General features: G+C 36.0%; 2 protein-coding genes across 6 annotated transcripts; one reads left to right on the top strand and one right to left on the bottom strand.

Annotated features, from left to right (window-relative positions):
• Positions 1-41456: 41456 nt before the first annotated feature.
• LOC113315594 (uncharacterized mitochondrial protein AtMg00810-like) lies at positions 41457-54399 on the top strand. The gene is made up of 2 exons (XM_026563853.1): positions 41457-42468; positions 54359-54399. Exons 1-2 carry the CDS (start codon positions 41457-41459, stop codon positions 54397-54399), a joined length of 1053 nt encoding a protein of 350 aa, XP_026419638.1.
• A 12519-nt stretch (positions 54400-66918) lies between these two features.
• On the bottom strand, positions 66919-69643 carry LOC113318424. Of its 5 annotated transcripts, none has more exons than XR_003344531.1 (6): positions 69471-69643; positions 69313-69360; positions 68650-68707; positions 68433-68563; positions 68116-68145; positions 66919-67657 (listed from the first exon to the last, which is right to left on the bottom strand). XR_003344531.1 is itself a non-coding variant. In XM_026566593.1 (6 exons), the coding sequence occupies exons 3-6, from the start codon at positions 68660-68662 to the stop codon at positions 67323-67325; spliced, it is 504 nt and encodes a 167-aa protein (XP_026422378.1). In that variant the 5' UTR covers positions 68663-68707; positions 69313-69360; positions 69471-69632; the 3' UTR covers positions 66919-67322. The 5 variants fall into 5 exon arrangements, 3 of the variants coding, with proteins under 3 accessions (XP_026422378.1, XP_026422379.1, XP_026422381.1); XM_026566593.1 differs by having other exon boundaries at positions 66919-67652; positions 69471-69632; XR_003344530.1 differs by lacking the exon at positions 68116-68145 and having other exon boundaries at positions 69471-69640.
• Positions 69644-72089: the final 2446 nt, after the last annotated feature.

The following is a 72089-nucleotide window of genomic DNA, read 5'->3' on the forward strand; positions in this document are numbered from 1 at the left end:
TTGTAGTTAAAGGTTGTGAGAAGAAGGTTTGTAAACTGAAGAAATCTTTGTATGGATTGAAACAAGCACCTAAACAGTGGCATGAGAAATTTGATCATGTGATGATTTCTAGTGGTTTTAGAATTAATGAATCTGATAAGTGTGTTTATACTAAACTTGTCGAGGATGTTGTGTGATTGTATGCTTGTATGTTGGTGATATGCTTATACTAGGTACAAACATGGATGTTATTAATACCACTAAGAAAATGTTGAATGAGAACTTTGACATGAAAGACTTAGGCCCCGCTGATGTCATATTAGGGATGAAGATTAGAAAAACTTCTAATGGCTATAGTCTGAGTCAGTCTCATTATGTTGAATCCATACTTAAGAAATATAATCAGTTGGACTTTAAACCTGTTTGCACTCCATATGATTCTTCTTGCAAACTCATGAAGAATAAGGGTGTAGGTGTTAACCAACTTGAATACTCGAGAGTCATAGGAAGTATGATGTATTTGATGAATTGTACGAGACCAGACATTGCTTATGCTGTGAGTAGGTTAAGCATGTATACTTGTAATCCAGGGCAGAAACATTGGGATTCACTTAATAGAGTGCTAAAGTACTTGAAGTACACAATGACCTTTTGTTTGAATTACGAAGGGTATCCGGCCGTCCTTGAGGGATTTTGCGATGCGAACTGGATAGCAGACTCAGAAGAGTCTAAGTCTACAAGTAGATATGTATTCACTCTAGCAGCTGCGTCTGTATCTTGGAAGAGTTCCAAACAGACATGTATAGCTCGCTCAACTATGGAGTCGGAGTTTATTGCGTTAGATAAAGCAGGAGAGGAGGCCGAATGGCTAAGAAACCTTTTAGAAGATATTCCTCTCTGGCATAGGCCTGTGCCAGCTATATCTATACATTGTGACAGCAAATCTGCAATAGGTAGAGCTAAGAATAGCTTCTACAATGGAAAGTCTATACATATGCGTAGAAGACATGATTCATTGAAATTACTAATCTCCACAGGCGTTATTTCCATAGATTGGACAAGGTCCAAGGAGAATATCGCGGATCCTTTGACGAAAGGTTTGCCCAAGGAGATAGTTAGTAAAGCATCGAAGGGGATGGGGCTTAGGCTCAAATAATTAAACTTGCCATGAAGGATACTCAACCTTGCTGACTGGAGATTCCACTAACAAGGTTTCGAATGAGACAACTAATTTATGGTGGGTAAAGGTAAACACTATCAGATAATTTCATTCTCTATCCCTTCCCTATGGTGTTGATGTGATAGTGTGACTGCATGTGGAGGATGACTTTTAATTACGTCTTAATGAGTTCTATAGTTTCAATTTAAGATTGAAGTGGGGTGTAGCAGTAAACACTCTTGATAGAACTCACCTATCTGAATGAGGAAGTGGGTCGCTTCCAATGAGAATGAAGCCGATTCTCTAAAGCATTTTGAGAAACAGGATATGTCCATGGCCAAAATGGACAAAACGGCACGAACTTAGCAACTCACCTATCTGAATGAGGAAGTACTCTGATTTTTCATTTTTTACCGAGATTTCATTCATGTGGGGGATTGTTGGAGAAAATGAGTTATTTAATAAATGATGTTTTGGTGTTGGTGTGGTTTGATCTCATGACCTAAGGGTCTAAGGATACTCACTCATTTTTGAGTGAATGAAATGGAACCTTTAGTCCCACATTGTGGAAAACTAAAGAGGTGCTCCACTATATTACCATGTTCTCATGGATATGTTGTAAAAAAATGTGGGTGGAGCGGGTGGGGCGAAAAATACATGTTTCGAACCATGCCCATGCGCGTGTACCAAGCACCAAGTCCGTGTCTACTTGAAATTATTTTTTGCAAGTTTTTAACTTGATAAATAATTTATTTAAGAGTTTTATTTATGGAAAAAATTCTTTTTTTTGTGTTTAATTGTTTTACAAGAAACAAAACTCGTTTTATAAGAAAAAACCTAAACCTAACTTGATTTGCAAGTTAATTTTCCTTTAAATACAACTCGAAAATCTCTTTTCAAAACACATAAGCAGCGACCATCTCTAGGTCTACTTTTCTTCATCTTCTTGCTTTTATTTTCGTGCGGTGTTTTACTTCCATCCCCGTTGCTGAGTTTAAGAGTGGGTAACTTGTATTGTGCTAATACAAGTTATATCGGGCAGTCTTATCCTGGACACATCTTCGCACGTTGAGGTTTAGCATTACTTTAGAGTATACCCGCGAACTAATGTGTTAAGGACAGCTTGTTGAACCTGTGATTCTGCCCTCATCAATTTGTTCGCGATAGAGTTGTTTGATACGGTTCTTTATATTTATTGTTTGATACATCTGTCGTTTCTTCTATTGTTGCAAGACTCCAACAGTTTTCAAAGGGAAACTGGAAATGGATTTGTTGAGAAAAGGAAAGGCTGAATTTATTTTTGTTGGCAAGGCATGTGTGGGAAACCGTAAGAGTTGTTTTCAATGCGAAGGAAAGCTCATGGAGATTAAGGTTTCTGTTAGAGTGAATTTCTAGAGCTTTTGGTAGAGAGTTGTCTGATAATTCCATTTTGGGAATTTCATTTTGGTTGCAACTTGCAACGGATTTTAGTTTTGGCCTTGGTAATTAATCTTTTCACTGGCTTCCAAATTAAAAACGATTATTGATTTAAATGTAGTTGAAGACATTTTATTAATAATCAGTCTGTATCAAAAGAAAGCAAATGAAGGTGGGCACGAGAAAAAAACGTGACGAGAAACTTCGAGCAAAGGAACGCAAATGGTCACAACACAAATCCTCTATTAATGAACTAGCACGTGCATTTGCATGGGCCTGAAAAGACCTTTTATATATATATATATATATAAGAAAACGTTGCCTCTATATAGGGATAGATCATCCGTCCAAAAGGGATTGGATAAATCTGAACGTCCATATATTTGGGTTATTTTCCAAAGCGGGGTTTTCTCTGTTTAGCAAAATTCTAGGGTTTTAATTAAATCCGATAAATCGGGGTAAAAAGCGAATATGAAACAAAGTTAGTGAAGCAGTTAACAAAACGGATAGATAAAGAACCGTGAATAATATCCAACTCCAAGTCTCTCATGTCGTGATTGGTGACTACAAAAATCAGAAAAGGGTTTCATGATCTATCTTGATAGACTTTTCACTTTAGATTGAAGGTATTATGGCCTTCAAAATCTCTTCGAAGGTAATGAAGCTGTCGACACTTATAACTGGTGAAATATATAACTCAGTTTCTTATATACAAATATGCAAGTAAATGTTAATTAAGTATTGTATGGATATGGTGGCTTTTGCTTGAGGCTTTAATTATACATGACTGAGATAAACTGATTCCGAGATACACTTATTGACGTCCATTCTTTATATATGTGGATGAGGTTTTATTATTTTGAACGGAAAAATAATGTGGCGGACTGAAAGCAAACCCTAATGAGAACGTCGGACTACTCCATATAAATACATGATCGTATTCTTATGTCGTTCAAATTAAGCCTTTTCACTTTACAGTTGCATCAAATCACTTTCCAGCTGCATTAAACTATTGTATAGAGACCAAAAAGAAGAAAATTGGGCACAAATATAACAACATCAGCGTCAGCGTGAATACTCGGTGATGAATAGAAACTCATCTTTCACAGAAGCAGCGGACCTTTAAATGCTCTGGATTACAATCCCCAGAAGTGTTGTGTGTGCATTCCCCAATGGGTATGGAAAGCATTGTAGGTGCATGCCAAGTATAAGTTAACAAGACAAATCGGTAGCGGCCAATTTTTTTTTTTTTTTTGGAATATGATTGATTATCGATTGTGGGGCTTATTTGATTTGTAATTTTTAGGCGAGGAGACGGGCATGATCCATCAATTGCTTTATGTTCACAAGAACCGTGGTGAACTGGTAGGATTAGAGGCATATGTGAATAGGGGGAATATGTACACATGACAACTTTACCTGTGTCCAACTCTAATAGGAGTTTCTGATGGTGTATTGATAGTATGGGAGCCCGCAATTGCATCAAAAAATTTGGAGGTAAATCAAGCTACAATCTGAATTTTATATACAATTAATATATAAAAGAGGAAATGATTATCAGTGTCCATAAGTATTGTTCGACGGATTCTAGAATGGCCTTAGCTCCAAATACAATAAGATTCTATACATATTCTGGAAAATGTTTCAAAGTAATTTGCTAAAACTAATTAAGATTCAGTGTTCCATTATTCTCTAAAAATTCTCAACTCATCAAGTATGTAGCTTCACTAAGTAGTCTGTTTTTTCATTGAGTGTATTGGCCATGAAATGTAGGAGTTTGTTCCTGAACAAACCCTTGCATATGACAGTCAATATGATGTTTATATTGACAAGGGGCTGGCGAGATGTCAAGTAAACTATCACCGGTTATGGTAATCTGAAAGTAGTAAATAGCAACTTTGTGAATATAAAGTAGTTCTCACCTAATCTAACTGAAATGTAACAACTAATTAAAAAAATTTGGACTGAAATCTTCTGGTCCCTCCCCTTTCAAACTTGCATCTTGCTGCTTTATGTGTTCTTGTTGGAAAACGATTAATAAAAAAATAATTTTTTAAAGTTTTAATAAAAAAAATTATAATTTATTATTTTATTTTGTGAATGAAACTTTTTAGTCCCACATCGTGGAGTTTCCAAATTTTTAATAGTTTTAAGAAACTATATAAACCTTTTAGTCCCACATCGGGGAGTTTTTCTTCTTAAGTTGTATTTGTCAATTATATAAAGAAATTCACTACTTTTGTAAAATCTATGAGAAAGGGGTTGCTCTATATTTTAGAGGGACCCCTAAGGGAAAATATTTTGTAGCGGTTTTTAAGCATTCGCGATTTTCCTTAACGGTTTTTTCGGAGTTGCCAAGCTCAAGTTGAGCATCTACTACATATGCTAGTAGTAGGTGTATTAGGGTGTTTTATCCTGGAGATATCCGTCCTGTGAGGGCTATAGCATCACTCTTGAGTGTAGCCGGGCGCTAATGTCTTAAGGACAGCGTGTTGAACACGTGACTCACTCTATTTTCCAAAGTTTTGCCTTGTTGCTGTTGCGGAGATACGGGGAGCTTGTTCGTTTCGTCAAAGCAATCACTTCCATTATAAAGGAGCTAAGTATCAATAACTTTTGCTTATTTGATTTTTCTTTGTTTTTGATTATTGCACCCAACAATCTTAAGACATTATCATTTGTAATAATCGAAAACGATTGATTGGTTTGTGAATCATGGATGTTAATTGTGGAGTGAAAAACAAAAACGAATTTCTGGTCAGCTGTAGAGTTTCAATTTTATCTTTTAATCTAGAAGGAATTTCGATGAACCCTTTTGACACAACGTAGTAGACATCCTGATAGTTACCCGCGTAAAATTTCAGAATTTTTGGAGTTGTAAAAGTTTTTTTGATATTTTACAAAACAGAAAAACGTTTCTGAAAAATTCTGACGAGCAGAAAATTGTTGTTAACTAAATTAATTTTTGTGGGGTAACCATGAGTTTTTTGAAACGCTGATTCAAACGAAGTTTGTATATATAGATGTTATCTTCAAAACTCATATTTTACTTTCTGATTTGGAATTGTGATTTGTGAATAAAGGTGTCATCTCCGAGGGACATGGCTAATAGCCGCATGTGGTTGGAAACAAATCTTCCAAAGATGGCAAAGGTGAGAACATCGAACGCAACTCTAAGCATGGTCTTCATGATAAAGGTATATTTCGTAAACCTGAATCCGGAATTACTTTAGTTAAGGGTGAGTGTTATGTTTGTAAAATTCTGGCCACGCGGCAGTAAATTGTAGACAACATAAAAACCTTAATAAGTAGAAAGTTAATGCTAATTTAGTTGAAACAAACTAGAACGAGTTTGGTGGCATGATGTCGGAAGTTATTTTAATAACCAATGTGAGAGACCAGTAGGTGGACTCTGGAGCCACCAAGAATGTTTGTTGAAACAGAGACCTGTTCACCTCCTATCATAGGATAGGGGATGTCGAGAAACTCTTATTGAGTAACTCATATGCAATAGAGGTTGCATAAAAGGAAAAGGTCGAGCAGAAGCTCATATCTGTAATATTCTCACATTGAATGAAGTTTTCATGTTCCGAGCATATGCGAAAATCTTGTATCTTGTTCTGTTGTAGATGGAAAAATATTTAAGATCTTAATTGAATCTGGAAAACTTGTTGTAACTAGGCAGTGATTTTTTAAGCAAGAGTTATAGGACTTTGGGTCTATATAAGCTTAACGGAAAAACTGATGATGTGAACGTAGTTGATTCTTGTGATATCTTTGTGTGATTGATTGTTTTACGTGGTAGACTTGGAACCGTAAACTTATAAGTCAATGCTTAACTGGCTAGCATAGGCTTCGTACCCAAATTTAGTTTGGATTTTGAACACAAAAGTGAAATCTGTGAAGAATCAAAATATGCTATAAAATCTTTTAGCACAAATGTTCAGAGTAATTCTAAGCCTTTAGAATTAATTCAGTTAGGCCTAGTTGACATGAGTTCAACCCAAAACCACTGTGGTAAAAGATGGTTATAACTTCCGTAGATGATTGTACGAGGTACTATCTTGTATACTTGCTTAGGATAAGGATGACGCCTTAGAAGCCTTAAGATGTATAAACTTGAAGTTGGAAACCAATTAGAAGCCTTGAACATAACAACCGTATCCTTAAGGAGATGATAATTTCCATGTTGATTAGTTCAGGATTACCTGCGGCCTTGTGGGGGGAGGCAGTCCTCTTAACTAGTATATCCTGAATAAAGTACCCTTTTAAGAATCAGATGAAACTCCATATGGTTTATGGAACGGTAGATGACCTTCTTATGAATGTGTCAAAGTGTGGGGGCGTTTGACTAAGATTGTAATTCCTCTTCCTAAAAGAACTAGATTGAAACCAAAAATGTTGATTGTGTTTTCGTATAGGGTATATTGAGTATACTTCTACAAATAGATTTTTGGTTGTGTGTTCTGATTTTTTCTGACATTGGTGTGAATATTATTACGGAATCTAGGGATGCTGAGTTCTTTGAACATGTTTATTCTAAACCTGTACCTCATTAGAGATGTGTTGTTGATCCCCTAGATTTATTTCAAATAGTCAGAACTTATTTTAAAGGAAGATGAAGTTGATGTTGAGCCTAAGAGAAGTAAAATAATTAGACTTGAGACTTCTTATGAAACCGACTTCATAACATGCCTAGCTTAGTCTGAGCCACAGACTTGTAAAGAAGCCTTAATATCTACTGAAACCCCATTCTGGTAAGAAGCTTCATTTAGTGAAATGGACTCAGTCCGTTGGAACCAGACTTGGGAGCTTGCTAGTTTACCTCCAGGTTGTAAGACCATGGGATGTAAATGAGTCTTTAAGAGGAAACGATAGGTAGATGAAACTGTGGAAAAATATTAAGCTAAGTTGGTAGCTAAAGGCTATAAACTAAAAGAAGGTGTAGATTTCCTTGATTCTAATTCAATTGTGACGGAAATTACTTCCGTTGAGATACTAATTGTTATTGCTGCCATAAAGAACGTAGAGATACATCAGATGGATGTTAAGACAGCTTTTTCTAAAACCGTGAATTAGGTAAAGAAATTTACATAGATCAACCTGAAGACTTTGTAGTGAAAGGTTGTGAATACAAAGTTTGTAATTTGAAAAATCTTTGTATGGTTTTCAAATAAGCACGTAAACAGTGACATGGAAAATTTAATCATGTGATAATGGATAGTGGATTTAAATTAATGAATCTGACAAGTATGTTACAAGTAACTTGTTAAGGATGTCTGTGTAATTGTATGCTTGTATGTTGATGATATGCTTGATACAAACATAGATGTGATCAATTCCACTAAAAACATGCACTGAATGAGAACATTGACTTGAAAGACTTGGGCCCTTTTGATGTAATCTTAGGGATGAGGATTAGAAGATAATCAAACATTTATAAGTCTTAGTCGTTCTCATTATGTTGAGTTGTGATTGTAAACCTGCTTGTACTTCGTACGATTATTCTTGTAGTCTCAAGAAAAATAAGGGTAGTGGAGTATCTTAACTTGAATACTCAAAAGTTATAGGATGTCTGATGAATTTAATGAACTGTAAGAGTCCAGACATTGCCTATATTGTGAGTAAGTTAAGTGGATATAATTGTAGTCCAGAGCAAGAGAATTCAGATGCACTGAGTAGAGTATTATGGTACCTAAAATACTCTTTTGATTTATGAAAGGTATCTTGTTGTCCTTGGGACTTTATGATGCAAACTGGATAGTTGACTCAGAGGAGTCTAAGTCTACGAGTGGATATGGTTTCACTCTAACATGTGGGTTTGTTGTTGGAAGATTTCCAAACAAACATATCGCTCAATTCATTATGGAATCTGAGAGTATTGCGTTAGATAAAGCATGAGAGGGGCCGAGTGCCTAAGATGTTTTTAGAAGACATTCCTCTTTGGCATAGGCCTGTGCCAGCTATATCTATATACTGTGTTAGCCAAGCTATAATAGTTAAAGCTAAGAAATAACTAATCTCAATCGGCGTTATTTCCATTGATTGGATAAAGTCCAAGGAGAATATCGCGCAATCTTTGACGAAAGGTTTGTACAAAGAGATAGTTAAAAATGCATCGAGGGGGTTGGGGCTTAAGCTCATATATTAAACTTGCCATGAAGGATACTCAACCTTGCTGACTGGAGATCCCATGATCAAGGTTTCGAATGAGACAACTAATTTGTGGTGGGTAAAGGTAAACACTATCAGAGATTTTCATTCTCTGTCCCTTCCCTATGGTGTAGACGTGATAGTGTGACTGCATGTGGAGGATGACTTTTTAATAAGTCTTAATGAGTTCTATAGTTTCAATTTAAGATTGAAGTGGGGTGTAGCAGTAACACTCTTTATGGAAACTCACCTATCTGAATGAGGAAGTGGGTCGCTTCCTGTGAGAATATGAGCTGATTCTCTAGAGCATTCTGAGAAACAGGATACGTCCAGGGCCAAAACGGACAAAACGGCACGAGCTTGGCAGCAATCTTGGAGATATCACCCGTGGTTGTTATCACGAATTACATCAAATGCTAGCAGTTCAAGACATAGTTCACTGTCTCTAGCAAGTAATTCTGGTAATATCTCACTAAGCAAAGATTCAAGACCTCATGGACACCTCTGCCTAAAATGGTATTTCCTGCGTTTTTTATGTGATTTTCATTTTGATGGTTTTGGTATTACTGGAACTTAGGACCTAAAGGTCACTAAGGGTTCACTAGTTCATGCTTTTTCACTTTGGTGAAAGATACCTATAGTCTCACCTTGTGAGAACTAAAGATGAAAGCTCTCAATACTATTATGATTTATGCAATCCATAGTATGACCCTGGGGTCAACACACTTTTGTGTGAGGGAGAGGACGTAGAAATGACTAGTATGATTTCAACACTTGCACGATCAGTCTGTTTGGATCGTGAGGTTGGGATGTTTATTTACCAAGATCTATCTGTGTTTTCATGTTTTATTGAGTTTTCATTCATGTGGGGGATTGTTGGAAAACGATTAATAAAAAAATAATTTTTTAAAGTTTTAATAAAAAAATTATAATTTATTGTTTTATTTTGTGAATGAAACTTTTTAGTCCCACATCGTGGAGTTTCCAAATTTTTAATAGTTTTAAGAAACTATATAAACCTTTTAGTCCCACATCGGGGAGTTTTTCTTCTTAAGTTGTATTTGTCAATTATATAAAGAAATTCACTACTTTTGTAAAATCTATGGGAAAGGGGTTGCTCTATATTTTAGAGGGACCCCTAAGAGAAAATATTTTGTAGCGGTTTTTAAGCATTCGCGATTTTCCTCAACGGTTTTTTCGGAGTTGCCAAGCTCAAGTTGAGCATCTACTACATATGCTAGTAGTAGGTGTATTAGGGTGTTTTATCCTGGAGATATCCGTCCTGTGAGGGCTATAGCATCACTCTTGAGTGTAACCGGACGCTAATGTCTTAAGGACAGCGTGTTGAACACGTGACTCACTCTATTTTCCAAAGTTTTGCCTTGTTGTTGTTGCGAAGATACGGGGAGCTTGTTCGTTTCGCTAAAGCAATCACTTCCATTATAAAGGAGCTAAGTATTAATAACTTTTGCTTATTTGATTTTTCTTTGTTTTTGATTATTGCACCCAACAGTTCTATGGCATGGTTTGCAGTATGTGTGGTAGTGACTGGAATCTCTGGCCCCTCCCCATTTCAAACTTTTGACATGGGTTTATTTATCTTCTGCAAGTATTAATTGTAAAAAATTGTTTGTGTTTATTTTTGAGGTTTAACTTTTGTAGGAAATTAACTGAAGTAAATGATTTCGTCCATTTGTTCTTGATAGAATCTCCCTAGCTACCAAGCGATTCACGTCACTTAAGCAAAGGATTGATGAACTCAAAAAAATTAAAAGAAAAAATTAAAAGAAAAAAAAAACACAGAAGAAAAAGAAAGAAAGAAAGATTTTTATCAAGGATAGTTTCCTCGCAACTAATTATTTTCTTACTGAACTCCGAGATCAACTCCATGTTGATTATCTAATAAAATGATTTAAATACAGCATACATTGTTAACGATTAACACCTCGGCCAAAAGCTCAATGGCCTCATGTAAAGGTGCTATCCAGAACTTTTGCATCACACGATCAAAATTTAATTTGGCAAGATGGACAAATTATGTTACTCCATAAGGGTTCTCCCTTGCTCCTATGATAGGCATCTTCTTCAAAGGCGTGTGTATTCTAACATACGGACGTGTTTGAAACCTGAATCGATGCTACCATTGGTCTAAAACGGCTTTTTTGTGGGCATCGTTTACCAAGTTTAGGTATGTGATGATAAGTACTTGCCTAAGGAATAGTTGGGTCATTGGGTGGTGATATCACTGACCTGAGTTCGAAACTTGCTGGAAAAAATTATTTACTGATCATAAAAAAAAATAGTTAGCAGTGGAGTTGGCAAACTCCATGAAAATTTATAATCCATGGTAGTACGTTGATATGACTAAAATTCTAGCAAAATTATATCTTACAGTGCAAAAATGGTTGAGTCCCGGCCGTAGGCCAGGGTGATACCTATAATATATATATATATATATGTCTTCTGATACCCAGCTTGTTAGGATTGTTAAAAGAATTGATTCCAATAATTTCTCCATCCCCGAAAAACTGAACTCGGAGATTACGGATGGAGCACAATTACCTTACATGTCGTTTCAGAAGAACAAAGAGAGGATTGTTGCAGAAGGGCATATGAGTGAACCATGAATATATGGCCAGGACATTTCTAAATTCATTGAATTCTCTAAATCTAATTTATCACGGTTTAACAGAATATTAAATATGCACCTGAAGTCACGAACAAATAAACCCCAATAAAGATATAAAATCAAAGTAATTTCGTAACAAATAATTATATGCAAACTAATAGAACATCTACTCATGCTAGATAGACGTTCTTCCGAGAACTTGGTCACATCATAAAGCTATTTTGATTAGTAAAAAGTAGTCACATTAATATTAGGGTTTGAAATCCTAATCCAATAATTAAAAGGGTAGCTACCGCATTGATGTGTTGTAAGCCACCAATCAAAGTTGGATGAATTCTGAGTGACTTCTGATAAAGAAAAATCTTTTGAGATCTTTCATTGTTGTTCAGAAAATTAGCTACAGAAGAAAAGGTTTAGAATAAGAAATCACAAAAATAAAGGCTTCTCTTAGATATAACCCACACATTTTTTAAACATAGCCCAAAAAGTTGAAGTCTCAATGAAAAGCCAAACAAGTCTTAATTTTTATGAACAATCCAACTTAAAATTTCCTTATAATCAAAATCAAAATAAACCCTAATTTTTTTTAAATAATACTTCAAACTAATTGTAATTGTTCTTTTTAGTATACTAAAAAATTGACTAATTATGAACCCTAAGTGTTTTTCCTAAAAACAAGATAAACCCTAATTTTCATTTTCTCTAAAGTGATTTTTTTTTCTTAATCATGATTATATTAAAATTGATTGGTGTATATATTCTAATTGTTCCCTAACATTTTTCTCACAACAACCGAGAACCAAGAACCGAAGCTCGTTTTCCAGTAACAAGTACCGGATCGAGCGAAGATAAACCGCATAACGATCTTATCTCCAGAGATGCGGCTAAAGTTTTTACACCGGCTGCCTGCAGGCCTAGGCGCAACCCACCCATTGGTAGGAGTATTTTTCTCACAACAACATCAATCAAAAAGTAAATAACTAAGATTTGATTCTTTTCCTGGGACATACATAAACATAATCCATTTAGAAAAATCCTTAAGATGATGTTTTTCTTCCACTCAATCATGAATCCATGATTATAATAAAATTAGTTGAGAGTATTGATTCATCGTCAAAATCAGTAATTATGTTTTATGTCAAACAAAAATATGTTTAATTATAAAATTTAGAACTTCTTTTTGTGGTTGATTTAGGGATTTGATGATTACCATATTGGGGGCTATACTTAATAATTATGTATGATTTTGTGGGCTATCTGGAATGAATATAAAGGTATGTTTGGTTAGTTTAAGCATTTATTTTAAATGGGTTATGATTAATAAATCCATGGGCTATATTTAAGAGAAGTCAAAAATAAAATTGGGTTAGGTAGTAGAGTAGGGATGGCATGAGAAACTTTAAGTATGCAACAACAGCCAAAGAGTTTCATCCAAACTAACTAGATAGTAACCCGTGCTACGCACCGGGAGTATAGTCTTTTGGTTTGGGTGAACATTAGTCCATTGTCCGAGCTGTGAGCCAATGCTAAGTTGCCTGTTAAGTTTGCTTGATCATATAAGGTGCGCAAATTGCTGTTGTAAGTCTGGAGATATGTGAATTTATCAACTCAAGTCATGTTAATTGAGTTGCACCCTGTTTCATAGGCTGTGAATTTCATCGCTGTTGCACCCTGTTTCACCTGTAGTGCAGACCGCGTCATCAACAGAAGTATTACCAAAGCTTGATCTCTTGCTCATGTTTGTTTTGGCTCCAATAGCATTTCTAGCATTTTCAGTTTCTCCCTGCATTGTTTAAAAGTAATATTTTAATTAGAGGTTCTCACCAAAAGAAAAAAAAAACATTAACCGTTTGACTGAATGTTTTCTTTACCTGTGTGCATCACTTGAGCTTTTGTTCTTTTACCCTATTCATGAAGTTTGAACTCTAAAACTGGGCATTATCTTTCATGAAAATCCTTTGTAAGGAGGGAAATTAAAGATTTCCAAGAACATTCCCAGAGTAATTCCTACAATGACAACCAACAAATTTCCTAGTGATGGATTATGCGACTGAGACCACCCCAACAGTTCAGTTGATGTGCCACACCCAACGAAAACTTTGATATTCACCCTGCAACATCATAGAGTAGAAATCATACCACCATATCATTTGAAAAGAAAATTTAAAACGAAAATATACATTTAGAGTAACGAAGGGAACCAAAACGACAGAAACATATTGTGCTTTCATTCGGTACAGCTCTGGTTCTCAAATAGGTGGCAGTACTTGATCTGTGAAACTGACCTATTTTTCATAAGGTCACGACTAAGATACTCCACTTTATATGCAAGACGTACTTATGAGACAAAGCTAGTTTACGACATGTTAAATTTAACGTATACATAAGAAAATAGACATTTGTGTAAAATATATGGGTAGTCACATTTGAGATAAGAGAAGAAGCCATCGTGACTCTAGATGCTTCATCCCCATTATGGTAGGTCAAACAGGCTACGTCCGACGTTATGGTCACTGTCATTAGTCTTTTAGATAAAGTGTGCCTGTAATTAATAATCAAAAATTAAGTTAGGTGGTCTACGACCTATTGCTAAAACATGCTATTTTTTCTAAGATACCTATCTAAGGAAACCCAACAAAGATGTATACCAGTAATTCAAGTGATCATATCATGTAGATACTTCAGCTTGCTCTGTCAGTATCTATATATGCTAACAGCTGCCTTGAAAACTCAAGTTCAGACTAAATGCTTTACTGATAGGAAGAGATTTCTGCACCATACATGGAACTTATAAACGTATGGAGGAAAAGGGAAAAAGAACTCAAAGAAATTGTGCATTGGGGAACTTACCAACACCCAAAAGCTGAAAAGGGACACCTGAATGGGAAACAGTACCAGGTGAGGTTGCAAGAATAAACCCTCATCCTCTTCCATGAAACATAACAGATTGTAGTCTTCTACCCTCACTCTCTTCCATAAGAGTAGAGATTCATTTAAAAGATAGTAATTACAAATTTTAAAAATGGACCTGTAGTTGATAACCTCCATGCTGCTTTGCAATTTCCATCACCGGTTTATCTCCGAAGGTGGGTACATCCAATTCGTCACTGGTTGAAAGTCGAAACATCCATAACTTCGTCCACCTTGCAAAGCAATACAAAAATAAGGAAAAACACATATGTATGCATAATTGGCTAGTTAAACAACTAACTTTTCTTTTGATTTCTTGAATACGAATTCGAGAATCTTTAGAATCAGGTATGAAATGAGAATCAACACCACCTGCAGTTATAAAAAATAAGGCACCACATTAAATTACCTTTATTTGGTCATTGATAATAACAGAAGAGAAAACACCCCTGTGGCAGTGAACTACAACTCTTTATACACATTTGACTCATTTTTGCTGGCATTTCCACAAACAGTGAGACTGCATCAAGAAATAATCCAAAAATCTCAATTGAGAATCAAATTTATAAACCCAAAAACAGTGAAACGGAAAATGTGTACATTCAAAGAGTTTCATTCAATCAATTGGTACGAATAATTGAAAATAAAAATTGAGGAAAAAATCCAAAACCATGTAATGTAAGATTTTAATTGATCAAAACTTACGTTAAAATTGTGATTCCTTCTCTGCATAATTGGTTTTGATTGAAGATTTCTTGTCAAGAAGTGCTTACTAAATACATGAAGCTATATTAAAGCGGAGAAAACGAACAGACTAGGAATTAGTTTGTAAGTTCAGTTGTTTTTTTCTTTTTTTCTTTTTTGGGATTGTTGTCAATTGATGTTAAGTGGTGGAGGAAGTGGGGTACTGGGGTTAAGCCGTTAAAGGCTTAAAGTGGATTATAGGGGTAAATTGAGTATCATAAAACCATTTAGTGCTAATCTTGTAGGGTCAGAATCACTGAGGGAATTCCATTTCCTAATACTCTCATCTAAGTTATCCACGTCAGCTTTTTGTGGGGCCAGAGTGAATGAAGTTATATTTCCAAAAATTAATATAACTTGTGAACCAAGTTTTGGATCTTGATATAGGCCATTGCCAAAAATTATTCACATTGTCTATTTTTTGATAGTTTAAAGTTATGTTTCGAAGTAATTTACTTATGAAAATTACTTAACCATAAATTTTTCTAATACCTCAAACTATGGAAATAACTCCAATACAAGTCAAGTTCTAACTAAAGAACCAGTTTCTTTCTGTCGAAGGAAATAACCTAGACTAACAGTTTGAGAATTACTTAGGTTGTAAGAAATTATTGCTTACACCTAAAGCAACCTTTCCTTGATCCAATTTGAAAAATTGGGGGTCTAACAACCACACCCAATATTTCGTTCAACAATCTGAATAGACAAACTCCGATATGCTTTCAAGAGAATCACTAGACAGTCAGACTCAATCTATAAAAAAGTATATCAAAGAGTTTATATCACTATTTCTCAATCTGCAATCAAACAAATAGGAATTTGCGAGCCCTATTGAATAAGAGAAATAACTTGGACGGTATCACAAACCAATATCCAAGTGTCAATCAATTCAATCAACAAACCAAAGGTCGAATTCAAGAACTGATTGATCTTAACGCACAACTGTAGATGGTGGATTTTCGACAAGGGCTAAAATCGTAAACTCATAATTATACGAAGCTCTGATCCAGCAATCAGACGTGAGTATTGAGACACAGGTCTCTCATCGAATTCTCAATGGAGAGTACTTTCTCTCAGAGTACATGTAGATATGTAGTCTCATGACTGGACAATGACATATCTCATGAATACTGAACACTTTCAGTGATTATTTCTATATAGTATCACGAGATGGACGGCTCCTAGACAGCTTGCTCTGCTAGTATAGAGCGATAACGTCTTCAGGAACAAACAACGAGTTTACCCTGACTATATAAAGGATATGACTTACCGACAAGCTATATCAGTATTAGGGAATTCCATTTCCTAATACTGCTTCATGAACAATAGCCCAATTGAGATAATACTAAGGGGAAAATACAACAAATAGGAGTCTGAGGATTAGAGAACACTTTAGAGCAAGAGAGGTGTTTGTATTGTAGATTAGGAAAGGCTTGATAAGCATAAGAATTAATGCGAACTTTTACCAAAAAAAAAAAAAGTTATCTTTATAAACTCGCAGGGGAAATATAAAAATAAACCCTTTTCTGTTTGTTTCAAGATACAACGATGGTTCTCTTTCATTCGAAAGTATAGGAATACATTATACATGTATGCCAGAATTCATAGAAAGTCTTTAAATCCCGATAGAAATTAATTAAAGTAATTTCCTATAATCTTAATCCAATAGGGTGGTTACGGTGGTATCAATTTGACCAATTCTTTTCACTCAAAAGATAAAATCAAACTACTAACTATAAAGCAGTGTTTATCAATTACCTTTATTTTCATCTGCTTTGTGTTTCCCTCTTAAGACTAAGAAAGTTTAATTCACTTCTCTCTCAGCAATAATGAATCAATGATCATTGCACGTAATACCTAACAAGAAAGTTTAAACTGCATAAGACTAACAATTATCCATAAATTTTAACTTAAGAATATCAACATAAATGATTGAAGTGCTTACCAGGGATTAATATCCCTCCGGGTGGCTACTAGTGCTTCAATATACCCTTAAGTGTTGCACAATCACATATAGCAGAACCAATACGATCATATGCCATGTGCTTTATCTTCAAGCTTTGCTTTTCTGCCTTGGGAAGCAGCAGGTTCCGTCTGCACAAGAGTAAGGTCAAAAGAAAGAATCTATGTAAATATTCCATCTTCTCTGAAGAAAAGAGTACACAACAGAACAGGAAGTAACAATTCTTCAAAGAAATGAAAGGAACCAAAGTGATAAATGGAAATACTGGTCAAATGTTCTCTTTAGAACATGTCAATGCAAAGTCATCAAGAACTTCAGTCCTTATGGCCACATCTCTGAATAAGAAACAAACTATGAAAGAGTAAAGAACTTAACGTGCTATTTGAATTTACAGACCTGATTTATTTCCCATGTAGAGGAACATTCAACCAAACTCTGGGAGCAGCAATTTGTAAAGCAACAACCCGTACAACCGCATGTCAATAACTTCTTGATACAAAATCCTTTAAACATTACAAAAATGCCAATTAGTCATAAATAATAACTTGAAGGAGAAAAGAGGGTTGTACTCTTACGTAGCACAATATTCAGACATACCCATCCAGTCTCTTGTAAGACCCCCAAGAGTTTCACTTGGATACAAATATTCAGCCATTAGCTTTCAAATTCATGAAGAAAAAAAAAACCAAAATTCTTACATATAACATATGACCATTCTTAAAACAAAAGGAAATGTAAGAAAGAGAAAATGGCATAACAAAGTCTTAAAACATAAGATGTTTCGCATTAGAATAAGCTTAGGGAATAATCTAGAGAAACTTGATTATCATGATTTTTCATCCAAAGGAAGCTAAATGATAATAATCTAGCGTTATATTGAACCGAATAGCACTTCATGTTGGTAGAGGACTGTAGTAGGAGGAGCCTCCGGTGATAAGTCTGCTGGTAGAGGACTGAGTCAATTTAGCATCAAGGTGTGCGAAAAAGTGGAACAAAGGTAAAACTACTTACAATGAGGTCATCGATGAGCTTGTAGCTGAATTTTCAACCGACCAGCAGCAAAAATATAATGAGAATCAACAGATACCCTTCAAGCACAACCGGAGCAACATCAAAATCAACAGCAACAAGCACCAAGTTGAGTTCCCTCTCTTCTAAATCATACCCAAGTCACCATTGCAACTCTGTAATACTCAGCAATCTCTAACAGCAGCAACATTGCCTGTGCCTTTTCATCATCCAGTACCTACCAATGACAATCACCATGGCAACAACATCTCCAGAGTGACTTCTCACTAGCAGCTAACTCAATCCAATGCCCCATAATCTTCACAGCTTCTCAATCGAGTCCCAACTTCCCCAAATACGATTCTGCAGATCACAGCAGCAGTAGACACTTTAGCCTGCCATCGAACCATGGAAATAACACCAGCCAAAGCACGACGAAAACCTCATGGACTCGAACCACGCTGCTGTGAATACGCATCCATTTCAAACCCCTGTAAAACAATCCACCAACTTCCTCCATTCTCACCAGCTCCATCTTCTTCTTCTTGCCCTCTAATACAGACCCATACTTTCCCTGGACTCAACCAAATCACTGCAATCTAGCATACTCCTGCTGTCCATACGAACCTCGTTCAGGCCTTTACACAAGCACTTGGTGTGCGTTTCGCTGATAACAGAGAATTAACCCATTCTGCCATCGTATGAGCAGCTCTCTAATCCCTGCAAACACGAATTCATACACAAACCCACCATTCTGAACTCTCAATCATTCATTATCTTCGATTCGAACTTCAACATACTACAAAACACGGCAGCATCATTAGTTTCTTCTTCTCTGGTTCGTCTGTTCTTGAAACTCCACCAGATTCTCTCCCCCGCTATCGCCGTCGTCGGTGGTCAGGTACTGTTAGATCATGTGACATGTCCGTACACTGTATGGATTCAATCTATGCAACTTATCCTGACCACAGGATTCAGTTAGTTGATGACAGTTGTTTATCCCCTGTCATAACTACTCTACAGTGATGGTTCGACTTATGTTTTGTAACTTTCTCTGTTATGTCACGAGTCTATATAAGTCCTTGGTCAGTGTCTTGTCCTGTAACTTTAACTTTCAATGAATCACATTTCTTACATGGTATCAGATATCAAAAGGGAATTTTGACTGCTCTCTCTGATCCTTACCTGCAACAACCTTCAACACCACCATTAAACCTGCAACTAACCCTAACAATGGTGAGAACCACTCAAAAACATATCGCATCTTCTTCCGTTGTCAGTAACAACACTCTCAACATTAACAATTCACAATTGTTTCCACCATTATCATCACCACAACGTCAACAACAAACTTCTTTACCTTCTTCTTCTTCTCAACCGCCATTACCACCACCACCTGTAACTCAACAATCATCACCACAACCGTCTTCTGCTACTCCACAACAACAACATCTTCATCACACACCAATACAGGTTGTTAGAGCATTGCTCGGTCGAACTCGCATGCGTTGCTATCTCAAGCATGTTTTTCAATGTTAGTGATCAAAACTATAAGTCTTGATTTCTAGTCTACTATAGCTAAGTCTCGGACTAGGATATAAAGTGTAGTTGAGTTCAAGGACTTCATGGCGATTCATCATACAAGAAGAAGAACTACTCAAGGAACCGGTGGAACTTCTCGACAAAAAGGTATGTGAAGACTTGAACTTATCTATCACTCAAAAGTCTATCTATTCTATCTCCTACTTCTTGAGACAAAAAGTCGTATGCTATATATAGACTTTGATTATACACAGTTGGTATTCCGAGCCGAGTATACCTCGCCTATCTATATCTCGAAATATGTGTTGGTAATCTTTTCGCTTCGACCAAGTTTATCTTTACCTAGTGACGAAAGTCATGATATGTTTCAATCACTTTGAAAATTGCTTTGATGAAGAATGTTTCAATGATTGGAATGAGAGTTTAGATTACATAACCAATGGTGGACATAAGCATTGTTGTGGAAACACATTTATGTATAAGTCATATTCCTTGAACCAAAGTTTGCGAACTTTGTTGATCAAGAGAACGGGAAGAATGGCGTGAGCCAAGTCCGCGAACTCAGTCCGCGAACTGCTGAAGTTCTCAAACCCGAGAATTTCTGCTGGAGTTGACAAACTAGTGCGTGAAGCTAAGTCCGCGAACCCAGTCCGCGAACCGGCGAAGTTCTCATCCCGAGAATTTCTGCTGGAGTTTGTAAACTCTGCCCGGTAACTTAAGTCCGCGAACCAAGTCTGCGAACTTAAGAAGGATCACTCCCTCCGCCCCACTATTAAGTGACCTAGTTCAAGTTTGCACAATTTTTAAGGCAAACAAGGGGAAAAGTATTTTTAAGCACTTTTTATAATTATACCCTTATGGATAATAAATAGTGAAATTTTGAAATGATTTATCTCTCAAACTACACCACGGATGTTCACAAACTTCGTACCGTTGAAAAGCATTTTAAAACACCTACGTAAAGAATATAAACATGACTATCAAATTATGCATATTTCTTATATTTCTTATAATCAATTAAAAGGATAATTTTAGAAATATCTCCTTGTTTAGTGATATAGGTAACTTAATGGTGGGACAAAATCTAAAAATAACTAGGTCACTTATTAGTGGGACGGAGGTATATGAAGATGATTTCTGAACTTAAACTTAAAAAGACTAAGGAATGCAGTTTGCAAACCGTGGCTATAAAAGTTCATGAACCGATTCGAGTGAATCAAATCATCTTTGCTTCAATTGTGTCTTGTGTAGTTACATAAGAATTCTTTACAATTGAACAACTCTCTAACTAGTTCATTTGAGTCATGTGAACTAGTTATGGTGAAGAAGAACATGGTTGATGTGAAATGCTCATATGGCTAACCTTTTTGAAAAAACGGGGGTCTAACAACACCACCCAATATTTCGCTTAGCAATCTGTATGGACTAACTCCGAAATACTTTCTAGAGAATCAACTAGACAGTCAGACTCAATATAGGTAAAAGTATCTCAAGGAGTTAATATCTCTCTCTTGTTTTGATTTACTCAAGCTAATAGAAATCAACGAGTTCTAATCAAACACAAGGAATAACTTGGACGGTACCAAAGACCAATGTCCAAGGATCAATCAATGACAATCAAACAAAAAAAGGTTGGATTATACCAATTGATGATCTACACGCACAACCTGTATTATTTCAATTATAAAGATAAACAGTATAATGCGGAAACTGAAATAACACAGACACCAGAAATTTTGTTAACGAGGAAACCGCAAATGCAGAAAAACCTCGGGATCTAGTCCAGATTGAATACACATTGTATTAAGCCGCTACAGACACTAGCCTACCCCAATTTAACTTCGGACTGCACTATAGTTGAACCCCAATCAGTCTCCCACTGATCCAAGGTACAGTTGTACTCCCTACGCCTCTGATCCCAGTAGGATACTGCGCACTTGATTCGCTTAGCTGATCTCACCCACAACTAAGAGTTGCTACGACCCAAAATCGCAGGCTTTAACAATAAACAAATCTGTCTCACACAGACAAGTCTATCAAAGGATCAATCTGTCTCCCACAGAAAACCCTAAAGTTATTTTTTCCGTCTTTTGATAGTAATCAAGGTGAACATGAACCAATTGATAATCCGGTCTTATATCCCAGAAGAACAGCCTAGATTAATCAATCACCTCACAACAATCTTAATCATATGGTAGCGAAACAAGATGTCGTGGAATCATAAACAATGAAACGGAGATGTTTGTGATTACTTTTTATATCTTGCCTATCGCAGAAATCAAACAATCTCTAGCCAATCAATATGATTGTACTATTACGATAGAAGATGCAAGATCAGATCACACAACTACGATAAAAGTAGTATCGGTCTGGCTTCACAATCCCAATGAAGTCTTCAAGTCGTTAACCTGTTTTTAGAAGAAGAAGAAACCCAAAGGTTAAAGGAGAACCTACTCTAGCACGCAAACTAGTAGCACATGTAAGGTGTGGGGATTAGTTTTGCAGAGTTGCTAGATGTCCCCTTATATAGTCTTTCAAATCAGGGTTTTGCCTTAGTTACAAAGCAATCAATATCCACCGTCGGATGAAAACCTGATTTAGATTCAAGCTAATATTTCTCAACCGTTAGATCGAAAACTTAGCTTGTCATACACAAATGACTGTACGCTTCTAGGTTTGTTAACCGCACCTAAATGTGTACATTGTTGGTTCAACTAAAAAGGTTAACCATATGAGCATTTCATACCAACCATGTTCTTCTTCACCATAACTAATTCAAATGACTCAAATGAACTAGTTAAGAGAGTTGTTCAATTGCAAGGAAATCTTATGTAACTACACAAGACACAATTGAAGCAAAGATGATTTGATTCACAAGAATCGGTTCATGAACTTTAATAGCCACGGTTTGCGAAAGAATTCCTTAGTCTTTTAAGATTAAGTTCAGAGATCATCTTTAGATATATAACCTTCTCAAGTTCAAAGACTAGGTTCGCGGACTTAAGACACCGGACAGAGTTTACAAACTCCAGTAGAAATTTTCGGGTTTGAGAACTTCGCCGGTTCGTGGACTGGGTTCGCGGACTTGGCTCACGCAAGTAGTTTGTCAACTCCAGCATAAATTCTCGGGTTTGAGAACTTCGTCAGTTCGCGGACTTGGCACTTTCCATACTTCCGGTTCTCTTGATCAACAAAGTTCGAGAACTTCGGTTCAAGGAATACATTGGTTATGTAATCTAAACTCTCATTCCAATCATTGAAACATTCTTAGAGGACGTTATATAGTTGTTACACCATTTCTCATCAAAGCAATTTTCAAAGTGATTGAAACATTCATGACTTTCGTCACTAGGTAAAGATAAACTTGGTCGAAGCGAAAAGCTTACCAACACATATTTCGAGATATAGATAGGCGAGGTATATGATGTGGTTTTTTTTTATGATGTTGTAGTAAGATGATTCGTTCACTCAGATTTGTTGAGAATTTGTTTTAAGATTTTATAAAGAAAATAAGGAAAATATATATACAAAATTTGTCACAGGATGAAGAGAGACCGGGACTCGGGATTCCACTGGTTTTCATGTTCATGGGGTTCATAAATTAATCCTATACATTTATAGCTCAAAGCAAAAGAAACAATAACTCTATTCTTTGCCAAAGTAGATTTCGTAAAACATCAATTGTAAATTACAAGCATAGTGTATCTAAAACATCTAAGACTAAGCATACACTATCTAACAAGATAACAAATGATGAATAGAAATCATAAATCATTTAAAATTTATGCAAAAAGTAAATAAGGAATTTATTAAATTACCCCAAGGATGAAATACAGCTTCCTCCGTCGTCCCAGTGAAGGGTTCTAGCTCCACATGGTGAAAACACACTCAAAAAGATAACTCATAGCTCAAATGGTGTTTTTATTGGAGAAATAAGATAAAACAGAGATTTGCAATGGTCTAAGGTTGTTACAAATGTTGCAAAGAATCTGTTACAAAATTATAGCACAAAACAGTCGCAGAAGCAACAGTCTTTTTCTGGAAGAAAACGAAACGGTTTTAAGACACTAGAAAACGACTGCTACTTGCAGTCTATTGTTCTTCGTGTTCTTCTCTAATGGCAGCAGCAGCAACTCTCTGCAACTCTAATTTCTATACTCTGTTCTCACCCCTAACTCTCCATCCCCCTTGTATGACTCCCGAGAATCCTTTTTATACCCAACAGCCTCATAAAATCTTGCTCAATCACTCCAAATATTCTCCCATTACTCGGCAGTAAACGATATATTTTTCTTTCCTTTTATTATCTCGATCACGTATCTGTAGTTGTTAATTACGTGAAAACTATCCCTGTTTATCTTTGTCACGCTCCAACAAGTCGTTCAAGTCATTACACATCATCAGAACACGTACAAATTCTTCCAGAACCCGTGGATATCTTCTCCCTGTACGTGTTTTCCCTGTTTGCAACTCGTGGATTGCCTAGCCGATTCGAGCTAATTCTGATCGAACCAAAAGCCCACAACGTGTTTGCTAGGCCATATCACAACTTCCTACCAAAAATCATCCATTGAATCTCCCTAGAACACGTTCAAAACTTCGATCAAAAATCTGCCAGTGAAGAAGGAAATTTTCCCGCCAAAAATGAAATTTGAATTTTAGAAGAAGGACACCCCTTATCCAGTGGTCGCCCCTTATCCGTTGCTGGAGTGTGAATAGCAGATGCCTTTTGGGGTGACCTGGGGTGCCCCTTAGTAATTGAGGTACCCCTTATCCAATAGTGAGAGTCCGAATAACACGTGTCCTCTAGGGCTTTTACCAACTTTTCGAGCCGAATTTTCCAAAAAATGTTTATTTTCCAAAGGTGCCTACAAACACATAAAATACCAAAATTAGTACAAACTCGAGTGCCAACAATATATAGTATTGAGATCAAAGTAAACACAAAAATGTGTCTATCAGTATACTCGGCTCGAAATACCAAATGTGTATAATCTAGTCTATATATATAGCATACAACTTTTGTCTCTAAGAGTATGAGATAGAATAGATATACTTTTGAGTGACAGATAAGTTCAAGTCTCCACATACCTTTTTGTCGAGAAGTTCCACCGGTTCCTTGAGTAGTCCTTCTACTTGTATGATGAATCGCCATGAAGTCCTTGAGCTCAACTACACATACTATCCTAGTCCGAGACTTATAGTTTTGATCACTAACATTGAAAAACATGCTTGAGATAGCAACACATGCGAGTTTGACCGAATAATGCTCTAACAATCTCCCCCTTTGTCAATTTTAGTGACAAAACTATCAATACATATGGAATACAAAAAAGATAATGAAACTTTAGTATCTCCTATTCCACATGTCTAATCTTCAACATTCCTCGAAATCTTCGTCACTTCCAAGTACTCCAATGATCCCAAAGGTTGTAAGTTTAGCATCACTGTTGTTGAAGATCCGTAGATATAACAATGAGAAAGCATCGGTATCGATCATTGTTATACAATGTCATAGTATTATTACACGGTGTCAAAGTTCAATTGTATCACAACTTCAACAATAATACTATGGTGATATGTATCACTCCCCCTTAGTCAATACTCCATCTCACATGAAAACCACTCCCCCTTACACAATGATCCGAAAACCATATGTATTTGTAGTGTGAACTACATATTAATTCTCCCCCTTTTTGTCAATAAAATTGGCAAAGGTAGAAGAACGGGTTCATAATGAAATTTCCGTAAGAGACATTTCATGACTGAGAGAAAGAAACACACATCATCTTATTTAGATGCAATCATATATCCGAAGCTAACAACATTTATCAAGGAGTTTAAAGATACAAGATAACCCCTCTAAAATTCCAAAGCCGCACACCCCTCAAGATATGACCATTAAGCACAAGTTCAAAAGAACTCTCCCCCATTTGATGTTATTCCCGAAAGAACAACAACGAGCGACCTTAATTTCAAGAGAAAGGAAGGATTTTTATTGGACACCAAAATCATGAGAATGATTTTTATATCCAAAACTCAATCAAATTAATCATAAGTAAACCCATGATTAACTTAATTGGAATACATAATCAAATTAAACACAAAAGTGATCAATTTAATTCATTGTGATCAACATAATTAAACTTACGGAGCAACGACTAACTTAACCATACAAGAGAGTGATTGGATTAATCGTTCATATACTCAACACAAGAGAAACTTGTGGAGTAATAACTAAATAACCAACAAGATGATTAATTTAGTTCTAATATGCTCAACATAAAGTATCTTACGGAACAACCAACAAGGCTAATCAAAAATAATCAACTTTGTCGTATCGTGCTCAACATAAGACACATTACGGAGCCTCACGGTAATACAAAAAGGATGGATCAATGAAGATCAATACCGTGGAATACAGAAGGATTCATTCTTTTGCACACGCATATACAATAGCAATAATCCTTGGATACAAAATATTTTAACCTATCTTCCGTCAAAGATTGACAATATAGGCTTAACTTTTGTATATGTTAAAAGTCTATTCATTCTTAAACCAGTAAACGAATACCGATCATGAACGACTTTACTTTTGACACATTATATCTGTACTTCTCATGGATTCTACATAAATAGCACTTTTAATTGAAAAACATAATTATCTAGGACTATTGTGCCATAATAAGTTATTACATCACAAAGACATAAACTTTTAAATCCAACAACAGAAGTTTAAACAGATAACATAAACCACGCTTTAGATTGTTCGACATACAAAAACAAAGACTAGTTAATCATCTCATATAAATCTCTAGTAATTTCATAAAAAATTTCACCCAGTTCAGGATAAGCAATCTTTGCATAATCCACCTGCTCCTTCAAACAATCAACTTGTTGTTGAAGACGAATGACCTCAGCGTTGGATGTGGTAGAAGATCTTGACATCTTCTCAATGCTTTGCATGGTTAAGACTTTGGGTCCTCCAAGATTAGTTCCAACAGAGACAATGTCAAAATGACTACAGATTCTTGATATTAGACATGGAAAGCCAGGGGTCTTCTTCGAAACCTGTTTTATACTGATCATTTGACGAATAATGAGACCACAAAAATCGATATCTCTCCCTTCGACAACATAATAAACCAGTTCATCAAGAGGCTTAGTCCAAACTGGTCTATCAATTGTACTAGGCATTAAGTTTTCCAACATGAGTTTTCCAGCAACCTTGAGAAATAACGCAGCCTCATGAACATCGATCTTGCCATCAATCCAGGTAACATCCTTTGCAAGAAGAAAATTTGACAGTGCATTCGATGAGAGTCTCTGATGCTCTGGTGGTGGTAAGAGAAAATTACCTGGTCGAGATATATCCAAAAGTTCACTAATAACTTGTCTGGTTACCAAGAAAGTTTTTCCTTGGACCAAAGTTTTGAACATACAGTTTTCAAAATCTGGATCATGCAGTTTTGCATAGAACTGGGCTGTCATTTCTAAATGGGTTGTTCCCATAGGACGATGGATAATTCCCCATTCATGGTTTTCAAAAAACTTGGACAGGCCATTTACCTTAAGTTCAGATGTATCATAAATCCTTTCCATAATAGGGTTCCTCTTGCTATATTCTACATAATAGTCACGAGCCTTATGAACGACAAAACTAACTCTCAAAATTGGATCATAAAAGGATTCATCATGCTTTTGGGTACCCGAACTCTCTCCACGATTAACTCTTTTCCTAGAAAACATTCTTGTTAAAGTATGTGAACGAAAAGTTTGAGAGACTTACTTGGTTCATGAACTGTTACTAATGGCAGAACCTCAATTAGTCGAAACCCACGAAAACCGTTCTCTACCCAAGGTATGCGAGCTTCTCCTGAGTTCAAGGACACAAACCAAAATCAATTTGGTTAAGAATTGAAAAATCGATGAAGCCAGAGGTGTGTGAATTTTTCGGTTTCTTTAGTGTTTGCAAACTCGAAGAAGAAGGTAAAGGAACCAAAGTGATTCTTTTTCCTTTTTATGTGTCGAGTGAACCGTTTTGACACGTTCAAAAACGAGATTCGTTCGTGAGACGGTTCTGGTTCAAGGTATGTGAACTGCTCGTGTGTAAACCAAGGGTTCGTTTGGTACGAACAAGAAGGAAAAACACGACTTTATTTGAGTTAATTTTTGTAGAAACAAAAACTAATTTTTATAGCATGACACCAAGACAGGGCTTCTTTCCAGCAATTTTAACAACTCAAAAAATTGTGATCCTTCCAGATCAAAGACCTTACAAGACTATCAAGGAACATAATCATAAACAAATTTTTCTGATTTCTCTTCTTCCATCTTTTATGTCGATAGTTTTTTAAACTACACAGGGAAACTCTTTTGGCAAAAAAAGACATCATAATTCCTTCATAAGGATGGACAATAATTTTATCTTGGTGAGATGTATCAGGAACCGACAAATAAATTGATTCATGCTTAGAGGTGGTAAAGTCATAAGACTTAGATTTAAACTCTTCATGTGAATCACTTAGTTTGTTACAACTCATTGGATTACACAGAGGAGGAAAATTGCTCTCACTGATTAATAAATCGATGTCAACCTCAACCATGAATATTATTTATCATAACTTGATTTAGTCTATCAAGAGATTCTTGTTCCTTCTGAAGGAATAAATCAACATCAGAAGTTAGGATTTCAAGTCTCTTTTCAATTTTTGAAAACACTTCAAGGGATTTTAAACCTGGAGAAGGTTTAGACAAGAATTCTTCTACAGAGATGATAAAATCAAACATGGAAGAAAATTCTCCAATCCCTGGATCTGGTGGCTTATTTATTGAGATAGCATCTCTGTACATATAGTCAGATCGCTACAAACACGGACTTTTGAGGTCTTAAGCGTGTTTGCCTGCTCTGATACCAATTGAAAAGGCGGGGGTAACAACACCACCAAATATTTCGCTTAGCAATCTATATGGACTAACTCCTAAATACTTTATAGAGATTCAACTAGACGGTCAGACTCAATCTAGGTAAAAGTATCTCAAGGAGTTAATATCTCTCTCTTGTTTTGATTTACTCAAGCTAATAGAAATCAGCGAGTCCTAATCAAACACAAGGAATAACTTGGACGGTACCAAAGACCAATGTCCAAGGATCAATCAATGACAATCAAACAACCAAAGGTTGGATTATACCAATTGATGATCTACACGCACAACCGGTATTATTTCAATTATAAAGATAAACAATATAATGCGGAAACTTAAATAACACAGACACCAGAAATTTTGTTAACGAGGACACCGCAAATGCAGAAAAACCCCGGGATGTAGTCCAGATTGAATACACACTGTATTAAGCCGTTACAGACACTAGCCTACTCCAAGCTAACTTCAGACTGGACTATAGTTGAACCCCAATCAGTCTCCTACTGATCCAAGGTACAGTTGTACTCCCTACGCCTCTGATCCCATCAGGATACTGCGCACTTGATTCCCTTAGCTGATCTCACCCACAACTAAGAGTTTCTACGACCCAAAATCGCAGGCTTTAACAATAAACAAATCTGTCTCACACAGACAAGTCTATCAAAGGATCAATCTGTCTCCCACAGAAAAACCCTAAAGTTTTTGTTCCGTCTTTTGATAATAATCAAGGTGAACAGGAACCAATTGATAATCCGGTCTTATATTCCCGAAGAACATCCTAGATTAATCAATCACCTCACAACAATCTTAATCGTATGGTAGCGAAACAAGATGTCGTGGAATCACAAACAATGAGACGAAGATGTTTGTGACTACTTTTTATATCTTGCCTATCGGAAAAATCAAACAATCTTTAGCCAATCAATATGATTCTACTATTACGATAGAAGATGCAAGATCAGATCACACAACTACGATAAAAGTAGTATCGGTCTGGTTTCACAATCCCAATGAAGTCTTCAAGTCGTTAACATGGTTTTAGAAGCAGAAGAAAACCAAAAGTTAAAGGAGAACCGACTCTAGCACGCAAACTAGTAGCACACGTAAGGTATGGGGATTAGTTTTGCAGAGTTGCTAGATGTCCCCTTATATAGTCTTTCAAATCAGGGTTTCTCCTTAGTTACAACCACCGTTAGATGAAAACCTGATTTAGATTCAAGCTAATATTTCTCAACCGTTAGATTGAAAACTTAGCTTGACATACACAAATGACTGTATGATTGTAGGTTTTGTTAACCGCGCCCAAACGTGTACATTGTTGGTTCAGCAATAGTCTAACCAAAAAGGTTAACCATATGAGCATTTCATACCAACCATGTTCTTCTTCACCATAACTAGTTCAAATGACTCAAATGAACTAGTTAAGAGAGTTGTTCAATTGCAAGGAAATCTTATGTAACTGCACAAGACACAATTGAAGCAAAGATGATTTGATTCATAAGAATCAGTTCATGAACTTTAATAGCCACGGTTTGCAAAAGCATTCCTTAGTCTTTTAAGATTAAGTTCAGAGATCATCTTTAGATATATAACCTTCTCAAGTTCGCAGACTAGGTTCGCGAACTTAAGACACCGGACAGAGTTCACAAACTCCAGAAGAAATTCTCGGGTTTGAGAACTTCGCCGGTTCGCGGACTGGGTTCGCGGACTTGGATCACGCTAGTAGTTTGTCAACTCCAGCAGAAATTCTCGGGTTTGAGAACTTCGGCAGTTCGCGGACTGAGTTCGCGGACTTGGCACTTGCCATAATTCTGGTTCTCTTGATCAACAAAGTTCGAGAAATTCGGTTCAAGGAATACATTGATTATGTAATCTAAACTCTCATTCCAATCATTGAAACATTCTTAGAGGACGTTATATAGTTGTTACACCATTTCTCGTCAAAATAATTTTCAAAGTGATTGAAACATTCATGACTTTCGTCACTAGGTAAAGATAAACTTGGTCGAAGCGAAAAGATTACCAACACATATTTCGAGATATGGATAGGCGAGGTATACCCGGATCGAAATACCAAATGTGTATAATCTAGTCTATATATATAGCATACGACTTTTGTCTCAAAGAGTAGGAGATAGAATAGATAGACTTTTGAGTGACAGATAAGTTCAAGTCTCCACATACCTTTTTGTCGAGAAGTTCCACCGGTTCCTTGAGTAGTCCTTCTACTTGTATGATGAATCGCCATGAAGTCCTTGAGCTCAACTACACTTACTATCCTAGTCCGAGACTTAGCTATAAGAGACTAGAAATCAATACTTATAGTTTTGATCACTAACATTGACAAACATGCTTGAGATAGAAACGCATGCGAGTTTGACCGAGCAGTGCTCTAACACTTTTGGTTAACTATTATTGAACCAACAAGTGAATACGTTTGGGTACGGTTAACAAACCTAGAAGCGTGCATTTCAATTGTGTGTAACAAGCTAAGTTTTTGATCTAACGGTTGAGAAATATTAGCTTGAATCTAAATCAGGTTTTCATCTAACGGTGGATATTGATTGCTTTGTTACCAAGGTAACTTAATGGAAAACCCTGATTTGAAAGACTATATAAGGGGACATCTAGCATCAATGCAAAACTAATCCCCACACCTTATGTGTGATACTAGTTTGCGTGCTAGAGTCGGTTCTCCTTTAACCTTTGGTTTTCTTCTTCTGAAACCAGGTTAACGACTTAAAGACTTCATTGGGATTATGAAGCCAGATCGATACTACTTTATCGTAGTTGTGTGATATGATCTTGCATCTTCTACCGTACGAGTACAATCATATTGATTGGCTTGAGATTGATATTTCTGATAGGCAAGATATAAAATGTAATCACAAACATCTTTGTCTCATCGTTTGTGATTCCGCAACATCTTGTTTCGCTACCATACGATTAAGATTGTTGTGAGGTGATTGATAACACTAGGCTGTTCTTCGGGAATATAAGATTGGATTATCAATTGGTTCATGTTCACCTTGATTACTATCAAAAGACTGAACAAAACCTTTTAGGATTTATCTGTGGGAGACAGATATCCTTCGATAGACTTGTCTGTGTGAGACAGATTTGTTTGTCATCAAGTCTTAGACTTTGGGTCGTAGCAACTCTTAGTTGTGGGTAAGATCAGCTAAGGGAACCAAGTGTGCAGTATCCTGCTGGGATCAAAGGCGTAGGTAGTACAACTGTACCTTGGATCAGTGGGAGACTGATTGGGGTTCAACTACAGTCCAGTCCGAAGTTAGCTTGGAGTAGTCTAGTGTCTTTCGCAGCTTAATACAGTGTGTGTTCAATCTGGACTAGGTCCCGGGGTTTTTCTGCATTTGTGGTTTCCTCGTTAACAAAATTTCTGGTGTCTGTGTTATTTCAGTTTCCGCATTATATTGTTTTATCTTTATAATTGAAATAATACAGGTTGTGCGTTAGATCATCAATTAAAGTAATCTAACCTTTGGTTTTTGATTGTCATTGATTGATCCTCGGATATTGGTCTTTGGTACCATACAAGTTATTCCTTGTATTTGATTAGAACTCGCAGTTTCTGCTTGAGTAAATCAAATCAAGAGAGAGAAATAAACTCATTGATATACTTTTAATTGATTGAGTCTTGTTGATTATCTTAAAAGTATATTCAAGTTTGTCCATACAGATTGCTAAGTGAAATATTGGGTGGTGTTGTTAGACCCTCGCTTTTTCAATTGGTATCAGAGCAGGCAAACACTTTGAACCTAACAAGTTTGTGTTTGTTCGTTCCTTAAAAATTGTCCCATGGAAAATTTCTTTGGAAAACTTTCTCTTGGCATCTGTAACGCACGCCAGAAATCCTTAAAGATTGCCTCAAGATTATTATGGTCAAAACCTCTGGGTTCTCATGATAGTCTCTTTTCATCTAAAAGGGAAGCTTTGGATGATAAGTATCAATCTAAAGGAAAAAATAAAAAGAAGGAAAGAGTGAGTAAGCGTTCTTCACGCTCAAGGATATGAACCCTCACTAAATTAACTCTAGATCTCTTTGAGGAATACTATCATAATGGATCAATTGACAAACATCTATTCAGAGCATTCAAAGGCGTTTTTAATCTCTTAGAAAACCTTAATTCCGCTAAGTCTAAGAATCATTCCGAAAAAGGTTCGGTACATGTACAACCTAGGAATCGGAAGAATCCCCCTTCTAACCAGATTAAACAAGGGAGAGAAATCTATGACTTCCCTGATTATTATCATTATTTTGATTATACAACGGGGACTGTTCGCATATATCAACCAGAAATGTTGCATGAGGATTCCTCTGCGCATTATGCCTCTTGGTAACAAGCTTGGCACTACCCCATTTGTATATATCTTGTAATGGGGCAAGAAACGGTTGAAATTGTATATAGTTTTGTTATTCTCTGTTTGATCACCCAATAAAGCTTTCTACTGCATCCATCGTGTCTCACAAAGTGTGTTGTTATGGGATGCATAACCTTTGTTGTGCAAAAGAAAACCCCACTTTCGTGTGTGTGGGTCGCGGTTCACAAACGAGTTCAAGCCCATTATTGGTCTTATAAAGGCCCATTATTGGTCTTATAAAGGAAAAGTTCGCGCACCCTCTTCTTCTTCTTCACCCGTCCGCGTACGTGAACCTCTAGGGTTTTGTCTGTTTTCTCCATTAAAAGATCTTTGGAGAAATTAATAGAAAGGGTGTTCAAGATTAACTCCAAGTAAGTAAATTCCTCTTGTTCCTTTCACTTTTTTATTGCTCATGATAAATTCTAAGGGCTCAAAAACCCCTAGCATGAATTCTCCTTGTGACCAAAATTCTCTTAGGATTAGGCTTTTGAATGATTCTTGTGCTAGAATCTTTGAAAAGCTTTCATCTAAAGGTTTTATCCTAGAAAAGAAATTGGATTTATCTAGTGGACATGAAGAGGATTTAGCTTGCTTCAAAAAATTCAATCTTGGAAACATCTTTAATGGTTATGGTCATGGTTTTGATTCTCTCACAAGAATTTTCTATGCAAACATTCATGATATTGATCTTGATAAGATGGAATTCAAATCCATGGTAAATAGAGAAAGATTTCTTGTTAATAGAGAATTAATTTTAAGAATTACCAACATTCTGTTGGGAAACGTGCGTCTTCCTAGACCAAATGAAAAACGACCATCTTGTGATGAAATCTCTCTAGGGATTTGTGGCAAGAAGGTAGCTTGGAATCAAGGAAAGTTTCCTACTAATAATCTAAGTATCCCGTTATTGGCGTTTGGGAAACTTGGTATCCCCAATCTTTGTCCCTCCATAATTGAGAACTCTTGGTGGAGTCATGAGTGTGCGGAAATAGTTTATTTCCTTGAATCGGGTGTTCAAAGTCTCGATATTTGTGGGTTCATCATCTATCAAATGACTTCACCTATCAATATGTTAGGCTACCCTTGCTTGATTGGACAAATTTGCCATGATCGTGGTCTTGATTCGATTGGAAACTCTCTCGGAGTTCCCAAACTGGTTCGTCCGTGTACCTTCAGACGCATAAGGGAAAATGTGTGCAAAAGACAAAGAGATGCTTCACTTAACTATTGTGACCCTACCACTTTGAGTCTTCTTCAAAAAATTCATAAGGGTGTGCGCAAGGTCGATTCAAGGGTGAAGTGTGTCCAAGAACAATTGTCTTTGGTTGCAACGAAGTTTCCCGAGCTCAAGGAAGAATTGAACACAATTCAAGCATATTGGAGTATCTCCGATGAGGAAGAAGATGAGTAATTTGTGGTATGTTTTCCTAGTATGTCTTCTTTTTGGTTTAGTTGGAAGAATAACTAGTGCTTGAATAGCAATGATTGTGACTACACATAGCTATTATTTTTTTCATCTTCTTGTTCTTTTTTAGTTTTTTTGGTTTATAAATTCTAAAAATATTTGGAGGATGATGTTTTTGCAGTATTTAATCTTTATGATTTTTTATATTGCAACTTGTTATGGGATATGGTGTTTACGTTCGTGAACTATGTTTTTCCGATACCTTTTCAAAAGTAAAGTCGTTTGTGATCGATATTCATGTATTGGTTAAAGAATGAATGGACTTTTGACAAATACAAAAGTTAAGCCTATATTGTCAATCTTTGATGGAAGATAGGTTAAAATCTTTTGTTTGCAAGGATTATGTCTATTGAATGTCGTTATGCGAATAGTGATGGAAGATATAATGAATCCTTGTGTATTCCACAGTATTGATCTTTACTGATCCATATTTTATATAATACTGTGAGGCTCCGTAATGTGTCTTATGTTGAGCACTAAACAACCAAGTTGATTATTTTTGATTGGCTTTGTTGTTGCTCCGTAAGGTACTATATGTCGATCATTATGAACTAAATTAATCATATTGTTTGGTTATTTAGTTATTACTCCATAAGTTTTTCTTGTGTTGAGTATATGAACGATTAAGCTAATCATTCCTTATGGTTAAACTTAGTCGTAGCTCCGTAAGTTTACTTATGTTGAGCATAATAAATTAAATTGATCACTTTTTGTGTTTAATTTGGTTGCGTATTCCGATTAAATTAATCATGGGTTTACTTGTGATTAATTTGATTGAGTTTTTTGGATATAAAAATCATTCTTATGGTTTTGGTGTCCAATAGAAATCCTTCTTTTCTTTTGAAATTAAGGTCGCTCGTTGTTGTTCTCTCGGGAATGACATCAAATGGGGGAGACTACTTTTGAACTTGTGCTTAATGGTCATATCTTGAGGGGTGTGCGGCTGTGGAATTTTAGAGGGGTTATCTTGTATCTTTAAACTCCTTGACGAATGCATTTAGCTTCGGCTTTATGATTGCATCTAAATTAGTTTGTATGTATTTTTTCTTTTAGTCATGAAATGTCTCTTACTGAAATTTCATTATGATCCCGTTCTTGTACCTTTGCCAATTTTATTGACAAAAAGGGGGAGAATTAATATGTAGTTCACACTACAAATACATATGATTTTCGGATCATTGTGTAAGGGAGAGTGGTTTCCATGTGAGATGGAGTATTAACTAAGGGGGAGTGATACATATCACCATAGTATTATTGTTGAAGTTGTGATACAATTGAACTTTGACACTGTGTAATAATACTATGACACTGTATAACAATGATCGAGAATTATGTTTTCTCTTTGTTATAGCTACATATCTTCAACAACGGTGATGCTAAACTTACCACCTTTGGGATCATTGGAGTACTTGGAAATGACAAAGATTTCGAGGAACGTTGAAGATTATACATGTGGAATAGGAGCTACTAAAGTTTTATTATCTTTTTTTTATTCCATATGTATTGATAATTTTTCACTAAAATTGACAAAGGGGGAGATTGTTAGAGCATTGCTCGGTCGAACTCGCATGCGTTGCTATCTCAAGCATGTTTGTCAATGTTAGTGATCAAAACTATAAGTCTTGATTTCTAGTCTACTATAGCTAAGTCTCGGACTAGGATAGAAAGTGTAGTTGAGCTCAAGGACTTCATGGAGATTCATCATACAAGAAGAAGAACTACTCAAGGAACCGGTGGAACTTCTTGACAAAAAGGTATGTGAAGAATTGAACTTATCTATCACTCAAAAGTCTATCTATTCTATCTCCTACTTCCTGAGACATAAAGTCGTATGCTATATATAGACTTAGACTATACACAATTGGTATTTCGAGCCGAGTATACCTCGCCTGTCTATATCTCGAAATATGTGTTGGTAAGCTTTTCGCTTCGACCAAGTTTATCTTTACCTAGTGACGAAAGTCATGATATGTTTCAATCACTTTGAAAATTGCTTTGACGAAGAATGTTTCAGTGATTGGAATAAGAGTTTAGATTACATAACCAATGGTGGACATAAGCATTGCCGTGGAAACACATTTATGTATAAGACCTATTCCTTGAACCAAATTTTGTGAACTTTGTTGATCAAGAGAACGGGAAGAATGGTGTGAGCCAAGTCCGCGAACTCAGTCCACAAACTGCCGAAGTTCTCAAACCCGAGAATTTCTGCTGGAGTTGACAAACTAGTGCGTGAAGCTAAGTCCGCGAACTCAGTCCGCGAACCGGCGAAGTTCTCATCCCGAGAATTTCTGCTGGAGTTCGTAAACTATGCCCGGTAACTTAAGTCCGAGAATCAAGTCTGCGAACTTAAGAAGGTTATATATCTGAAGATGATTTCTGAACTTAAACCTAAAAAGACTAAGGAATGCAGTTTGCAAACCGTGGCTATAAAAGTTCATGAACCGATTCGAGTGAATCAAATCATCTTTGCTTCAATTGTGTTTGCGTAGTTACATAAGAATTCTTTACAATTGAACAACTCTCTAACTAGTTCATTTGAGTCATGTGAACTAGTTATGGTGAAGAAGAACATGGTTGATATGAAATGCTCATATGGCTAACCTTTTGGTTAACTATTATTGAACCAACAAGTGCATACGTTTGGGTACGGTTAACAAACCTAGAAGCGTGCATTTCAATTGTGTGTAACAAGCTAAGTTTTTGATCTAACGGTTGAGAAATATTAGCTTGAATCTAAATCAGGTTTTCATCTAGCGGTGGATATTGATTGCTTTGTTACCAAGGTAACTTAATGGAAAACCCTGATTTGAAAGACTATTTAAGGGGACATCTAGCATCAATGAAAAACTAATCCCCACACCTTACGTGTGATACTAGTTTGCGTGCTAGAGTCGGTTCTCCTTTAACCTTTGGTTTTCTTCTTCTAAAACCAGGTTAACGACTTAAAGACTTCATTGGGATTGTGAAGCCAGACCGATATTACTTTATCGTAGTTGTATGATCTGATCTTGCATCTTCTATCGTCCGAGTACAATCATATTGATTGGCTTGAGATTGATATCTCTCTGATAGGCAAGATATAAAAAGTAATCAGAAACATCTTCGTCTCATCGTTTGTGATTCCGCAACATCTTGTTTCGCTACCATACGATTAAGATTGTTGTGAGGTGATTGATAATTCTAGGTTGTTCTTCGGGAATATAAGACCGGATTATCAATTGGTTCATGTTCACCTTGATTACTATCAAAAGACAGAACAAAACCTTTTAGGGTTTATCTGTAGGAGACAGATTAATCTTCGATAGACTTGTCTGCGTGAGACAGATTTGTTTGTCATCAAGTCTTCGAATTTGGGTCGTAGAAACTCTTAGTCGTGGGTAAGATCAGCTAAAGGGAATCAAGTGCGCAGTATCCTGCTGGGATCAAAGGCGTAGGGAGTACAACTGTACCTTGGATCAGTGGGAGACTGATTGGGGTTCAACTACAGTCCAGTCCGAAGTTAGCTTGGAGTAGGCTAGTGTCTTTCGCAGCTTAATACAGTGTGTGTTCAATCTGGACTAGGTCCCGGGGTTTTTCTGCATTTGTGGTTTCCTTGTTAACAAAATTTCTGGTGTCTGTGTTATTTCAGTTTCCACATTATATTGTTTTATCTTTATAATTGAAATAATACAGGTTGTGCGTTAGATCATGAATTAGAGCAATCCAACCTTTGGTTGTTGATTGTCATTGATTGATACTCGGATATTGGTCTTTGGTACCATCCGAGTTATTCCTTGTATTTGATTAGAACTCGCGGTTTCTGCTTGAGTAAATAAAATCAAGAGATAGAGAGAAATAAACTCATTGATATACTTTTAATTGATTGAGTCTTGTTGATTCTCTTAAAAGTATATTCGAGTTTGTCCATACAGATTGGTAAGTGAAATATTGGGTGGTGTTGTTAAACTCCCGCTTTTTCACAGGTTCCACAACATACATTACCTCCTCAACACCTTTATCGTTTTTACTTCCTTCAAATACCAACACAACAACCTCAATTACAACCTTCTTTTTACAATCAGTTTGGTTTTCAGAATAGATTTACAATTCCTTTTCAAAACATCAACAATTTTGTTTCAGACAAGTTGGATGGCTCAAATTATCTTGTTTGGAAAGATCAGATCTCTTCCATTCTTATCTGTACGAATATTTATGGCTTTGTTGATGGAACTGTTCTACCTGAATCTTCTATGGTGATGATCAACAATACTCAAATTCCAAATCCAAACTATCTTGAGTAGTTACAGATTGATAAATTTGATGGATCTTGCATTAACGCTGCAGTTGCTAGATCGTTTTCTTCTGAATTACTTGGTGAACACACAACAAGAGAAAAATGGCTGCATTTGGCGAAACTTTTCAGTGATCAATTTCTTGCTCGTAAATCGTTGTTGAGATCTCAACTTCACTCAATCAAGAAAGGCTCTTGAACAATTTATGATTTTCTTCATCAAATAAAGACAATTTCAGATTCTTTAGCAGAGATTGGTGAACCAGTGCAAGACTCCAATTTGGTAATGTATACTCTTAATGGTCTTGGTCGAGAGTTTATTCACTTTGTTGTTAGTGTTCAAAACATAAAACCTCCATTATCTTTCTCCGAACTCCAGTCTCGTCTCCTCAGTCATGAACAATTCTTGAAAGAACAAGATTCTGATTCCTTGTCTATATTAATCTCAAATCCAACAAACTCTGCTTTCTTTGTTAAGAAACAAAATTCTTCTTATAACTCTAATTTTCGAAAACCTACACCTTCATTTCCATCATATTTATCACCTTCGTCATCCACTTCTCAAACACCTACATCTACTTTTCCACCTGGTTTTCGTAAAATTGAATTTAATCCTACACATAAGCAGATTATAGACTATGGAGAAATTCCTTGTCAGATATGTCATAAACAAGGTCATCAGGAAAATCGATGTAGATTTCACTATTCTCCTTCAAGAAATAGTATTTCTCCTCCACAAAAAACATTCCTTGGTCTTGATCTCAATGCTGGAAGTAGTTCTTCTTATTCTTGGTCTTCTAATGAGTTTGATTTTAATGTACAATTCCCTTCTGATACTGCTTATGAAAGTGGAGGTTATTGGAGTCACAGTAATTCTAGTCCAATTTGGATCCCTGACTCAGGAGCTTCTAGCCACATGACAAATGATGCTTCCATTTTACAGAACACCAATCCTCATTCTGGCACTGAACAAGTTATGGTTGGAGATGGTAAGTTACTTCCCATTTCATTAGTAGGTTCTTCTACTTTATCTACTCCATCTAAGCAGTTTAATCTACAGAAAGTATTTTATGTTCCTCATTTACAACACAATTTAATGTCTGTGGCTCAATTTATTAAAGAAAATAATTGTGTCTTCTTGTTCAATCCTTGGGGATAAGAAATCAAATCATTGAGGAACAACCTTATCCTTGTTAGAGGGAGAATGCAGCATGGACTATATCCCGTAATATCTGGTCACTCTGCTTCACATACTATTACTCAACAACATGATGCTGCTTCACATCATAGTACTGCTTTTACCACTTTAGTATCTTCTTTAACTATGTGGCATTCAATACTAGGCCATCCTTCTCAGAATATTCTTCATAAGCTTGATACTACTACTTACATCAAGCTATCTACCAAATGTCCTTCTATTTATGGCTCTTGTCAGTTAGCTACGAATAAATGTTTACCTTTTCATGCTACTGGTAATCTTTCTAGTTTACCATTTGTGTTAGTCCACTGTGATATTTGGGGTCTGCTCCTGTACAATCTCATTTGGGATACAAGTATTATATTCTTTTTGTTGATGATTGTACAAAATTTTCATGGATTTATCCAATGAAGAATATATCAGACAGTGTTCATTGCTTCAAGTTGTTCAAGTCTCTTGTTGAGAATCTGTTTACTGTCAAGATAAAATATTTTCAGTGTGATGGTGCTCTTGAGCTTGTTAAGGACCATTTAGAGATTTTCTGGATTCTAGTGGTATTGCTTAAGAATTTCCTGTCCTTGTCTTCATCAACAAAATGGCTCAGCAGAGAGGAAACATAGACGTATCACAGAGATGGGAAATACTTTATATTTTCATGCTTCTCTACCAAAGAAGTTTTGGTTTGATTCCTTCTTAGCAGCTGTTTTTCTTATCAATAGACTTCCAAGTAAGCTTCTTGACTACAAATATCCTTATGAAGTGTTATATAAGTCAAAGCCAGATTATTCTCTTGTTAGAGTGTATGGGTGTTTATGCTATCCAAACTTGGTGGCTTATAGGAAAGATAAGCTTAGTCCAAAATCAGCTACTTGTGTGTTTTTGGGATATAGTATTCATCATAAGGGCTACAGATGTATGGACTTAAGCACTCACAGGATATATGTAACTACTCATGTAGTCATTGATGAGAATAAGTTTTCATTTGTTGTTTCCTGCCCTTCTTCAGAGATTTCTGCTCAAGCTTCATCTACAGTTGCTCCTGCTATTGAGTCAACTACCATTGTTGATCCTTCACCAGAACAGTCATCTAGCAATGTTGAATCAACTAGCATTGTTGATCCTACAACAACTGGGTCAACTGTCATTATTGATCCTCTCCCAGTTAAGTCAACTAGCATTCTTGATCCTTCAGCAGATGGGTCAACTGTCATTGTTGATCCTCTCACAGTTGAGTCAACTAGTATTGTTGCTCCTGCTCCAGCTCCTTCTGGCATGCATACAAGATCTAAGTCAGGTATTCATGCACCCAAACCTTTGTCTAAATATTTTGTAGCTAATAGTACCCTGAAGCATCTTGTTCCTCTTGCTCTTACTACTTTACTTAAGTCACCTCCTGAACCAAAGACTTTTAAGGAAGCCATCAAGTTACCTATTTGGGTAAATGCTATGAAAAATGAATACACTGCATTACATGAAAATGATACCTTTGTTCATGTTCCATATCATCCTTCAATGAATGTTCTTGGATGCAAATGGGTTTAGAAAACAAAACTCAATGCTAATGGTACTATTGAAAGACATAAGGCTAGACTAGTTGCTAAGGGGTATCATCAGGTAGATGGTATTGATTTTGAGGAGACTTTTAGTCCTGTTGTCAAAGCTACTACTATTAGATGTGTTTTGAGCTTAGCTCTCTCAACAACTAGATTATGAGACAATTTTATGTGAGCAATGCTTTTCTCCATGGGTACTTAAAGGAGAATGTTTACATGGAGAAACCACCTGGATTTGTTGATCCAGAACACCCAACACATGTGTGCCAGCTCAAGAAATCATTATATGGACTTAAACAAGCTCACAGAGCTTGGTATGAGCGTTTTAGTGGACATCTGCTTAAGTATGGCTCCATTAATTATTTTTGTGATACTTCTATGTTCATTTATCACAAGCATTCAAACAGAATGATTCTCTTGGTGTATGTGGATGATATTATTCCTGTAGGCACTTCTGAATCCTTACTTGCCTCTTTTATTACTTCTTTGAAGTCTGAGTTTTCCATAAAGGATCTTGGACCCTTACATTACTTCTTGGGGATTGAAGATACTTTGGATTCTTCTGCTAGTAAGATGCTTCTTACACAGAATAAATATTTTATTGATCTACTAAGGAAACATGATATGTTAGGTTGTAAACCTTGCAAAACTCCAGTGGAATCTGGTCCAAGGGTTTCTTCTTATGATGGTGACCCTCTCAAAGATGCTGCCTCTTATAGAATCTTAGTAGGTGGACTTCAATATTCGACACTTACTAGATCAGATATTAGTTTTGCAGTAAACTATGTGAGCAAGTTCATGCATAACCCTACAGATGTCCATCTCCAACTTGCTAAACGTATTCTCAGATACATGAAAGGTTATTTGGGTCAAGGTCTTACTTTGGGCAGTGGAAATTGCTCAGAAATTACTGCCTATTGTGATAGTGACTGGGATGGTTGTCCTAACACAAGGAAATCCACCTCAGGATATTGTGTTTTTGTGGGAGGTAATTTAGTTTCCTGGTTTTCCAAGAAACAACATACCATTTCTCGATCCTCTACAGAGGCTGAATACATAGTACTTGCAAATGCAGCAACTGAAATTCTCTGGATTTCTTATCTATTTGAGGAATTATCAGTCTACTTATCTCTTCCATGTCGTCTCTTCTGTGATAATCTTGGTGCAGGTAGCTTAACTGTTAGAGCACTTCTCGGTCGAACTCGCATGCATTGCTATCTCAAGCATGTTTGTCAATGTTAGTGATCAAAACTATAAGTCTTGATTTCTATCCTATTTACAGATGTCTCGGACTAGGACATAGATAGTGTAGTTGAGCTTAGATTTCACAGAGTTCATCATTTGAAGACGAATAACTACTAAGGGGAGCTTGTGGAGCTTCTTCGACAAAAGGTATGTGGAGAATTGAACTCATCTATCACTTGGAAAGTCTATTTCTACTATCTCTTATATTGAGACATAAGTCGTGTTAAGATATAGTTTTCTCTATACACATTTGAGATTTCGAGATGAGTATATCTTGCTTACATATTTCTCGAAATATGTGGTGGAAAGCTTTCGCTTCCACCAAGTTCATCTTATATCATGAGAAAATTTCCGAGTAACATCTTACATGGTTTGTGTGATATAATCATTTGGTCTAAGACTTGGAATGTTTCGATAATGATTATTTCAATATCTTGAAAATTGCTTTGATGCTAATAATGTGTGAAAACGGCTATTGTCATTATAGAAGAATGTTTTAATGATTGAAATAAAGAGTTGAGAATGTAACCATGTTTGGATATAAGCATATATAGTGTGTTCGCACATTAGTGTATAAATCCATAAACCGGGAGCCAAGTGTATGCATATGTGTGTATACGAAATTGGTGAAGGAGACAGGTTAAGTATACGTACCTGTACGCATACTGGCGGAATTTTTCGAACCGAAAATTTCTGTTGAGTTTGGAAACTAAACAAACTCAAACCCGGTTGCTTAAATACGCATACCCGTACACATACTTAAGCTGGTTACTTTGTCAAATCGGTCAATTCATGAACTTAAACATTTAAATCATAAGCAATGCAATCTTTGCAAACCGTGGCTATAATGTTCATGATTGATTCAAGTGAATCAAACCAATTTGGTTTCAATTGTGTTTTCTATAGCAATTGAACAACTCTTTAACTAATTTCATTTGAGTCATTTGAACTAGTTATGGTTGAGATGAATAAGGTTGATATGAGAGTAATCATATGGCTATCATCGGTTAACTATTTGTGAACCAACATGGTGTACACGTTTAGGTACGGTTACATAAACCTAAATGAGGGTACATTTCATTTGTGTGTAACAAGCTAAGTTCGATCTAACGGTTTAAAGATATTAGCTTGGTTGAATCAGGTTTTTCATCTTACGGTGAATATTGAATGATTTGTTACCAAGGTAACTTGGATTGCAAACCCTGATTTGAAAACTATATAAAGGAAAACTCTAGCAACTGGGAAACCTAATCCCCATACCTCCTGTGTGTTACTAGTTGCATAACTAGAGTCGATTCTCCTTTAACCTTAGGTTTCTTCTCGATACCTTGTAGGTTAACGACTTGACGACTTCATTGGGATTGTGAAGCCAAACCCAACTATTATCTTTGTAGTTGCGTGATCTGATCTTGTTGTTTCTATCGTGTTGAGTACAACTGAAATAATTGGCTCGAGATTTTATATCTCCGATAGGAAAGATAGAAAAGAAATCACAAACACCTTCGTCTCATCGTTTGTGATTCCACAATAACTTGTTTCGCTAGTCGATTAAGTTTATTATGAGGTGATTGATAATTATAGATTGTTCTTCGGGAATATAAGTCCGGGTTATCAAATTGGTTCTTGTTCACCTTGATTTATCAAAAGACACAAAAAAACTCTTGGGTATTTCTGTAGGAGACAGATTTATTCAATCCTATAGACTTTTCTTTGTGAGACAGATTTTTCTATCAAGTCTTCGACTTTGGGTCGTAGCAACTCTTGGTTGTGCGTGAGATCAACTAAGGGAATCAAGTGTGTAATATCCTGCTGAAATCAGAGACGTAAGGAGCGCAACTGTACCTTGAATCAGTGTGATATTTATTAGGATTCAACTACAGTCCAGTCCTAAGTTAATTGGTAGTAGGCTAGTGTTTGTAGCGGCTTAATACAGCGTGGTGTTCAATCTGGACTAGGTCTCAGGGTTTTTCTGCATTTACGGTTTCCTCGTTAACAAAATTCTGGTGTCTGTGTTATTTCTTTTCCGCATTATATTTTGTTATATAATTGAAATATCATAGGTTGTGCGTTAAGATCAATAATTTGAATATCCAACCTTGGGTTGTTGATTTACAGTGACTGACACTTGAACATTGGTCTTTGGTACCGTTCAAGTTACCCCTCTTATTCAATTGGGCTCGTAGATTTATATTTGCTGATTGCGGATTGAATTAAGAGTTAGAGATATTAAAATCTTTGATATACTTTACTCTAGATTGAGTCTGACTGTTTAGTTGATTCTCTAGAAAGTATATTAGAGTAAGTCCTCTCAGATTGCCAAACAAATTGTTGGGTGTGGTTGTTAGACCCCCCGCATTTTCAATTGGTATCAGAGCAGGAAAACACATTAAAGACCTCATAAGTGTTTGTAGCAATCTGTGTTATGAGTACCTAAGAAGTATCTCTCAGATAACGCATATTGATATGCCTTCCAAAGATTCAGATTACACCAAAAATCTTGGGTTTTCCTCAAAGGATAACTCCTTGTAGATTCTTCCGAATCCCGAGGGAAAAACAAGATTTGTGGGATCGTGTCAGAATCTGAAATGGAACTCACCAGAAAATTAAAAAAATCTGCTGAAATCATTGATTGTCAAGCGGCCAAAATCAAGTCTCTTGAAGAAAGGAATGATCGGCTTATTGATGAATTTGAGAAATCTCTTGACAGGGAACATGAACTCTATAGCTACATTGAATCTCTCTCTAACAGTATCGAAAAACTGGCTCAAGAAACTACTCTACAGCACATGAAGATTAGTATGCTTGAAAATACTGTCAGAGAAAACACAGCTAGAGAAGAACGCCCAGTCAAGACTCATTCATCAGAAATTAACAGTTTTCGTATTGAAAAAGAGAAACTTGTTGCATCTCTTCAATATGCCCGAGAACAGTGTAATACCTTAAAAAGGGAAAACTCTGTTTTGATGAAATATCATCTCATCCACCTTCTTCTGTTTCTCACAAGGGTTTATCTAGTACAAATAGTTCTTCTAAAGAATTACCTGCTGCGAATTACTTGCAAAATCTGCATATGAAAGAAGAAGTTATGGATCAAGGAAAGCATGTATCTAATCCACGATGATGTTCCTCCTGCGGGAAAAAGAATCACTATGCTCTTCATTGCTTTGCCAGAAAGAAACATATTTTTATTCTCCGTAATTTGCTTCTTTATACTATCAATGGAGTAAATCGTCTGACGACATCTACAGTGAATCTCTTGCCGACAGAAAACCAGAATTCTTATAAAAATTATCTCTCTTCAGGAAATCATCACAGGTTGCATGTTCCTCATTACGGTATAAACTCTTGTGCCACTAATGAAGACTTTCCCTGTGTTTATAAGAACAAGTCTGGTCAAACAACTTGTACAACCCTTCTACCATGTTTGGCAGTGAGATCACTTTCACTCCTTTACCTAACTTTAGGTAACCTCATCCTTGAATCTATCTTGAAAGGAACAAGGATGATGACTATGGGAGTCTCAAGATTTGTTGTACGTCATTGTGTGTCGTCTTCTTTTGTCAATCAATCAAAGTTATGAAAGTCTTTTTTATGACTCGGGCTCTAATTCTAAGGATTATTGAACAATATTTGACAAACATTGTGTTTTTCCTCTTACTAGATTTAGTTTATATCCATCCTTCTCTTGTAAACGGTCCGTGAACGTCCGTGTCCTACTCCTGTGAGTTCATAGGGTTTCCTTAATGAGAAGTGTCTTCTCTTAATACATATATATCTTATACTGTATTAATCCTTCCCTAACAAAAATTATATGGAGAACTCTGCAAAATCTCAAGAGATTGTGCATCTTGATATGGAGGAAGACACTCAAGGACGTGAGTCAATTCAAGAGCTGGTTCTAAAGAAGAAGCTTGCAAGAAAGGACCACAACTCCTGGATTGATGATTCTGTCAAGGATTTAACTCGTTTTCAAAACGATTCAAAGGTCGAGTTTGCAAATATCCAACTGCAAATAAACCAAACTCTTGGATGGTCAGGCCAAAATCCTTGCGAATCAAAATATTCTGATAAGGAATCAGAAAAAGCTCATCATGGACTGTGTCAAAGCTAGACAACTTGCTCGGGTTGTTGAACGAAAAGTTTGTGTTCTTACTTACGAACATGGAGTTTCTACGGTCAGAAGAGTGAAGGAAATCAGTGACACCTTCTATGATGGATTCACTGAAAGGTATGAGGTTCTCAAGGAACTTTGATTGTCTAGTAAATCTTATTTTTTATGTTTTTAGAAGAATAACTAGGGTTTGGAATACCCATTATTGTGAGTACACATAGCTATGTCCAACAATTTTTATCTTCAATGTTTTTAGATTTATTTATTTAAATTCTAAATTTTTGGAAGATGATTTTTGCAATTTTAATCTTTATGATTCTATATATTGCAAACTGTTATGGGATATGTTGTTTACGTCCGTGAACCTGTGACTGTTCCATACTTGTTCAAAAGTTATCTCTATTATGCCGATATGAATGTATTGATAGAATATAGAATGAACTTTTGACATTACAAAAGTTAAATACTTTTATGTCATTGTTTTGATGGAAGAAAGGATAAAACTTTTGTTTACAAGGATGAAGTCTATTATATGTCATTGTGCAAATAGTGATGGAAAATAGAATGAATCCTTGTTTATTCCGCAGTATTGGTCGATCTCCGATCCACATTTTTGTGCATATAACGTGTTGCTCCGTAAGGTTCCTTATGTTTGAGCATGACCAACTAAATTGATCATTCTCTTGTGGTTAGTTTAGTCGTCGCTCCGTAAGTTCTCTTATGTCGAGCATGACCAATTGAATTGATCACGTAGTGGTTAATTTGGTTGTGTATTCCAATTAAATTAATTGTGGGTTTTCTTGTAATTAATTTGGTTGTATTTTTTTCAATTGCATTAATCACGGGTTCTCTTGTGGTTAATTCAAGTGAATATTTTGGATACAAATTCATGTTTTCATGTGATTTGAGTTATCCAAAAGAAATCCTTCTTTTCTTATAAAACCAAGGTCGACTTTGTTATTCTTTTGGGAATGACATTTTATGGGGGAGAGTTCATTTTAAACTAGTGCTTAATTGCCAAATCTTTGTGGGGAGTGCGGTTGTGGAATACTAGGGGTTATCTTGTATCTTTATAAACTCTTTGATGAATGCATTTAGCTTCGGCTTTATGATGACATCTAAATAAGTTGATATGGTATTCTCTTTTGGTCATGAAGTATCTCTGTGAAAATTTCATGAGGATCCCACTAGTTTTCGTACTTTTGACAATTTATATTGAAAAAAAGGGGGAGAATTAATGTGTAGTGTGATACTACAAATACATATGGTTTACGGATCATTATGTAAGGAGGAGTTATTTTCATGTTGAGATGGAGTATTGACTAAGGGGGAGTGATACATATCACCATAGTATTGTTGCCAAAGTTTGAACTTTGATGCTGTGTAATAATATTATAACACTGTATAACAATGATTGAGAGCATTTTGTTTTCTCATTGTTATCGCTACGGATCTTCAACAACTGTGATGATGAACTTACAACCTTTAGGATCATGGGGTACTTGGAAGTGACGAAGATTTCGAGTCGCATTGAAGATGCCAAGGAGATCAAGCATTTGGATGAGAAGCTACAATTTCTATCTATTTTGTAATTTATATGTATTGATAGTTTTGTCACTAAAATTGACAAAGGGGGAGATTGTTAGAGCACTGCTCGGTCGAACTCGCATGCGTTGCTATCTCAAGCATGGTTGTCAATGTTAGTGATCATAACCATAAGTCTTGATTTCTAGCCTATTTATAGATGTCTCGGACTAGGACATAGATAGTGTAGTTGAGCTTAGATTTCACAGAGTTCATCATTTGAAGACGAAGAACCAATAAGGGGAGCTTGTGGAACTTCTTCGACAAAAGGTATGTGGAGACTTGAACTAATCTATCACTTGGAAAGTCAATTTCTACTATCTCCTATATTGAGACATAAGTAGTGTTAAGATATAGTTTTCTCTATACACATTTGAGATTTCGAGATGAGTATATCTTTCTTACATATTTCTCGAAATATGTGTTGGTAAGATTTCGCTTCGACCAAGTTCATCTTATATCATGAGAAAATTGCCGAGTAACATCTTACATGGTTTGTGTGATACAATCATTTGGTGTAAGACTTGGAATGTTTCGATAATCATTATATCAATATCTTGAAAATTGCTTTGATGCTAACGGTGTGTGTGAAAACGGCTATTGTCATTATAGAAGAATGTTTCAATGATTGAAATAAAGAGTTGAGAATGTAACCATGTTTGGATATAAGCATATATAGTGTGTTCGCACATTAGTGTATACATCCATAAACCGGGAGCCAAATGTATGCATATGTGTGTATACGAAATTGGTGAAGGAGACAGGTTAAGTATGCGTACCCGTACGCATACTGGCGGGAGTTTTCGAACCGAAAATTTCTGCTGAGTTTGGAAACTAAACAAACTCAAACCCGGTTGCTTAAATACGCATACCCGTACGCATACTTAAGATGGTTACTTTGTCAAATCGGTCAATTCATGAACTTAAACATTTAAATCATAAGGAATGCAATCTTTGCAAACCGTGGCTATAATGTTCATGATTGATTCAAGTGAATCAAAATGATTTGGTTTCAATTTTGTTTTCTATAGCAATTGAAAAACTGTTTAACTAGTTTCATTTGAGTCATTTGAACTAGTTATGGTTGAGATGAATAAGGTTGATATGAGAGTAATCATATGGCTAACCTCGGTTAACTATTTGTGAACCAACATGGTGTACACGTTTAGGTACGATTACATAAACCTAAATGAGGGTACATTTCATTTGTGTGTAACAAGCTAAGTTCGATTTAACGGTTGGAAGATATTAGCTTGGTTGAATCAGGTTTTTCATCTAACAGTGAATATTCAATACTTTGTTACCAAGGTAACTTGGGTTGCAAACCCTGATTTGAAAATTATATAAAGGAGAACTCTAGCAACTGGGAAACCTGATCCCCACACCTCCTGTGTGTTACTAGTTGCATAACTAGAGTCGATTCTCCTTTAACCTTAGGTTTCTTCTTGAGACCCTGTAGGTTAACGACTTGAAGACTTTATTGGGATTGTGAAGCCAAACCCAACTATTATCTTTGTAGTTTCGTGATATGATCTTGTTGTTTCTATCGTGTTGAGTACAATTAAAATAATTGGCTCGATATTTTATATCTTCGATAGGAAAGATAGAAAAGTAATCACAAACACCTTCGTCTCATCACAATAACTTGGTTCGCTAGTCGAATAAGTTTATTGTGAGGTGATTGATAATTCTAGGTTTTTCTTCGGGAATATAAGTCCGGGTTATCAATTGGTTCTTGTTCACCTTGATTTATCAAAAGACGGAACAAAAACTCTTGGGTATTTCTGTGGGAGATAGATTTATTCAATCCTATAGACTTTTCTGTGTGAGACAGATTTGTCTATCAAGTCTTTGACTTTGGGTCGTAGCAACTCGTGGTTGTGGGTGAGATCAACTAAGGGATTCAAGTGCGTAGTATCTTGTTGGGATCAAAGGCGTAAGGAGCGCAACTGTACCTTGAATCAGTGTGAGATTGATTAGGGTTCAACTAGAGTCCAGCCCGAAGTTAATTGGTAGTAGGCTAGTGTCTGTAGCGTCTTAATATAGTGTGGTGTTCAATCTGGACTAGGTTCCGGGGTTTTTATGCATTTGCGGTTTCCTCGTTAACAAAATTCTGGTGTCTGTGTTATTTCTTTTCCGCATTTTATTTTGTTATATAATTGAAATATCACAGGTTATGCGTTAAGATCAATCAATTAGAATATCCAACCTTGGGTTGTTGATTTACATTGATTGACACTTGAACATTGGTCTTTGGTACCGTTCAAGTTACTCCTCTTATTCAATCGGTCTCGCAGATTTCTATTTGCTGATTGCGGATTGAATTAAGAGTTAGAGATATTAAACTCTTTGATATACTTTACTCTAGGTTGAGTCTGACTATCTAGTTGATTATCTAGAAAGTATATTGGAGTAATTCCTCTCAGATTGCCAAACGAATTGTTTGGTGTGGTTGTTAGACCCCGCATTTTCATTGACTGCAAATCCTATTTTTCATGCTCACACTAAACATATTGAAGTAGACTATCATATGATTCGTGATTTGGTTACGTCTGGTTTTCTTAAAGTTTCATATATTCACACTCTTAGCCAGATAACAGATCTCTTCACCAGGGGCTTATCCAAGTCATAATTTTCTTTCCTGGAGAACAAACTGTTGCATGTTGTACGTGCATCAGTTTGAGGGGGGATGTTAGATCATGTGACATGTCCGTACACTGTAAGGATTCAATCTATGCAACTTATCCTGACCACAAGATTCGGTTAGTTGATGACAGTTGTTTATCACCTGTCATAACTACTCTGTAGTGACGGTTAAGCTTATGTTTTGTAACTTTCTCTGTTATGTCACGAGTCTATATAAGTCCTTGGTCAGTGTCTTGTCTTGTAACTTAAACTTTCAATGAATCACATTTCTCATAATCGATCCATTTCTAGAGCGGTCTTTGATGATTTCAGATTCGGTTGATTTTGAATCGGTTAAGTTAGGTTTTCTTTTTATGTAGAGTTCTGGGAAATCGTCAGTGTTGGAGAGTATTTTAGGAAAGGATTTCTTTCCTCGTGGATCTGGTAAGCGATTTTTTGGGAAAATTGATGTTTGTTTTAGATTTTTTTTCTGAGATTTTGGAGGGGAATGTGGTGGTGATTATAGGGATTGTGACTAGGAGACAACTTGTGTGACAGTTACATAAGATCGATGAAGGAAGAGAGTACGCAGAGATTATGCATCTTCCTAGAAAGAGATTCACTGATTTTGGTAAAAAGAAAAAAAATCAGGAAATTGATTAGTTTGCAGACCTTCTACACCCATCCACCCCCTCCTAGAAAACAAAACACACTTTGAACCAAAACCCTAATCAACCACCATCAGCGGTTCAAATAAAACAAAACCCCTTCAATTCTCGGCATCTATCTGCTCTCTCCATACACAATCATCTATACTCTCTCCATCCACAACCACTACCACCATCAAAATCAGGAACAAATAGAGAAACATATAGGAATTAGAGTTCAAGGGGTTTTTTTTATAGAAAAAACTTAAACCAAAAAGCCTAATACAAGTACAGGTGGTTTAGAGGACTATTGTCACTAGTCCTACCAACATTGTTCTTACAGGCGAGAGCAATATCAAAAGTTTCTAGATTCTGGAGTCTATGAATAACTTTCGGACTAATGAAAATGAAATTTACTGGCATGATTCTGGTAATGTTATCTTCCTCTCCATAGTGCATTGTTTCATGAAAGTCGAGACTAAATCTTCCCTTGACAGCATTGTGGTATAGTAATTTGAAGCGGACCAGGATCTCCATAGATTCAGCTTGTATTTCTACGTTTGTGTGCTGCATTTCTTTGGCCTATCTGAAAGCTAGGTCTGCTCCTCTGTTGCCCCTTCAAAAACCTGAGTGACCTGGATGTCCTCTTGTTCCAATGGGATTACCTGCAAGATCTATCATAGTCAGAGCAGTGAAATAACTTAGGCTATCAGGGTCTTGTAAGGTGCATATCTTGATGATGATGCCAAAATCCCCTCTAGTGTAATGGTTTGAGTTGTATGGAGTAATGTTATTTTCTCCATAGATTACATTCTCATTAGAAGTTAGAGAGAAGGTATACATTATATGAGTTGGGAGTTTATGAATTTTATGATGATTGTATAAGTGTTTCCTGATGCAGTTTGAAGTTTGACTCACATTTGGCTGGATATGTCTGAAAATAAGATCACATTTGGCCTTCCAGATAAACCAACATGTAGTAGCATATAGGCTGCAATTCTCATTTGCATCTCCAGGCAGATACCAAGAATTCATCCAATCAATGAAATTTGTTGCATTATCAAATTTTTTGTGTGAGTTGCCAAGAATTTCCTGCCAAACAGATGTGGCTGCAGGACAATTTAGACACATGTGTGTCATTGTTTCCTCCCCACTGTTGCATATTTGGCATATGGGATCTATGTAGTGCAGAATGCTAGCAGTTTTAGCATTAGTGGGGAGAATTTCATGAGTTTGATAGCTGGAGCAATGTCCATATTCCAGATTGCTCCCCCAATTTCTAGTTGTAGTATTATTTTTGTAGAGATTATATATCTTGGCCTTGTAGAGGATTTTGACAGAGAACTTTCATGAGTCATCTAGATTTCACTGATTGTCTTCTTCCCCAGGGTGAGTAACAAGAGCTAGGATGTCCTGTGCAATGTGAGGGTTGAAATAATTTTGGATCAGGGTGTTATCCCAGTTACCACTTGGTACAAGAATATCTGAGACTGTTTCAATGAAATGTGGGCAGTTTATAGGTTTTGTGAGTCTAGTTGAGATACTTGGGATCCAGATATCATCCCAGATTTTGATCTTTCTCCCATTGCCAATTCTCCAGACACAATGTTGCTGAATGTTACCAATACCTTCTAAGAGACCCTTCCATATCTAGGAATCTCCATATTTTGGTTTGATGTCCATATTGAGCACATTTCTGCCAATTAAATATTTAGCATCCATTAGTTGATACCAGAGAGACTCTTTATCTTGTTGTAGTCTCCAGCCAATTTTGGTGATCATAAAACTATTGAAAAGTTCCATATTCATGAAGCCTAATCCTCCCAGTTTTTTAGGATTGAAAATTGCAGTCTAAGCTTTTGGATAGTAACCTTTGGAATTTTCTAAGCTTTTTCCCCAGAAGAAGTCTCTTTGAAGTTTGTTGAGGTCTTGGCAGGTTTGCTTTGGGATTCTGAAGCAATTCATATGGTATATACTAGATGTTGATGTGACTGACTTGATGAGGAATTCCCTTCCAACAGGGTTCAGTGAGAGATTTTTTCAGCTAGAGAGTTTTATTTTTAACTTGTCACCCCAAGCTTGAAGGAGTTAATTTTGCTTATATGAGTGAAGAAAGGAGAGCCTAAGTACTTGTCATCCAGCTGAAGCACTTGAACACCCATAATGTTGCTTATAGTAGGTATGATCTATGGTTTGGTGTTTTTACTAAAGAAAACTCCAGATTTATTGAAGTTGATCAGCTGTCCAGAGTTTTGCCCAAAGATGTTTAGGATATCCATGATATTCTGAGCTTCAATCTTGTTGGCTTTGCTGAAAACCATGCAATCATCATCAAAGAGAAGATGGTTGGTGGAGGGAGCATTTTTGCATATCTTGATTCCAGTGATAAGTCCCAATTCTTCTACATGAATGAGAATTCTAGAAAGGGATTCCATGCAGAAAAGGAAGAGGTAAGGAGATAAAGGATCACATTGTCTGAGTCCTCTAGATGGTTTGAATGAGTCATCTGGGGAGCCATTGATCAAGACTGCAGAAGAGGTGGTGGAGATGCATTGATGGATTTTATTACACCACTGCTCATTGAAACCCATCTTCTTCATGATGTTGGTGAGAAACTCCCAGTCCACTCTGTCAAAAGCTTTTGCCATGTAAATTTTGATTCCCATGCTTCCATTTTTACTTTTTTTTTACCTCTATTGGACCTCATGGTGTATATTATTTCATGATCAATAGATATGTTGTCAGAGATTTGTCTTCCAGGGATGAAGGCAGATTGGTATGGGGATATAATTTTGTTGAGATAGGGCTTCATTCTTTGAGCTAAAATCTTGGAAATGATTTTGTAGGTTGTGTTACAGAGGCTTATGGGTCTAAAGTGACTTGGTGAAGAGGTACTTTCAGTTTTAGGAATGAGGGAAATGAAGGTGGAGTTCATCTGTTTGAGCATGTGACCAGAATTGAAGAAATGTTGCACCATTTTAACAATGTCATTTCCCAGAATCTCCCAATTGGCTTGAAATAAGTTTTGGGGGAGACCTGGAGCTTTGTTACCTGCCATGCTAAACAGAATTGATTTAACCTCATTATGTTCAGGAGTTCTATTCATCATGTTATTTTCAGTTGTGGTGATGGTTGTGGGTATAAGGTTGATGATTTATGGGTTCATGTTTGTAGTTTCAGCAGTGGCCACTTTTGAGAAATGAGAGGTGAAACATTTTCTTACTTCTTGATAATCTGTTATCCATTCCCCTTTCTCATCTTGAATTGTATCAATCTTGTTTCTCCTGGTTCTACTTTTTGTGGCTCTGTGGAAATAACTGGTGTTTTGATCTCCCAATTTGATAATTTGATCTCTGCTCTTAGTCTTCCAAAACTTTTCTTCAATGTCCTGCCAATTCTTGAGATTTTGTCTTGCATCAGCTAGAGCTTGACCTCTGTCCATTCTGAAGTAGTTGTTATGCAGCCAATGAAGGTGTTGTTTGCATTCCTCTATATTTTTCTTGATGTTGGCATAGACCTCCTTGTTCTACACTCTTATTTGAAGTTTGACATCTTTTAGTCTTCTAGCAATGATATAAGCACTTGACCCAGAGAGATATTTGCTCCAACAATCAGCTATTATTTTCCTGCAGTCCTCCTGATCCAACCAAGGCCCAAAGAACTTGAAAGGGATACTGCCATTTTTCCAATTGGGATTGGAATTGAGCATGATGAGATGATGATCTGACCCAATGGCCAACATATTAGAAATGGTAGTATTTGGATAGAGCAGTAGCCAACTTTCAGTTGTTAAGCCTCTATCAAGTCTCTATTCAGTGAGAGCAAAACCTTTCCTCTTGTTTGACCAAGTAAAAGGACAGCCAGTGAATCCAAGATCCACCAAATCTAGATCAAGAATTTTATTATTGAACAAAACAGCTCCAGAGGAGTCAATGGGATGGGAACTGAATTTTTCTGTGTCATGAAGGATAAAGTTAAAGTCACCAAGGAAGGTGGTTGGTTGTTGCTGTTTCATGCAACATTTTCCAAGAAACAGTTTTACTAGCAGTATCATAAGGGCTACCATAATAGCCAGTGAAAAGCCAAGGGGGGCTATTAACAGGGTTGACTATAGCATTGATATGGTTTAGAGAGAAATCAATGATATCAATAGTGAGATTACTTTTCCATATCAATGCTAATCCTCCAGCATTGCCACTTATCCCTCCTGGATTTACAAACCAGTAGTTGTTTACATTAATCTCATGCATAATTTTCTTTAAATTTTCCCGTTTTTGCTTAGTTTCAGAGATAAATATGATATCAGGGTTTAATTTATTGAGCATGTCATTTAGATACTTTTTGGCATCCCTTGTGTCTAACCCTTGGAAAATCCAATCCAGAGCAGTGAAAAATTTCCAAAAATATGACACAGTTGGGTACTTGGATGTTAGTCTTCTAGTGATTCTATCATAGTAAGTAGCTAAGTGACTGGGGATAGTATAACACTTATTTGAGGATAATAATAAGAGAAGAAGAATGGATAGAGAGTGGTGGAGGGAGGGTTTAATGATACAACCAAGAATGAGTGAATAAACAAATGCTTCAAAAAAAATAGAATGAGTGAATCCGAATGAAAATGATGGACGACCCACGTTTCGTTTGATCCACTCATACGGATTAAGAAGAGATATTGACGGTTGAGATTGTATTTAGGATGCTCATACGGATCGAGAAGCATGTGTGTTTCTATTTGTGCTAATACGAACTCATGTATTCGGTTTTATTATCAACCTTCGGCACGAAAAAAAATTCAAAAAAAATATTAATAAATTTAGGACATTGTTATCAACATTCTAATATAAAAAAATCCAAAAAATATATAAGAATGAATCAGGAAAATGAGAAATGAAGGTGATTAAGGATAATAAAACAAACATCAATGCATTTAGAGCTCCATTGAAAATTTTGACTGATACGAGGAGGTAATTGAGAAGAATATGAACTTTCTAGCTTCAAATGTGGTTCAACGGCATAGAAACCACAAACCCTCAGTGTCCGAAGTGGTTTTTAACTCAATATTTAGCAGGATTTATCATAGAAACTTGTAAAGATAGAGCTCATGTGTCACTTATAGCTTCAAATGTGGTTCAACGGCATACCAACCATGAACCCTAAGTGTTCGAAGTGGTTCCAACTCAAAATTAAGCAGGATATATCATAGACTCGTAAAGACGGAGCTCATATGTCAATTCTAGCTTCAAATGTGGCTCAACGGCGTACAAACCATAACCCTTAGTGTATGAAGTGGTTCTAACTCAAAATTTAACAAGATATATCATAGAAACTAGACAGAGCTCATGTGTCACTTCAATCAGGATATTCTCTGAAACCTTAAACACAACCTTTTTTGGAAACTTCGAGATAATACCTAACTCCGAACTCGAAACCTGACCCTGAGTGGACTACTATAAGTGGAAACTTCGAAAGAATAATGAATCCATCTATTCATATGTAAGATTCAATCGGAATATACCACGAAACCTTGAACACATCCTTTTTTGGCAACTTCGAGACTTAACCTGGATCCGAGCTCGAAACCTGGCCCTAAGTGGACTACTATAAGTCGGAAACTTCGAAAGAACGATGAATCCATCGATTCATATGTAAGATTCCGACAAAATATTCTCTGAAACCTTGAACACATCCCTTTTTGGCAACTTCGAGACTTAACCTGGCTACAATCTCGAAACCTGGCCTTGAGTGGACTACTTTAAGCCGGAAACTTCGAAAGAAGGATGAATCCATTGATTCATATGTAAGACTCCATCGGAGTATACTCTGAAACCTTGAACATATCTCTTTTTGGCAACTTCGATACAAAAAGTGGCTCAGAGCTCGAAACCTGGCCCTGAGTGGACTACTATAAGTCGGAAACTTCTAAAGAATGATGAATCCATCGTTTCATATGTAAGATTCAATAGGAATATTCCACGAAACCTTGAACACATCCCTTTTGGAAATTTCGATATAGAAAGTGGCTCAGAGAAACCTGGCCCTGAGTGGACTACTATAGACGGAAACTTCTAAAGAATGGTGAATCCATCGATTCATATGTAAGAATCAATCTGAATATTCCACGAAACCTTGAACACATCCCTTTTTGGAAACTTCGAGACTTAACCTGGCTCCGAGATCGAAACCTGGCCGTGAGTGGACTACTATAAGTCGGAAACTTGGTAAGAACGATAAATCCTTCCATGATAGATAAGATTCCTTCGGAATATTCTCAGAAACCTTAAACAAACCTTATTCTAGCATATTGTATGCATACCCTAGATCCGAGATTGAAACCTGGCCGGAGTGGACTACTATAAGTCGGAAATTTGGTAAGAACGATGAATCCATCCATTTACAGGTAAGATTCCTTCGGAATATTCCCCAATACCTTAAACAAACCCTATTCTGGCATACTATATGCATACCCTGGCTCCGTGATCGAAACCTGGCCGTGAGTGGACTACTATAAGTCGGAAACTTGGTAAGGACGATGAATCCATCCATTTACAGGTAAAATTCCTTCGGAATATTCCCCGAAACCTTAAACAAACCCTATTCTAGCATATTATATGCTTAACTTGGCTCCGAGATTGAAACCTGGCCCTGAGTGGACTACTTTAAGCCGGAAAATTCGTAAGAACGATGAATCCATCCATTTACATGTAAGATTCCTTCGGAATATTCTGTGAAACCTTAAACAAACCCTATTTTGGCATATTGTATGCATACCCTGGCTCCCAGATCGAAACCTGGCCGTGAGTGGACTACTATAAGTCGAAAACTTCGTAAGAACGATGAATCCATCCATTTGCAGGTAAGATTCCTTGGAATATTCTCCAAAACCTTAAACAAACCATATTCTGGCATATTGTATGCATACCCTGGCTCCGAGATCGAAACCTGGCCGGGAGTGGACTACTATAAGTCGGAACTTCGTAAGAACGATGAATCCGACCATTTACAGGTATATTCAATCGGAATATTCTCTGAAACCTTAAACAAACCCTTTTCTGGCGAGTTCAAGAAAGAAAGTGGCTCCGAGCTCAAAACTTGGCCGGGAGTGGACTACTATAAGTCAGAAACTTCGTAAGAACGATGAATCCTACCATTTAAATGTAAGATTCCATCGGAATATTCTCCGAAACCTTAAACAAACCCTTTTCTGGCGACTTCGAGACAGAAAGTGGCTCCCATCTTGAAACCTAGATGGGAGTGGACTATTATAAGTCGGAAACTTTGTAAGAATAATGAATCCTACCATTTATAGGTAAGATTCCATCGAAATATTCTCGGAAACCTTAAATAAACCCTTTTCAGGCGACTTCGAGAAAGAAAGTGGATCGCAGCTCGAAACCTGGCCGGGAGTGGACTATTATAAGTCGAAAATTTCGTAAGAACGATGAATCCGATCATTTACATCTAAGATTCCATTGGAATATTCTCTGAAACCTTTAACAAACCCTTTTCTGGCGACTTCGAGAAAGAAAGTGACCTCGAGCTCGAAACCTGGACGGGAGTTGACTACTATAAGTCGGAAACTTCGTAAGAACGATGAATCCAACCATTCATAGGTAAGATCTCATCGGATTATTCACTAAAACCTTTAACAAACCCTTTTCTGGAGACTTCGAGAAAGAAAGTGGTCGTGAGCTCGAAACCTGTACGGGATGTAAGTCGGAAACTTTGTAAGAACGATGAATCCAACCATTCATAGGTAAGATTGCATTAGAATACTCTCAGAAACCTTAAAAAAACCTTTTCTGGTGACTTCGAGAAAGAAAGTGGCTCCGAACTCGAAACCTAGCCGCGAGTTGTCTACTACAAGTCGAAAACTTCGTGACAACGATGAACCTAACCATTCATAGGTAAGATTCCATCGGAACATTCTCTGAAACCTTAAACAAACCCTTTTCAATCGAGAAATTTTTGCAGAAGTGAATAAAATTTAGCATAAGTGAGAAAAATTTAGATGTTTATAATTCTACGACAACTCTTATAAAGGTTGTAAATAGTGATGACAAAAAGATTTAGTAGAAGTGAGAAAAATTTAACAGAAGTGAGAAATTTTTTAGCTGAAGTGAATAAAATTTAGCAGTAGTGAGAAAAACTTAGCATAAGTGTTTATACCTCTACGACAACTCTTATAAAGATTGTCAATAGTGATGACAAAAAAATTTAGCAGAAGTGAGAATTTTTTTACAGAAATGAATAAAATTTAGCAGAAGTCTACTACAACTCTTATAAAGGTTGTGAATAGTGATGACAAACAAAAAGCAAAAACTACCAATATTGTGAATCCGGAAGGATGGTTGATGACTTGTACTAACACATAGTAGGCTTGGGTTCGAATCTCTCTAAGAGCATTTTTCAAAATCATTTTTTTTAATCTTCAATAACCCTTATGAAAGTTGTTATACAATGATTCACTACCTTTACGGCAATAAAGGTTGTCACTACTCTTTGCAACTCTTTTCACACAAAACGTTGTGGTTTTGATTCTCGTCATTACTCTTTGGTCCTAAGAGTTGGACGTTTTGTACTTTGACAACTTTTTGTTTGAAAAAAGTTGTAAAACATGCCACCTTTTACAACTTTTAACAAACTAGTTGTCAATCTACAGTTGTAGATTACTATTTTTCCCGTAGTGTACGCTATATATATATATGTATATATAAATCCTTTGAAAACATTCATACAAGTATTGTAACATCATTCACCTTAGTCAACATTTGCACACTTCATTATTCTATTTACATTCTCTTATCTATCCATGTGATTTCAGTACTCGAGTGTTGCGGCAAAAATGTTGAGAAACATTGCAACAAGTAAAATGACTATCTGAGTAGACTTATGCAATCAGGTTGAATATCACATGTGAGTAATTGCTTATGTGTGATGATTGAAATGCATGTGGGACGTTTGCAGATAAAGAACTTACGCAGGCTGATTATTTAATTAGATTTCTGCTTTTTGTTTGTCCTTAGTAGTTCTTCCAAGGAAAGAAATTGGATTAGGTTTTGTGAGTATACCTCTTGTAAACGCTCACGAGACTATAACCCGTCCACTAGGGACACTTAGGGGTTTAAAGGAATGTTGCATTAGCTAAGCGTAACTGTATTCTCAATGAAAAGGAGTTGTTGTATAGATTAGTTTAGTTTTCTCGAGGACTAGCAAAATCTAAGTGTGGGAGAATTTGATAAGTGCATAATTCATATGATTTTAGTTTTCATTCCATACTTGTTTTAGCTATAATTCTTGCATGTATTCTTGTTATTACTCTTGTTTTCTCTTGTTTGCCTCTATAAGGTGAATCATCCATAAGGGAGCTACAAATTGCTAAAATGATCTAAGAAGAGAAGTATTCCAATTATCTAAGTGCCCAAGTAGAAGAGAAGTGGAAGAAGTGCGACGAAACGGAGCAAATATGCTCAAAATCAAGAGACGGGCCAAATACCAAGATTAACTCATTCAAATTAAGGATTTCTCATCACCATCTTGAGGATAATTCTATTATAAAGAGAATGCAAAAATAATGAGGTTATTCCGAGTTTGGACGAAGAAGTTACGGACAAAATAAGTTTATCGAATACCGAAGACAATAGGGTTTACATACCGGTACGTGAACATACATACTGATTTGCAAACCAAAAAGTTCCTGGACACTTTCTTAAAAGAGAGTATTCGTACGTGGTACGTGTACCATGAAGGCGAAAGTCCACAAACCATTTTAGGGTTTTCCTTACTACTTTTTAGGTCGGTTTACAGAACCGAATAGGATACTTGGAGTCCGAGCATTGTAAACCTATATAAATAGGTATTAGGAATTGTAAAGAAGATATCACATCTCATATCACAAGCTAGAAACCTAGGGTTTACCCCTTTAGGGGGAAGCCACCATTATTCATCTTCTTCATCTTCTTTGTAATATGAATAGCTAAATCCTTTGTTGATTAAGGATGAATTCAATGTTCTAAGCGTGAAGCTTTATTATTAATATAAATCTATTCAAAGTTTTTATCATCATCATTTGTTTCACTATATTTAGGGTTTATGATTAAATTATAGATTGTTCAAGTGTACAATTGGATTATTTTATTGATCATTCTATTGCTAGTAGAGAGTTGGAGCGATCCGTAATTGTCGTGCACCTCCTACACAAGTAGAAAACGTGAGACCTTGCAGAGGGATTATGTGGATAATCATCTTATGCGTTTGATGCTAGGATCAACCTAAATTCACAAATATTAATGCATTCGACTGAGTTACACCTTGAGAGCTTATTCATGGTGGCTCGTATGGATAAAATATGGTAGTCGAGCGCTTCCGTATCTAGTGACACAAGGAGTTTGGGGGATAGCATAGCTTGTTACTATTCTACGGTTGGTGATGAATGGTTCTAACGGAAGATAGATAAGTATTCTAATCATGTTAATTCTTGGTAACGACAAAGGATTCCTTGATCATCTCTTTCTTTTATTATTATATTTTTATTTACTTTAATCAAACAACCCCCCTTTGTCTTTACTTTATTTTGTTGATTCAAATAACTTATCAATTGCACAGCTCTCTGTGGGAACGATCCCTACTACCATTATATTACTAGTTAATTAGTGGGAAATATCTTGATTAATTTGTTGTGCCTACGAACGCATCAGAGATCAACTTCATTCTTGAGAAAACCGTAAACACCACCACACAGAAATATTGGAGCTATAGGCTTAACGATGCGCTTTGGACGTATAGAACGACATGCAATACACTGATTGATATGTCTCCATATTGGTTGGTTTATGGAAAAGATTTTCATATTTCGGTTGAACTTGAACACAAAGCTTATTGGGTGATAAAGATGTACAACATGGATTATGACAACGCGGGGAAACAAAGGAAGTTACAACTCAACGATCTAGAGGAGATATAAAATGATGCTTACGAGAGTTCTCGTACTTACAAGGAGAAGACAAAACTTTTCCGTGACAAGATGATTTCTCGGAAGAGTTTTGTTGTGGGTCATAAAGTTCTTTTATTTAATACTCGTCTTCGATTATTTCCTGGGAAACTAAGGTCCAGATGGACTAGACCGTATATTGTTACTAATGTTTTTCCTTATGGTCCAATTGAGATTACTAGTATGAAAACTGGAATTCAAAGTCAACGGCCATAGATTCAAGCCTTATTATGAAAACTTCTCTAAGGTGAATGCAAAAATAACAAGACTTGAGGATTTTCTCCCTCTAGAGGAGTAGCATAATTAGAATGCCAAGTCGGGCTGAGCACGTTAAACTAAGCGATACATGGGAAGCAACCCATCGGTTTTATATCTCTATCCTTATCTTTTAATTTTTGTTAGTTTTTGCATATGATATTAGAATTTCCCATCTTAATTTTGTTTTGGGTGAGTCAATTACATTGAGGACAATGTAAAATTCAAGTGTGGGGGAGTATTTAAGAGAGTTTTCAGAATTACTGAAATTTTGGATATAGGGATAGTAGTGTACCCAGTACACGTACCAGCGTAACTGTTATAGTTCTGAAATCCAAGACGGTACGCATACCGTCGAGCTCTTAGTTCATGTTTTAGTATCATATCATAAGCATATACACCGTAAAAAAAAATGAAAATAAACTCTTTGATTTCTTGGATAGACTTCATCTTTTGGAGTTAATTTATGAACTATTTAGGATGACACTAAACCTTTTTAGGTTGAAACAACTATTATGGCTATAGCTTGATTCCCACTTTATCGTTCTACAATCCTTAATTATATACGTTCATAATTAAATGCGAAACTCAGGCGCTAGAAATAACATGGTGGTCGTTGGAAAATTAGTTCTCGTAATCTATGATTACTGAAGGGTTTCCCTATTTCCTATCCCCATTTTCCCTATTTCCCATCCCCTCCACAATTTCTAAAATCAACCTACTTTTAAACTTTGATTTTTCCTAAGTACCACATAAGAAAGTCAATTGACCCTGACTAATACAATTACCACTTTTATTAATCTTTTTCTTCATTAATCCATCTTGTTTACCATTAAACAAAAAAACAATCAAGTTATAAACCCTAAGTTGGATTCCAATCAATTATTATGGTACATCTATTTCAATTAGAATTATAGTTAAAAGTGACTATAATTCAATAAAAAGGAAGAGTACTAACACAGAAAATGAAGAAAGAGGTGATCTCAAACGAATCGAAAAGCTTCAGGACCGCCATGACTATTGGCTTGAAAAATAGCAAAAGAAAATTCTCCAAAGTAACGATCAAAATTTCTAAACCAAAGTACGAATGAATTCCACTATCAAGATCATCATCCTTGTTCATACGTGCCTATTGTCTAACTGGACATAAACATGCTTCCAAATTCTACCCAATAAAAAATTCGTGTACGACCGAATTAGTATAGCGCAAACATAAACTCAATATGTGATCCAACTAATTTTAATATGATATGATCTAATTACACACCGAATTTTCTCCTTCTATATATGCACTAGTAAATCTGGTGTATTATGCTCAATTATAATTTTGATTGATGTAAAAAGTAATGGCCGGTGGTGGAGATCGGAGATAGTAACTTGATTTGTTAGTTGTAGGGTGGTTTTATTATTAGGTGTAAATAAAAATTTAATAGATGGTATTTAGGACGTATGAAATCTTATATAGGTGGTACTTAGGATAATTAGGGATGGGAATTAAGGGGGATGGGAAATAGGAAAAGTGGGGATGGGAAATAGGGAAAACCTTACTGAATCGTTTTATTTTTATTTTTGCAGTTATATGTTTCTCCAAGTGATTTGGTGGGACACTTATACTGTCATGGATGTTGTAGCAAATATATAATTACTGGTTGAGTATATAAAATCCCCATAAAAAATGATTTTACACTCAGAAAAGTGAGCCAAATATATATATATATATACACACACATAAGGCTCGCCTTCATATATCAACGTTTATTAACAATACAAAGAGAAGGTTTTCCTTGTCTCCGTCGCCTAAAAAAACATGGAATGCAGGATCTATAAGAACTAATCATGTAGTTGATGAAATGAGAGTGAATCCTATCATCATTATGTACCAAGTCAAAAAGACTTGATGAGGTTCTCTATACTTGGATAGCAATATGTGTGCGTTTTCCCTATCTCCGTTGCCTAAACAAGCGTGAAACGCGGGATCGATAGAAACTATCACATATTTTCTGAAAAGAAATATGCGCTTAGAGTATCTAATCATGTTGTCGAGTCAAATGGGTGCTTATCTTAACTATTGCGCTAAATATATACCAAAAAAAAAAAAAAAAAACCTTTGACGACATTCATACAAGTATTCTGGGTAACATCGTTCATCTTAGTCAACATTTCCACACATCACTATTTTATTTCCATTTTCTTATCTACCCACGTGATTCCAGTACGCGAGTGTTGCGGCAAAAATGTTGAAAAATATTGCAACAAGTTTATTTCAATGACTATCTGAGTAGAGTTATGAAATGAGGTTGAATGTCACATGTAAGTAATTACTTGCTTGTGATGATTGGAATGTATGTGAGATATGACGCAGCTAAAGAACTTATGTAAACTGATTAATTAATTAGCTACTACTTTGTGTCCCTCCTTAATAGTTCTTCCAAGGATATAAATTGGAGTAGGTTTTGTGGGTATACCTCTTGTGAACCCTCACGAGACTACAACTCGTCCACTAGGAACACCTAGGGTTTAAAGGCATGTTGCATTATCTAAGTGCAATGGTATTCTCAATGAAAGGGAGTTTTCCTATTTAGGATTAGTTTATTTTAGTTTTCTCGAGTACTAGCAAAATTTAAGTGTGGGGGAATTCGATAAGTGCATAATTCATATGATGTTGGTGTCCATTCCATACTTGTTTTAGTTATTATTCTTGCATATTTTCGTATTATTACTCTTGTTTTCTTTTATTGGCTTCTATTAGCTGAATCATCTCAAGAAGAGTGAAAATAGCTACAAATGAGCTAAAAAGTGAAGTATTTCAAGTATCCAAGTGCCCAAGTCGAAGATAAGTGGAAGAAGTGCGGCGAAAAGGAGCAAAACGCTCAAATTCAAGAGATGGACCAAAGACCAAACTTAACTCATTCAAATTCAGGGTTTCTAGTCACTATCTTGAAGATAATTGAAAGAAGAATCGAATGCAAAAATAATGAGGTCATTCCGAGTTCGAACGAAGAAGTTACGGGCAAAAATAGTTTATCAAACACCGACGTCTACAGGAGGGTACGCGTACTGGGTACGTGTACCATCGAAAATATTAATTTTGTGAACTGGAGTGGTATGTCTACTGGGTATGCGTACCAAAACTCCCTGGATTTTATTTTAAAGTATGGTACGTGTACCATGAAGGCCAATATTCACGAATTATCTTAAGGTCTTTCTTTCATAACTTAGGATCGAGTTCCTTAACCGACTTAGATACTTGAGGACCAAGCAATGTAAACCTATCTAAATAGGTATTAATCCATGTAGAGAGGGATCACGAAATTATAAGTCTTGGATAAGAGAAACTACACACGGAGCGAAACCTAGGGTTTAAGAGTGGTTCTTCAATTGTAACGTTATCTCTTAACTTTTCTTATACGTATATCATGGATGCTTCAATATCCATGTGTATCTAAACACCTATTGATTGAGGATGAATTCTAAATTGTAAATAAGATTTGATTTAGTATATGAATCTATTTTGATTTCTTCATGTGATTATCGTTTGTGTTTACTATTAAGAATATTTATGATTGACTGATAGATTGTTTAGGTGGCCAACTGAATATATTTGTTGATCTAATTTATTGTTAGTAAGGGTTAGGATATCGTAATTGTTGAATAACTCCTTATACAAGTAGAAAACGTGAGATCTTCCAGAGCCATTCTGTAACGAAATCGCGTGTAAACACAACACTAGCAAGTAGACTGAGCGTAATGAGTCTAACTACTAGGATCAAACATAAATTCACAAACCCTGAAACATTCGATTAAATTATATCTTGTAAGCGTACCTCAAGGTGGTGCAGACGGATAAAATCTGCTGACTAAGCATACATGTTATCCAGTGATTTAAGGAATTTTGGGAATAACTAAGCGTACCTGTTATTTTACGGTTGGTGATAATCTATGATTAATGACGAATATATGAATATACTACTTTAATGAATATTTATTAACAAAGAAGAATTCCTCGATCATATGTCTCTCTATTGCTTACAACTTAATATTTAAAATCTAAAATCAAACCCCCCCTTTTGTGACGTATTCGACAACTAAAACTCACTTCTCTTCCTAGGAACGAACTTGACTTCCATTATATTATTTATAATTGAGTGCAAATAAGATCACTAATTTGATTGCACCTACGACAACCATCAGTTGCAATGAAATATAAATCAAGAACTTGTTCACAAATAATGGGAAAGAATATTACTATAAGACTCTAATAACTACTTGTACAACCCTTTCAGGTAAATTCGAGAAACTAATCAGAAATAACTGGATACGGTGAAAATGACCAGAAATGAGAAGAATATACAAGTTAAGCTATAGTTGTACATACTTTTAAATGAACCATCAAATCATGTAGATGTGAAATTTATTATTGAACACACGCAACTTAAATAGATGGATATTCACCTCTGTAGTCGTAGGTGCATTTCTATGCGAAAGATGGACGAAGGATAGACAAAACGCTGACTTATTGTTTCTGACAAGTCACTGCCACCATCATCACCAGTACTCGCCCCATAATACTACAAGTCACCACTGCCACCTTCACTATCACCTCCTCCACCATACCATACAAATCCGGACCTCAACATCACCATCTCCTCCTCCTTCATATCTTTACAAGTCTCCACCCTCACCATCACAGTCGCCACCTCCTCCATATGTATGCAACTCCCTACCACTAGCATCATTGTTTCCACCATATGTATACATTTCTTCACCACCATCATCACCATGGCCACTTCCATCACATATGTAGAATTTTCCATCTCCACCATACGTGTATAATTTTCCACTCCCACTGTTTCCACCTCCACCATATGTATACAATTCTCTACCTTCACCATCACCTCCTATGCTAGACCAGATATGATAGATCCCGTCAGTGGTGGAAATAAACAACTAGTAGATAAATATGATGCATAGACAAAATATAACTATATTATTTAGTTGTGTATAGTTGAAAAACACATGATAAAAAGAAGAGGTTACTTGTAGCTTTCCCTTCCATGGTTGACTAACCAAATCAATCACCAATGAGTATTTGGCCTTAAATTGAATCTCTAGTTACTTACGGTCAAATGAAACGATAATTATAACCCCCAGACCTCAATAGAGTATGACGTTTGAAACTCCTGTGTCGTCTACTCATTAAATCATATAGTTATTCTAGAACAAAACGAACAAAACATTTCCAAAACATAGTGTCAAACTCTTGGTATGAGGGGTACAACCACTCAACTAATCAAGAGACACATGGTTTGATATATTCAAAACTACGCATGTTTCAATAGATAACGGGTAAAGCTAACTTACATTTTCATTATTATCCATCAAACATGTATCCTGCGTGTGACCTCGCATTAGATTTCAAGCACACAAAATAAAAAAATGCATAGCAGATTCAAAAAAAATCATCCTATACTCCAAAAGAAAAATTAAATCTGGCGTCAATGGTGCATAAGTAAGTACTTCAGATTTATTTAGAGTATTCTAGAAAGAACAAGTTTGTTGCGCAATAAAGTTTTCTTTTATGGTTATGTAAGAAACCATACAACAAGTTTGATATCCAAAGAACAATTGTATGTTAACACGAGTAAACATAATTTAAAATGTTAAGAAATGCGGCATACCTTTTTTAGCAGTGCAATGCGAAGGACTGTAACCTTTGGTGTTAGATGTCTTAGGATCAACCCCTTTCCAAGTGGATAGTCGACAATGTTCATATCCCCAGCCATTGTTGCATGTAACAATGGAGATTTACCTGTTAATACAATTAGCAGTAAGACACATTACAGTAATTCTTATTCTTAAATTGAGCCCTAAATTTATTTATTTTATCAATTATACCTCTATCATTCATGTTTCAATTCCCCGATTAAGTACTTCAGAACATTTAACTTTCCTTCTGCAACAAAAAAATGAATAACTTCTTCTCCGTTATGATCTTGAATACTCATCACTGCCATTGCTAATCCACTTCCATCATCATATTTTGCGACCAAATTTGATTTTTAAGATTTTTTTTTTGTAAAATTAGACAGTAGAAATTAAAATATGTTCACTCCACCTCCTTTTCTTGTTGTATGTTTGTTACTGAAAATTTTGGCTTCCAATGAAAAAGATTATATGTTCGTAAGCATTAAGATTTTAAAACCCTTATTGTGATTTTCAGATTTAGTTACAAACTAAACCCAACTTAAAAAATCAGACGACTTACTTATGAACTACACCTTCAGCTATGAACTGAATCAAGCAAAAATCTCAATAATCTGCTAACCATTTCTCCTTTTGACAGAGTTTGAGTTTTTAAGTTTAAATTTGTAAAAAAAATCAAAACAGAGAACTTGAAGCTTTTATATCATATTAATGAAAATCATTCAAAATCGAAAATAAGAAACACCTAAATCATACAAAATCAAAAATAAATAAACAGACAAATCTCATATACAACCAATTGACCTAAAATTAAACCCGAAAGGTAAAACTAGAAACAAAAAGATGAGGTCATACACTAGGTTTATTATCCTTAGCAATAGGTCTGACCAACGATGCTTCCATCTGTAGTAACATAAGTTAAAGCCATTAACAAAGTTGAAACCAAACTTAACAATCAATCTAACAAGATACACAAAAGGTATAATGACAGCAGAGTTTTTTTTTTAACTTACACAAGAATTCACATTTACTTCGAGTTTTAATTGGAGTAAAGTTTAATGGCAGTGGAGTTTTCAGAGACCAAATTTTCTAGATCTAGATGAACAAGTATATAGAGAAAGAGAAGACTAAAGTAAATAATAGATGGATAAAAGATTTGTGGATGGGAAGACTCGGGTATAATTATTTTTGGAGAGATAATTGGTCAAATGTGTTGAAGTATAGTTTGATGCTTGTAACACACTTGAAAAAACGGGCGGAAAGATAGGACAAAATGTCACCGACCACACAGACGAATGACACGCTTGAGATGAAACTTGCTGCGAATAGCAACAGGATCAGAGCAGTTGCGAATTTAGAAACATGTTTTTTTAGTTGCTAATTGGCATGCTCCTTTAAACCTGTTGCTATTTTGAGTTGTTATATCCTTAATTTAGTGTAGTAAAATTTATATAGAAATATATATATATATATATTTATATATATATCCACAAGTCCGTATAGGGGTTATCCTTAAGTTGTGGATGTTTAAACACCCTCACACAGTAATGTTGACCTTAGATTAAGTTGTGGATGTTCTGTATAATATATGAATGTACCAATGTAGTTAATATCGGATATCGGTTCATCTCGGCCGGGACCGATACACTGGTACGACTTTATATCGGGGATATTATCGTTGAAATATCGGTATAATATCGGTTCTAGATTTAGAGACTATAATTTTATATTAAACATTTTCTCCACACATTTTCGGATAAGATATAATAGATAACATCAATTTTATCAAAAAAACAAAAGAGTAACTTTAGTAACTTGCTTCGAGAGCTACATGCACCTCTACTACCACCTGGAAGACTTTCTTCGCCAAAATTAACCTTAAACTTTATAGAAAACGACCAATACCGTCTCATATCGGGAAATGTAGGAAAACTTCGTATCGACCGATACGGACGATATTTGACCGAAACGGCCGATATTCGACCGATACGGCCGATATTATCGGGCGAATATCGTATCCCCGATATCCTTCTTATCGTATCGTTCTGGGCCGATATCCGAAATATCCCCGATATATCGGCCGATACGGCCGATATTGACTACATTGAAATGTACGCTTAACTCATTTATTTATTTTATGTTAAGTGTTAGTGTTATAGAACTGCAAGTAAGTTCACATGCTTTTCTTTAGTTCAATTGTCCTATATAAATAACATCTTTATCTATAGTTCTTTACATGAATGAAACTTATTTTTCATATCTTTTTCACACTATGTCATGGTATCTCCTATATAAAGAACATCTTTATCTATTAGTTCCTTACACGATTACAACTTATTATTTTTTCACATCTTTTAACATTTTGTCATGGTATCACGAGGTCTGCTGTGATTTTATAAGACAACTTCGGTGTAAAGGTTTGTCGTTGTTATCTTCTTAGCTACCCTTACGTGTTCTCGAACACATAACGACAACAACTGGTTATTCAACTAACAAATTAAGAAAACTTGTTATATATTTTCCGTCTTTAAGAACTACTCCAAATACGTCTTCGAAAACACCTTAAACAATATGACATAACTACTTCTTTTCTCTAGCAAAACATTACCCATTTCATCTTCAATAAACTGCGTAAAACTATCTCTTCAAAGCATAAAACACTTCAATTTTTTAATTCATTAACAGTTGGTTTAATAGTAACATCTTGAAACCTCTATTTATCTTGATTCAGTTGTTACTTCTACTCTTTTTACTAATTAAACATTTCCATCTGGTTCTTCTCAACATGGTGATAAACCTAATAAATTTGAAAAACCCACTTATAAGTACATCAATTATAGTGTTGTTGAGTGTCAAGTATGTAATTTTTTTTTTAGAGATTCTGTAAGTACACAACTTCCATAAATAGTGTTCCAAAACCAAATACGCACCCTCAAGCCAACTCACTTATATTCACTGAAAACATAAAACACAAAATTAAGTTTGTATACTGAAAAGCGGGGGTTTAACAACACCACCCAATATTTCGCTTAGCAATCTGTATGGACTAATAACTCTGAAATACTTTGCTAGAGAATCAAATAAACAGTCAGATATAGATTAAAGTATCTCAAGGAGTCGATATCTCTCACTTGTTTTGATTTACTCAAGCTAAAACAATAGCGAGTCTTTAATCAAACACAAGGAATAACTTGGATGGTACCAAAGACCAATATCCAAGTGTTTGTACCATAATATTCGGGTACCGATACGGGCTAACCAAAATCACTATTAGCGGGAAATGTTTGTTGGCCCAAGCCTAGTAGCCAGTAAAGATCGGTTCAGTTTGCTGACCCATTTCCGGAGGCCCGTTTCCACTTGAAACCCTGGAATAAAGTTCTAGAACATCCAGATTATTGTATAAATACATGGGTCTAAACCCTGTGGGGGTGGGGGTGGGGGGGGGGGGGGAGAAGAAAGCCCCAAGAGAGAAAAACTATTGTAATCGATCATAAAATATCTCTCCTTTGGGAGATTCATCCGTGGACGTAGGCACGATGCCGAACCACGTTAAAATCCTTTTCTTCTTTGTTTTCCTCCAAATCGTTTTTAACCTAATTTTACCCTAATTTCATATCATCAATCAAATCAAA

This window comes from Papaver somniferum, chromosome 10 (genome assembly GCF_003573695.1).
Source record: "Papaver somniferum cultivar HN1 chromosome 10, ASM357369v1, whole genome shotgun sequence".
In the NCBI taxonomy this organism is placed as follows: Eukaryota; Viridiplantae; Streptophyta; class Magnoliopsida; order Ranunculales; family Papaveraceae; genus Papaver; species Papaver somniferum.

Bases quoted from the DNA above. Each gene is read 5' to 3' on its own strand.
- LOC113318424 (XM_026566594.1), bottom strand. The intron at 68,146-68,432 runs GTATGCCGCATT...GGTCACACGCAG, and splicing joins GCATTGCACTGCTAAAAAAG to GATACATGTTTGATGGATAA. The intron at 67,653-68,115 runs GTAAGTTAGCTT...GGTCTAGCATAG, and splicing joins TGATGGATAATAATGAAAAT to GAGGTGATGGTGAAGGTAGA.
- LOC113315594 (XM_026563853.1), top strand. From the start codon at position 41,457: ATGAGACAATTTTATGTGAGCAATGCTTTTCTCCATGGGTACTTAAAG. The intron at 42,469-54,358 runs GTAGCTTAACTG...ATGATTTTGTAG, and splicing joins CTGTGATAATCTTGGTGCAG to GTTGTGTTACAGAGGCTTAT.